The sequence below is a fragment of the Balaenoptera ricei genome, chromosome 5 (genome assembly GCF_028023285.1).
Source record: "Balaenoptera ricei isolate mBalRic1 chromosome 5, mBalRic1.hap2, whole genome shotgun sequence".
In the NCBI taxonomy this organism is placed as follows: Eukaryota; Metazoa; Chordata; class Mammalia; order Artiodactyla; family Balaenopteridae; genus Balaenoptera; species Balaenoptera ricei.
Window position 1 is genome coordinate 21,442,614 of NC_082643.1, and position 72,089 is coordinate 21,514,702.

The following is a 72,089-nucleotide window of genomic DNA, read 5'->3' on the forward strand; positions in this document are numbered from 1 at the left end:
GTTTGCATTTCTAAAAGAAAGTTGGTTAAGCTGTCCAGTTTTCCTAGGATAGTATGCTGTTTAGTTAAACAACTAATTCAATCAAGCATTTCTATTGATTTACCTGGAAAAGGGGATACAAGAGAACATTTAAAAAAGAATGGTCATTTCAGAAGTTCTATTCAACAGATGCTATATAAATTACATTCAGAAAAAATCTTTAAATAAAAGAACACTGCACTCCAACTAGCATTCTCTCACACACAAAAAAAACTACCAAAGATGTGTTCATGTTCTGTTAAATAAGTATGAAAGCAAAATCATTAAAATACTACAACTGTTAAACATAGAAGAAAAAAAAAATAGAAGACTAGAAATCAAATAGTTTCATATCCAACATACAGGCACCAAAAACTTCAATTTCCAGCTGATTTTTCCAATTTATATTATGGATTTAATTATAAGGAGCTTATTCCTATAGGATTAATTGAATTACTCAATGGAGAATAGATTTTAGCTCAAATTTTTGTAAGGATAACTTGTTATAAATCACTATTCTACCTGCTGCTATGTTTCTGCTCACTGCTGTATATGGCCAAACAGATCATGCTCTGATCAAGTAAGTCTGCTGTAATCTACCTATATGTTTACGAGCTGGCAATCAGGTTAAAAGGCACAAAGCTTCATTTCAGTAGTAATTTTTCCTATTAGACAATATTAAGAACTCATTTAGTTTCGGATCCTGTTTACTAAGGCTCCTGATCACTAAGAAGAAACTGCAAATTTCCATGGGGGGTAAAACAGGTAGGTCCTGTTCTTCATAAATTTTAGCAGCCTTCAAAGATGTATACATATGAACATTTGGGGGCCTTTTAGTTACTGGAATTGCAAATGACATAACTGCAATTTACTGTTGAAGACCCTTTTTGGTTAATGTTTATATAGCCATTTCCTCATATTTTCTTTAAAATCTATCAGTATAGCATTTCATTTCTATGCATGGCTTAGCAATTCATAAAACTAAATAAATAGCAAACTTATACTTTACACCAGTTCATTTATCTCAATATATAATTTAGAATATAATGGTAATATTAAAAATATCAATTCCCTCTACGCTGATAATGCTACAAGATTTTACACAAAGTTAAACAACTTTTGTTTTTTCTTTTCTTTTTGATAAAGTTTCATTGTAACCTCCACACATTGGACATCTGACAAGGAAAATGCAATTTTGTCATAAAACATTTATTCTGTCACTTTAAACTAAAGTGTCTCATGGAGCTAAACACCAAAAGAATTTAAATAAAAAGGCAATAACCTGTATATACACAAAATGATCATTCCATAAATATTTATATGACAAGGGAAAAAAATTGAGAATCTAAAACCAGAAATTGCTACAGGTGCGATAATCCTTTCTCAAGACATTTTTAGTTAGGAATCATATAAGCTTTTAAAGTGAAAATAATTGCAGAAGCATAACTAAAATATTAATTTTAGTTTTCAGTTCTTTACTATTTAAAGGAGCCAGTAGGTCATAAACAGTCCAAGATTTCAGGGACCAACTATTCAGTTTAGTTTTCAACATCAAATCATCTTCTTTAGCTCTCATGATGAAACTAAACTTACTTACAGAAAAAATAGAGAGTACTCTAAAAGGTATAAATAAAATTCCAGTTCATCCTCCTTTATAAATACTGGTCAGCCGCTCCAATTCTTTACAGTTGTCCATGCTCAAGGCATCTGCCTTCCTTCGGAGTCGTTCATCATGGTATACTTTTGCTGCATACTGCATATCTGTTTCTGTTAACCAAAAAATATATATTGCTAAGTAAATAGTAATTTAGATCAACTAGTTGTTTAAACTCAAAGATGTTTCATAGAAGTCCTTCAATATATTTCTATTAACTGTTTGTTTGTTTGTTTTTAAAGAAATCCAAGTACTAGGCCTAAAAGCCATTTGGAATCCTACCATGTGAAACAAACACAGAGGGACTTCCTTGGTGGTGCAGTGGTTAAGAATCCGCCTGCCAATGCAGGGTTCACAGGTTCGAGCCCTGGTCCGGGAAGATCCCACGTGCCGCAGAGCAACTAAGCCTGTGCGCCACAACTACCAAGCCAGCGTGCCACAACTACTGAAGCCCTCGTGCTCTAGGGCCCACGTGCCGCAACTACTAAGCCCAAGTGCTGCAACTACTGAAGCCCACACGCCTGGAGCCGGTGCTCCGCAACAAGAAGAAGCCCGCGCACTGCAACAAAGAGTAAGCCCCGCTCTCCGCAACTAGAGAAAGCCCGCCCGCAGCAACGAAGACCCAACGCAGCCATAAATGAGTGAATGAATGAATAAATGAAAGAATGAATAAATAAATCACAGAGCTGCTCTAGAAAAGAAAATAAGGATGGTATCCTATCAACCCTTTCCCTCCTCCACTCCTGTTCCCAAAGGTTTAAAAACTGCTGCTCTAAAGCATTATCTTGACCTCTTATCCCAAACATACCATATGCTATTCAATACTGCTAGTGGTTGTTTTGCTGTAACCTTTTATTAAGGTTCCAGATTAATTAATTATGCCAAGATCTGAGTAGAAAAATTTGCAATCTTGTTCTGAGTTTGCTTGAATTAAAAACATATATAATAAACTTACTAAAGGAACACAAAAGATAAAAACAGCTTGCTATACAATCACAGCAGTGATATTCAGCAAATAAGTACTTCTGACGCTTCCTTCAATATGTGGATAGAAATAGTAAAGAAAAATAAAGGGACTAGAAATCAAACATTCTTCAGGGAACTATTCCTTGTTACTTTCCTGTTATTCTCAGCCATTTCACTGTTTATTAACACTTCTAAAGGGTGGGCTCACTTAGATAAAATGTAACTAAAAACAGTGACCAAATTAGAGGACATCAATCAGGACCACATTCAAAATAAACTCATAGATAAGAGTGTATTCTATTTGTAAAGACTTTCAGAAATGATCAATCAGGTTAGGATTTAACAAATCAATTAAAATCACTCCCCTCCTTTTATTTACAAATGAGGCACTTGTAAAATCCATTTGCAGATGATTCTTTCCAAGTGTGGTAGATAAAGCAAAGTTCACAGGGCTAGTAAATGGCAGAATCTAGATTTCAATCCAAATCTCTAACTCCTAGCCTAATATTCTTTCCATTACCTCAAATTACTGCTTGTATTTTATAAAACACCTATTTTACCAATCTAGACATTAGAGAGTGTTAGAAGTGACTCCAAAACAGAAAAATCCTGGCAAAAGTGTATTCAAGCCCCTAACCTATAGATGTGCTGAATTTGTTGAATTTTATATTGAAAATTTCAAACATACACAAGTTGAGTACCACAATAAACACTCTAAAACCCTTTACCTTGATTGACCAATTCTTCACATTTTGTGAACCTACTGATATTGATCTTGTCAGATTGTTAAAAGATTAAATTATGCCAGAAAAACTACTTGGCTTATGCTAGGGATGGAGTAAAAATAAATAAATAAATAAATAATAATATAGAACACTTATGGATACAAGGCATTACGCTAGGTGTTACCATATATTATCTGTTATGGTCCATATTTTAATGATAAGATAACTAAGATTTAGAGAGGTTAAGTAAGTAGGTAATGCGTTGGTGAAGCCAGGATCTTGCAAGGCAGTCCCAGAGCCGGCACTTTAAACATAACATTACACTCATTCATAAACATGAATACCTTTCCTTCTTTCTTTCTATTTATGCAGTCAATTCCCAATTTTTATTTAAGGTAATAGAATGTAAGTATGCATAACCCCAAAATCACCCGTATTTGGCTGGGGACTAGGACTTGTATTTGAAAATGAGATATCTAATGTGCTCGTCATTCTTTTAGCACAAAATAAGCAGGTCTTTCATACATTCATTCATATGAATTCATTAATCATTCATCCAACTGTTCATATATCCATCAAAAATTTATTCTGCCTATGTTGTACCAACAACTGTGCAAGGTGCTACAGATCAAAAAATTAGGTGAAATAAAATTAAATAAGTAAAATTTGGGAAATACTTCCCTTAAGACCTTTGGCTAATGCACGGTTTCTCAACCTCAGCAATACTGGCATTTGGGGCCAGATAATTCTTGGTGTGGAGGTTGCCCTGTGCGTCCTAGAATGTTAGGCAGCGTCCCTGGCCTTAACCCATCAGATGCCAGTAGCAATCCCTTCCACCCCAACTCCGTGTTGACGCACACAGTTTCCAGACATTACCAAATGTCCCCTGGGAGGCAGGGGCAAATCATTCCTAGCTGAAAAACCACTGGTCTTATGTAACCTTCTTCACTTTGAGAACATACTGATTCACAGACTCAGAGACTTTTTAGAAACTAAGGAGGTTTCTCCTCTAACTTTCAGTATATAGATGAAGAAACCAATGCCAGAGATAAGAACTCTCTTAGAAGTATACAATGGTTATGTTTTATCAAATTTTCCCTGGTGGATAAGAGATGATAATTGCTCCCATTTTCTGAGTATTTACTACATGTGAAACACTTCAACTATTGCCTGATTTAATTTTCACAACAAACCCATAAAGTTAGGTATTAGAGAGAAGACTGTGAGGCACAGTGCCTAGATTATGAAAGCAAATTGGTTTTGAATCACAGATCACCTCAATGACCTTGGGCAAGTTACTAATTAGTCTCTCTATGCCTCAGTTTCCTCATATGTAAAGTGGGTATAATCGCCTCACAGTGTCATTGTGGAGCTTAAATGAGTTAATATATATAAAGGGCCTGGGAGAATGACTGAAAAAATAGGCGTTATATAAATTATAGTTACTTCCTGTTCCCACTCACCATCATCATCATCATCCATTTTATACACGAGGAAATAAATTCATAGAGGTTAGAATATTCGGCCTTAATCACTCAGGTAAAAATTTCAGACCTAGGATTCAACTTTAGTCTGTTTAATTCCAATGTCTACACTATATGGTCTATATTATTATTCAGAACAGTAAGAAAAACAAAAAACTATAATGACAGTTCACATGGAGCATCTCAGCAGATTCTTATGGTCAATAGTCAATCTTTTTATAGCTATAACTGCTTAAATTAAGGAAGTTGAGGCTGGAAGAGGCTAAACAAATTAAGTGTTCACAAGAACTTCTCTACCTACAAAATAAGTAAAGGAAAGTGGAATGTCAACAAAACTCATTGTACATTAAGTGTTACCTGTTGAAGCTAAATTAATGAAGAGTTTCAAATTTAATTCTGAAACAGGATACATATTAAAACTGATGACATAGTTTATACCAGGGTTTTTTTCTTTCTTAGTGGTGCATAAAATAATGTTGCATGTTACAACTGACAACATCTTAAATACAATGAAATTTGATATTATCTACTTATTCCATCAAATATTTATTAAGAACAATAACACAAATACCATTTATTAAGTCCTTGCCATGTGCCAAATATTGTTATAAGACCACATGTACATTAAAACATATTGTCTCATTTAAGTACTGGGCTCCGAGTATGTGCCAGGCAATTCTAGAACATTCCTTGAGTAGGGAAATCTACAGTAATCAATTCCAAAGACTCTGAATAAGTTTTTAAATGTTAAATACTTGATAAACTTACTTTGTTGTCTTTCTTTCCAGCAATTATTTCGAATATTAGTCACATAATCTTCTTCCACACTCTTTTCTACCTTTTGCAATAACATTCCTTTATATTCATTTTTAAAGTCTTTGTTGACATAATAAACGACACCCAAGTTTTCTGTCTGCATTTTAATCGTTTGCCCTGATCCACTGTAAAAGAAATGCTTGATCATTATTTTTTTAATTAAAATTGTACATTCTGATCTGCTTCTACAAATCAAGCTAATAAAAATAATTAAAAAGTCAATATTGGTAATCAAGTATTTAATATTATCTCAAATTACCTAAAACCACCATTCATGTCATTAAAAAGTAATCATATTTTAATACATTATGTTCCTATAAGTTCTCTCAACTTATAGTTAATAAAAATCTTATTTGGAAGAAACAAATTACTTCTTATTTTTAGACCAGTCTGTTTTTAATACTATATAATCACTAGCAATATGATTTTACAAAGTTTCCATTATATTCATTGTATTACACTAAAGTTTTTTGGAAGGTATGCTGCATTAAATTTGCTATATGTCCTGATCGCTTATATATAAAGTATATTGTGGAAAAATACCTCACATAACAAAAAAGTAATATTTGCTTTTATTTAATCAATATTTTATAAACAGAAGAGTGAAGTCATACCCTAACGACACAAATCCTATGTGAGATCAATCACAACTCTATTTTTGTCTTTAAAGTATTTTTGTCTTCTGAAGTTTTTTGTCTTTGATGTCAACACATTACCTATTACATTAAATTGCCATCAAGTTCGAACGTAACACTTCTGTCTTTATCCACAAGAGAACAGAAATGTAAACTAACATAATACAAACTTATTGCTTAAGTAAACTACCTTTAAAATTAGACATTTTAAAATCAGGTACACATGTAGTAATAGAATATTTGGCACTTAAAAGTTTAAAAGAGCACAAGGCCCTTTAAAGTTAGTTAGGTAAGAAACAACAGTTCTTTTTTTGTAAAACTTCACTGAGCTACTTACGATCTGGGATATAAGGAATAAGGAGGATTAGAGACCATCAATTGGCTTAATAATGACACGAGGATCAATACAATAATGGGCATCAGCTGGATAAACACAGAAAAACCTCCCTACAAAAAAATCATCAAAGAATAACAAATTGTAATATAACTTTAGTTGTCAATAATCCAACAATTGTCAAACACTTTTAGAGGAAGAAAGGACATTTGAGATCATCGGTTCAGTGCTTCCAAATCTGCCTGATCATACCAGCTTCCTGGGGTGATTCTTAAAAATACAACTTTTTAGGTGCTTCACCTAGAGATCCTGATCCTGATTTGGAAAACACTGGTATAACCTGATCTCATTTTACAGATGACGAAGTTCTCTGTCTCCCTCTTTATCTTCATACACAGAGACTCTATCAATATGCAGCAGGTTGCAAAACTATTTTTACCATGGATTTGAGGGTGGAACATGGACACTGATGACAGTGGTACGGCTGGGGACCAGGCATTTTAATTTCTGGTCCAGTGCTCTTTCCATTTATATTTCTCCTTCACGTAATTTAACTGCTATATGCAATTAGGTATAACTGCATTAGGATAAGGAAAGTGACTTCTAATTTAATTTTTTCAGTATTAATTCTAAATTCTTTAGAACCAACAATAAGAATTTACGTTCAGAACATGCACACTGCAAGTTTACCTTCATTAGAATCATAGAATATCAAATGTGAAGGTGTCATATTGACCAACCACCTGTCACCTTGACTTCTACCCCTGCTCCCCCAGTATCCCTAAGGGATTCTCTAGTCTCCATTGAACACCTCTGGTAAAAGAAAACTCATTACTTCATTCTAAACCAACTTGCCCTATTTTCAGACAACTCTATGCTTTTCCTGAGCTGAAATTTGCCATTTTCTGATTTCTAATCATATCATAAACATACATCTCCTCTTTCTTCTTCTCTTTCATGTCCACTATGTTGATGCTGATGTTGATTGCTATAGCCAGCTCGTCCATTTGAAAATGAATGTACACTACCTAGAAAATTAAAAGCAAGGTTAAATTAGGGAGAACAATTATCATCAGAAAAATCATATTTTCCTTTATATTTTTATTTATTTATTTTTAATTACTAAAACAATTCATGTTTGAGTAATGAATGCTTACTGCCCTCTCCTCTTGTGAGTGAAGGGTGGACAAAACCAGGAATGATTCTTCTTTGCTTCCCTTAAAGTAAAGGAGAAGCTCTTTCTTGATGAAAACTTGAATGAGAGTTCCTCCCTAATACTGCATACAGGGAGGACTTTTGCTGTGGTTGGTTGATTTTACAAACCTTGGATCATTAATCTGAAACTCTGCTTTCTGCATTTATCAATGAATCACAAGTACTTCTAGAAATCAAAAGCTCGTGCTCTAATTCATTTTTTAAAAACAGCTGTATAATATACTATGGTACAGGTGGACCACAATTTTCAAACATTTTCTTGTTGATGGACATTCAAGTTGTTTTCAAAAAAGGTGACCAACCAGAAATGGCTATCACTGATAAAGTAAACTATGTTATAACAAGCAAAAGAACTGCAAATCAACTATCAGAAAAATTCACTATTGTCTGAAAGATTTCTAATTGTTCCCAGCATATTTTTAGTCAAAATTATTAGTCTGAATAATTTTTTTGTGAGAGGTAATTATGTATCCTAGTATGTCAAAATGCAGGTTATATTTTCAGTCATTAATTTGTATTTACACATCCTCTTTCTTTCAAGGATGCTTTACAAAATGCCTTATCAATGATCACAATCTTTCTCAATAATATTCAGACAGGACTACCAGGCCAAAGTATATTGCTACATTCATAAAGACTATCCTAATTTTGAATGGGATGTTTAACTTAGCACCTTTCGTTACTGCTGTAAACAAGACTGGAGCTATAATTTTAAACACCTTAGAGGAGTTACTCTTAAAGAAAATTAATTTCCACACAAGCAACTTACAGTAAATGTAAGTAAAACACAGTACTACTTATGCTGGTACTAAAAATCTATTCATTTAGTAGTACTTCTACAGTATTTTACTTTGATAGCCTAGTTCAAGAAATTATTTCTATCTTAATGTAATTTTTTAAAACCCACTTACTTTATATGTAACCCATGATTCAGACATTTCAATGGACAGTACCTCCACATACATCCATATTAACAATCTACAATATTATTAATGAAATCTACAAAGATCTTCAAAGAACCAATGTCAAATAGTCCTTCAAGGTACAGGTTACTTCCTATAATTGTATTGGCACTTAACTAATGCATTGCCACTAGATCTCCTACTTACAGATCCTTTCTTCAGCTCTATGTAAAATACACAACATCTTTTTAAAAATAAAGTACGTTCTAGGAAAAAGACAGACTTACAATAAAGGTAATAAGTCTAACAATTTTCTTCTATCTTCATGAAAAACCATCACAGGATCATAATACTATAAGAAAATGTCAGGGAGAAGGTACATAAATCTCTAAATAGCCTAACTGGAGGTGATGATCTCTAGCTTCATAAAGTACAAATATTTATAACTAACATTAAAATACCTGAAGGAAATCCACCACCAAAGAATATATTAAACAAGTCTTCTGGAGTTATATCAGCTTCACAACCTCTATGGAAATTAAATCTACCATTGTTCTGCTGATTACATGCTTGTTCTTCATTGCCTGTGAGGTCATACTGCTTTCGTTTTTCTGGATTGCTTAAAACCGCATAAGCGTTTCCAATCTCTGAAAAAGTAATGAGCAAAAGTTGATAAGCAAAGTTTTTTTCTTTTAACTTTTTAGGTTTATTTATTTATTTATTTATTTATTCTTGGCTGTGTTGGGTCTTCGTTTCTGTGCGAGGGCTTTCTCTAGTTGCGGCAAGCGGGGGCCACTCTTCATCGCGGTGCGCAGGCCTCTCATTATCGCGGCCTCTCTTGTTGCGGACCACAGGCTCCAGATGCGCAGGCTCAGTAATTGTGGCTCACGGGCCTAGTTGCTCGGCGGCATGTGGGATCTTCCCAGACCAGGGCTCGAACCCGTGTCCCCTGCATTGGCAGGCGGATTCTCAACCGCTGCGCCACCAGGGAAGCCCCGATAAGCAACATTTTTATATTATAAAAGACTGCCCCATATAAAGGCTACTTGTCAAACAACAACAAAAAATGACTTGAGGTTAATCAAAAAAATAAGACAGTAACAATTTCTTTTAAAGGTATTATACATTGCTTACAATTACACATATTACCTCCCAATACAATTTTTTATATTAATCAGGCAAGTCTCCCTACTGCCTGGAACATAAAGGAATGCTCATCTTGCTTTCTTACCACTGTGCTCCCCTAACTTCCTGCTTCTTTTCTTGAGTATCCCAATCTAGTCATTCATTACTGCCCTTCAAACCAATAACAATAGCAGTAGCCACCAACTACCAGGCTCTGAACCCAATATCTTATTACTTTATTCATTAGTGTCTCAACTTTACAGATGAGCCCCCTGAGGTTCAAAAAGGTTAGGAGACTTGTTCAAGATCAAATTTATTTTAGGACAGTAAGTAAACTCTATGCAACCTACACCATAAACCTTTTTTCGCACACTCCAGCCCAGAGTAAGCTATTCTTCATTTATTCCTGAACAATTTATTTCTCTTAAACTGTCAACTCCATGAGGGTAGGGACTGTATCTAAGTTTTCACTGCAATATCCCCACGGTAGAGCATAGAGACTGAATTTGTTTTTGAATGAATCCATATATCCATATCTCTAGTCCTCCTATCTCACTTTGCTACTTTCATGATATTCATAAAGAATTCTATTGCCTACCTCATACTCTCATGCCCAAAAGATCACATTAATTACCAAAATGTCTTCTCGAGGTGATTTACAAAAGCTGTAACGCTTTAATCTAAATGCAAGAATCACCCTATTCACATTCTGAAACATCTAATAATTAATCATTTTATAAGAACAGCTTACTTCTTAAATTGGATCATAAGCCTCTTGCATATGGGATTATTTTAAAAATACTTTTGAGCTCCCATGTGGTGGCTGCCATAGGCACTGTGCAAGCAAATACGTGCTCATTAGGCAGTTGTTTCCAGAGGACTACATATCGCACTGAAATTAATCATATACAGATACTCTGGACCCTTTCTTCCGAATCAGAGATAGCTTTCAGGTGGTCTGTGAACCCTATGGTATGGTAGTTGTTCCCGGAGGACTACACATCACACTGAAATTAATCATATACAGATACCCTGGACCCTTTCTTCCTAATCAGAGATAGCTTTCAGGTAGCCTGTGAACCCTATGGTATGGTAGTTGTTTTTGGATGACTACATATCACACTGAAATAATTATATACAGATTCTCTGGACCCTTTCTTCTGAATCAGAGATAGCTTTCAGGTGGCCTGTGAACCCTATGATATGGTAGTTGTTTTTGGATGACTACATATCACACTGAAATTAATCATATACAGATACTCTGGACCCTTTCTTCCGAATCAGAGATAGCTTTCAGGTGGCCTGTGAACCCTATGGTATGGTAGTTGTTTTGGATGACTACATATCACACTGAAATAATTATATACAGATTCTCTGGACCCTTTCTTCTGAATCAGGGATAGCTTTCAGGTGGTCTGTGACCCCTATGGTATGAAAAATTAGGTGGATGGTCCACTTATCTGAGGAGATGGTCCAAAACTTTCTTCAGATTTTCAAATAGATCTGTGACTCAGAAATAGAGCAATCATCTATAATGTTGCTCCAAGGGAGAAGCATAATCAGAGATCCCAGCAATGTACTTACAAACACCATCAAGGTATTAACACATACCTTAAAAAGGAGTATAACCTTAAAAAGAAGTATATCTTTCAATATCTGCCAAAGTTGTACTTCCAGTAATAATATCAGTTTTAGGATTTAACCTCTATGCACTAAAAGGACTATTTCGGGTTCATAATGCTATTACTTTTTATACTAATAATATATTGGCAACCCAATTCTATCTTTAAGGCTTTGCTTTTTAAAAAAGTGATTTCCAAACATTATGATATTTTAGAAAATATTTGTGAAAGATTGTCATAATTCATAATTCTATATGTAAGACAATTTATTCTATCTACTATGACTAATTTTCTATTCACTTACTTTGTGCTATACCTATAATCAAGATTTTTTTTTCAGGTCCTTATTATCTTACGAATTAAAACCAAAATTTATTTTGGTATTCAAAAGCCTCACAAAATACATTTCCATCTCAGTGTTATTTACTTCACCAAGAGATACCTTCTGCTTTATTCATTTTTCCTTAATCACACCTTTTATTTTGAGGTTAACTTTAGATTCACATGAAGTTGTAAAAAATATTACAGAGAGATCCCTTCTATATGTTACCTAATTTCCCCAATGGTAATATCTTATAAAGTTATAGCACAGTATCACAGATAGGATACTGACATTGATACAATCAGGATACAGAACATTTCCATTACCGTCTCAGGTTGCCCTTTTATAACCACACCCACTTCCTTCCCCTCCATCCCCTCTTTAAATCCCCACAAACACTAACCACTCTATTCTCTATTTCTAAAATCTTGGCATTTCAAGAATGTTATATCAATGGAATAATACAGTATATAAATAGAATGACACCTCCCAGATTGGCTTTTTTCAATCAGCATAATTCTTTGGGGATGGATCCAAGCTGTTATGTAAGCCATTCATTCCTTTTTTGTTTTCCATGGTATGGATGTTTGTTTCACTAATCACCCAGTGAACAACATCTGGGCTGTTTCTAGTTTTTGGATATTACAAATAAAACTGCCATGTAGGGACTTCCCTGGTGGCGCAGTGGTTAGGAATCCGCCTGTCAATGCAGGGGACATGGGTTTGAGCCCTGGTCCGGGAAGATCCCACATGCCGCGGAGCAACTAAGCCCGTGCGCCACAGCTACTGAGCCTGCGCTCTAGAGCCCATGAGCCACAACTATTGAGCCCATGTGCTGCAACTACTGAAGCCCACACGCCTAGAGCCCATGCTCCGCAACAAAAGAAGCCACCGCAATGAAGAGTAGCCCCCGCTCGCCACAACTAGAGAATGCCTGCACACAACAACGAGGACCCAACACAGCCAAATATAAATAAGTAAAATTTTTAAAAAATGCTATGTACATTCATGTACATTCATGTACGTGTAAACATAAATTTTTATTTCTGGGATAAATTCCCAGAAATGCAATTGCTGAGCTATCTATTAGTTGAATACTTAGTTTTGTGAGAAACTGCTAAACTGTTTTACAGAGTGACTGTGTCATTTCATATCCCATCAGCAACGTATAAGTGATCCAGTTACTCTGAATCCATACCAGTATTTGGTGTGCTTACTATTTTTTACTTTAACCATTCTGATAGGTGTGTAGTGATATCTCATTTTGGTTTTACTTTGCATTATCCCTAATGGCTAATGAATGATGTTAAAAAACCTTTTCACATGCTTATTTGCCATGTGTATATAATCTTTTGTGGGATGTCTCTTCATGTCTCTTAACCAATTTCTAATTGGGTTGTCTGCTTTTTAAATTTTGGGTTTGGGGGGTTCTTTATATATCCTAGACACTAGTCCTTTGTCAGATATGTGCTTGGCAAATATTTTCTCCTATCTTGTTGCTTGTCTTTTCCGCTACTTCATAGCATCTTTGCGGAGCAAACAAAAAATTTTTTGATGAAGTCCAACTTATCCACTTCTTGTTTTATAAACTGTCTAGTGTTAAGTCTAAGAAGTCACTGCATAGCCTAAGATTCTAAAGATTTGCTTCCATGATTTTTTGCTAAAAGTTAAAGTGTTGTTTTATATTTATATTCAAGATTCATGTCGAATTCATTCTTACATAAAGCATGAGATTTAGGTCAAGGTTAAATTTTGTTGTTATTGTTTTACCTATGAATGTCCGATTGCTCCAAAACCATTTGCTGAAAAGGTTATCTCTTCTCCACTGAATTATTTTGCACCTTTATCATATTGTATGGCTTCCCTGTCTTGTTCCACTGATCTATATGTCTATCCCTCTACCAATATTACACTGTTTTGCTAACTGTAGCTATAAAGTAAGTCCTAAAATCAGGTACACTAATTACTCCTACTCCTTTCCTTTAATGAATCATTTTTATTTATTCAGGTTCTTTGTATTTCCATATGAGTTTTAGAATAAACTTGCTCTTATCTACAAAGAAGTCTTGTTAGGATTTTGACAGGAACTGTATTACATGTGTATATCAACTTGGGAAGTCTTGACATCTTTACTACCATGTCCTTCAATCCATGAACATGATATATCGTTCCATTTATTTAGATCCTCTGATTTCTTTCATTAGTATTGTATAGCTTTCAGCATACAAATCTCATACAAGTTTTGTTAAATTTACAGCTAAGTATTTCTTGTGTGTGTGTGATTGTAAACAGTAATGTATTTTTAATTTCAGTGTCTACATGTTCACTACTAGTATATAGAAATATGCTAAATAGAAATTGATTTTTGTATGTTTATCTTGTACCCTGAAATCTTGCAGGATTCACTTACTAGTTCTAGGATTTTTTTTTTTTTTTGGTACATTCCGTGGGGATTTTATACATGATCATGTTATTTGCAAATAGGTACAGTTTGATCTCTTCCTTTCCAGTCTGTGTGCCTTTTATTTCCTTCTCTCACCTTAATGCACTGACTAGAATTTCCAACACTATTTTGAGTAAGAGTGGTGAAAGGGGACATTCTTGCTTGTTCCCAGTCTTAGGGGGAAAGCATTAAGTCTTTCACCGTTAAGTATACTGTTAACTGTAGGTTTTCTATAGTTGCTCTTTTATCAATTTGAGGCAGTTTCCTTTGGAATTACTATTTTTTTCTATCAGTGTTTTATTTCCTGTCAGTTTTACCATGAATGAGTGGAGAAATTTTTCAAATGCTTTTACTGCATTGACTGATAAAATAAGATTTTTCTTCTTCAGCCTATTAACATAGTGGATCACACTGACTGATATTCAAATAGTGAACCAGCTTTGCATCCCTGGAATAAACTCTACTTGGTCAGGATGTATAATTCTTTTAAAAGATTGTTGAATTCTGATATTTTATTAAGGATATTTGGGTTTATTCCATGAAGGATATTAGTCTGTAGTTTTATTTTTTTTGTAGTGTCTTTGACTGGTTTTGATAGCAGGGTAATAATTATTTTGTGAAATGGATTGGGAAATATTTCCTTCTCTTCTATTTTCAGGAAGAGACTGTAGAATTGGTTTTAACTCTTCTTGAAAAGTTTCATAGAATTCTCCAATAAAGACATCTGAGCCTGGAGATTTCCTTTTCGGAGTTTCCTAATTACAAGTTTACTTAACAGTTATAGGGCTGTTCATATTACCTACTTCAAAGTGAGTGAGTTCTGATCATTTTCAATTTTCAAAAAATTGGTTGTAAATTTATGTGTGTGGAGCTGTTCATAGTATTCTCTTACCCTTTTGATGTTTGCAGGGTTTGTATCCTTGTTTCTGATACTATTTTTGATAATAGTAAATTGTCTTCTTTTTTCCCTTTGTCAGTCTGTCAATTTTATTGATCTTTTCAAACAACTAGTTCTTTTGTTTCACTGATCTTCACTATTGTTTTTCTGTTTTCAATTTTACTGATTTCCACTCTCACCTTTATTTCCTTCCTTCTTCTTGCTTTAGGTTTACTTTGCTCTTCTTTTTCTAGTTTCATGAGGAGAAGCCTAGATGACTAAGGCTGTTCCTCTCTTCTAATACGTGCACTAAGTGTTATGTTTCCTCTTAGTGTTGCTTTAGCTGGTTCCCTCGAATTTTTGATATGTTGAATTTTTATTCAGTTTAATGTATTTTTAAAAAATTCTCTTTGAGAGTTCTTTGACCTATAGATTATTTGGAAGTGTGTTGTTCAGTTTCCAAGTGATTGAACATTTTCCAATTATCTTTCTGTTATTGACTCTATTTTGATTTCATTGTGGTCAAAGAACACACTCCGTATGATTTCAGTTTTTTAACTTGGTAGAAATTTATTTTATGATCCAGGACATGGTCTAACTTGGAGTATGTTCTGAGCACTTGAAAATATTTTATAGTCTGCTGTTGGGTGGAGTGTTCTATAAATGTTGATTAAATCTTCTTGGGTAATAGTGGTGTTTAATTCTTTTATATTCTTGCTGATTTTCTGTCTTTTTGTTCTATCAAGTGTTGAGAGAGAGGTGCTAACGTTTCCAACTATAATTGTGAACTTACCTATTTCTCTTTCCAGTTGTATTAGTTTTTGATTTACATATTTTGCATCTGTTTTTTGGTGCATACACATTTATATTGTTATATCCCCTTGAAGGATTGTCTCTTTATCATAACATAATATCTCTCTCTGGTAATTTTTTTAGTCTAAATTCTACTTTTTCTAGTATTAATACAGCTATTCCACTTTCTTTTGATTAATGTTTACATGATATACCATTTTTCATTTCTTTACTTTCAGCCTGTCTATATTGTTATAAATGCAGTGAGTTTCTTATAGGTAACATATAGTCGAGTTATATATTTTTAATTCACTCGGCCAATCTGTCTTTTAATTGATATATTCAGATCATTTACATTTATATGTAACTACTGATTAGTTAGAGCGTATGTCTACCATTTTATTTTTTGTTTTCTGTTGTTTTCTTTTTCCTGACTTCCTGGGAGTTATGTGAACATGTTTTTTAGAATTCCATTTTGATTTATCTAGTGTTTTCTGACTCTATCTCTTTGTACAGTTTTTCAGTGGTTGTTCTAGATATTATATTATGTATACATAACTTACAACAGCCCACTGCTATCATCACTTTTCTAGTTCAAGTGTACTGTGAAATCCTTACTTCTACTTCTCTTTACTTTCCTTTGTTCTTCCCCATTTATAATGTAACTGCCTTACGTATTTTCTCTACACACATTGAGAACCACATCAGATAATATTAAAATTTTTGCTTCAAATGTCAAACATAATTTAGAAGTTCAAGAGAAGCAAAATATATTGCATTTACCCATATTTTTGCTTATGCTGTCCTTTCTTCCTTCTTGATATTTCAGATTCCTTTTTTTATTATTTTCTTTTGTTTAGAAAATTTCCTTTAGCTATTCTTTTAGGGTATGTCTGCTAATGACAAATTCTATTACTTTTCCTTCATCTGAAAATATCTTGATTTCCCCTTCATTCCTGAAAGATATTTTTGCTGGGTATAGAATTCTGGGTTGATAGTTTCTTTTCTTTCAGTATTGAAAAATGTGCCACTTCTTCCCAGCCTGCATGATTTCGGATGTGAAATTCACTGTCATGTGAATTGCTTTTCCCCTATAGGTAAGGTGTCACTTCTCTTTTGCTGCTTTCAAGGTTTTTTCTTTATCTTCAGTTTTCAGAAGTTTGACTATGATGTGTCTTCGTGTGGATATCACTGGGCTTATCTCTTTGGAGTTCACTCAACTTCTTAAATTATGGAAGTTTATATCTTTTGTCAAGTATCTGAAGTTTTCAACCTTTATTTTTTTTAGTACTTTTTCAGCTATGCCCTCTTTCTCCTCTTCTTCTAGGAAACATATAAGAATGTTAAATCTTTTGTTATAGTCTCACTTGTATGTGAGGTTATGTTCCTTTTTTCTCTTTCAGTCTATTTTCTCCACTGTTCAGATTGAATAATGTCCATTTTTCTATTTTCCAGTTCACTGATTTTTTTTTCCTCTGTTATTCTGCTGTTTATGTTATTCATTGCTAGTTTCATTTTGGTTTTGTACTTTTAATTTATAGAATTTCTATTTGATTCTTTACACCTTGTGTTTATTTGCTCAGACTTTCTATTTCTTTGCTGAGACTTTTATTCTAAATGTTTCAAGCATATTTTTAATTGCTCATTGAAGCATTTTTATGATGGATGCTTTAAAGTCTTTGTTAGGCAATTCTAACCCTTCTGTCATCTTCATGTGCATTTCTATTGATTGACTTTTTAAATATGATCTGAAGTGTTCCTAATGTTTAGTATGGTAAGTGATTTTCAATTGATTTGTGATCATTTGAGTTATTGTCTTATAAGGCTCTGGACCTTATCTAAAGCTTCTGTTTTAATTGTCCTGTTTGGTACAGGAAGTGAGGATACCACCTTGTTACTCCAAGGTGGGAGTAGAAGTTGAGCTTTCCCCCTTGGCCTCTGATGGCGTCTGAAAGAAGGACCTTATCTAAAGCTTCTGTTTTAATTGTCCTGTTTGGTACAGGAAGTGAGGATACCACCTTGTTACTCCAAGGTGGGAGTAGAAGTTGAGCTTTCCCCCTTGGCCTCTGATGGCGTCTGAAAGAAGAGGCTCCTCATCACTGATGGGCAGGGATGGGATTTCCAGTCCCCAATCAAGCCTCCACTGATATCTCTTTGGCTGGAAAGAGGAGGGGTGCCTCATTATTGCTCCCCAGGTGGCTTTAATGACACCACAATGATATGGCTTTGCTTACCTCTGGATGGCAGTGAAAGTCCAGGCCACTTATAACACTACCCCGGGTGATGGGGGAGAGGAAGGGATACCTTGTTACTGCCGGTAGCAGTGGAAGTAACAGCTCCCTACTCAATCTTCTCTGTTACCACCCCAGTTGGGAGGGTAGGGCATCTCATTACAGCCTGGAAAGGGTGACAGTATAGGTTCTCAGCCTCTGCTGGTGTGGGTGTGGGTGGGGCCACAGTTTTTTCTGTGGTATTTGACTGCGGTAGAATGACTACTGCTTAAAAGTTTTCTGTCTTACTATGTCACCCCTTTCCGGGTTGTTTGGCTAGAGACAGCAGGCCTTTCTTGGGAATTGTTTGTCTGTGCTCATTGGTGTTTCTGGGTTATCTGCTTCTCCAGCACCCAGTCTAAGACATAAAAGGCAAAAGGAAACCCAAGCAACACACTGCCATGTTGTTCTTTGGGTCCCAAGGTCCTTAGCTGGTCTACCTTCTTCCCTCTATGTTTCAGTTTTCTTATGTTTGTTTTACTTTATAACTGATATCCAGTTGCACTTTAGTGTGAGGAACAGGGAAAAGTATAACTCTTCCATCTTCCTGAAAGTGGAAGTCATCACTGACTTTTAAATCACTTCCCTCATTCTCATATCCAAGTTTCTGCCATCTTCTCTCTTCATTAACCATAGAAATCATACACACCTTGAGTAAACTCTTAATTCTCACCTATTATATGGTGGCTTCTCCAATTACTCTGATTATGATTCTACTTTATCTTTCTGACTTTTCTTCAGACATCTTTATTCTATGTTTTGAATTTAATTACATTCAGTCTTCTGGGAGATCCTGGGTAAATCAGTTAATCTCTCTGAGCCTCAGTTTTCTTATTTGTGAAAGACTGACACTGGTTCCCATCTATTTCAGAAGATTGTTAATAAGCATTAAATTTTTAAAAATAGGAATGAAAAACTATAAGATGCTTGTCAAATGTTAGGTATTACTATTATTCCAAATGTTCTGTGTGAGTCTTGTCTCCTCTTCATAAATTACAAATTCTTTGAGTAAGAGGATATCTCATATTTTCTTACTGTATTTCTCTCAGAATTAGCCCATAGGGTAGAACTGATTTCTCTGTTCTTATAGATTCACTCTAGATGTTAAGAATATTGAACTACCAAACCTAACATAGGCAGTAGCATCTGATCCATTATTATTTATCAAGCAAACATATAAACAGCTAATCAATGCCCTTGTCATTATATTCACGTATATGTAAACAGGCACATGTACTATTCAAATAGTCTCTGAAATACTTGGGAGTCTTTGAAGGTCAAGGTAGACTGGGCATGTTTTGAAGATATCCACATCAGACAGAAGAAAAGGGATCCATTTGATTCAAATATTTTTTTAAGGTATGTTTATATATACTATGCAAGTCACTGTCTAGATTTAAATAAAATATTCCCTGCTTTGAGAAACTCACAAACATAACTAAAGAACAAAGAGCTACATGAAGTTAAGAGTTCATTTAGTCTACTCTCTTTGATAGTAATCTTTTATTTTTAAAGTTTTACAAAACACACAAATGAAAATATCTCTTCTATCTAATTTAATTCCTTAACCAATTATCTCCTCTTTTTCTATTCTTGAAAGATATAAAAAACAAGTGGTTTCCATCTTCTGTAAAAAGTATTTTGGCAATTACAGAGCAATAAATCTATACTTACCTCTCATATAAACAAAAAACTATAGTCTTTACTTAGAATGAACAGCTTGGTATCCCAAACACAGAAGTTTAGATCAAATGGTTAAAAATAAAATAAGACGATTCAGAAGGTAATGAAAAGGTCCTATGTGTTGAATGAATGAAACCTGCCATTTCTGTGTGCTGACACACTAGCAGTAATATCTTCTAATTAACTACCTTTGCTCACCAAGCATCTCTGGCTTACAATCTGGGTTTTCTTTTCTTTAGTTTTTTTAGCCATGCCACGTGGCACGTGGAATTCACAGACTAGGGATCGAACCCGTGCCCCCTGCAGTGGAAGCGTGGAGTCTTAACCACTGGACTGCCAGGGAAGTCCCAACAATCTTGGTTTTCTATGTAGTTTCCACTCAATGAAATATGGGCTCATCAACCACCACCCTATTATGATCTTCTTTGGAGTTAATAAATTGGCATTCTGATTTACAAATAACCCCCTATGTATTGAATAATGTGCGCCTTTCCTCTAGAGATGAATCACCGCCCAGCATGTTGATAAATATTAAGTTTCTAGTTTTGCAAAGTGTAGTATTAGACTCTGAAATGTACCACACCAAAGAACAATCACCTTTGTTAAACTCCTCTAAGTGTCTGTGTGGGGTGACATATATGTCGCTCACCTCTTCAAAACACAACACAGGCTGTAAAAATATTGGTAGGTCCACTTACTGTTATTCTAAGACCAATAATGCTAACATGACTTCAATACAGAAATGGGAGAAAGAAGCAGTTAAATGTCGTTAACATTAATGAAGAATTAATACTGAAATCATCTAACAGATCACAAACATGCAAATAACTCACTGCCAATGTGTTTAGACATCGTAAAAACACAAAAAATTTTAAATTAAACGATTTTAATTCAGAAAGTGAAAAAAAGGTTTTTAACTTTGGGGGGAAATATGTGCTAAAGTTAGTGTTTTGAGTAAAGCAGCTTTTCCTATGCTTTCAACACACCACTTTTAATTTAAGGAGACAGAGAAGGCTCTCACTGTCACAGAGGTATTTTACTTTGGGGGGGAATATGTGCTAAAGTTAGTGTTTTTGAGTAAAGCAGCTTTTCCTGTGCTTTCAACACGCCACTTTTAATCTAAGGAGACAGAGAAGGCTCTCACTGTCACAGAGATAGTCTACTTTCACCAGCACCACTTTGGCAGCTGCTTTTACTGGAAAATATTAATAATGCCCAAATGTATTTTGCTTGCCAACTTCTTTTAAGAAATAAAACTGTATTGCAAACAATTTTAACAGTATTTTTATGAATGACAATTGAGTCGTCTATCTTTTAGGAAAATTTAAAATGATTATCTCCTTCCTGTTATTCCAAGACCCCAGCATTTCACTGTAAACATCATACATTGGCTTTATGAATGTCAAATTCACAAGAACAAATAATCACAAATTTAAGCATTTTCCTATGAATCAGAAGTTAACTATTATGAATAAATTGTAATAAACATGAATTATAAAATCAGTTCTCTCACACTTATTTACTAAATTGGCAAAAAAACTGAAATAATAAGAAAGAAAATGAAGAAAATATTAGCCAAGAGAAAAGACACATTCTTGAAAAAAAAATCACAGTAGTTAGAACTACATATGAAAAATGCAAAAATTGGCCAGAGTTAACAGAAATAGAAGAATACTGGACAAATAGTGATTCCAAGTAATTTCCCAATTCTAGACAGTCTCTAATATCTCAAAAACTCATAAAAAAATATATTGCTTTTAGTTCTTTTAGAACCAGCTGGTAACATGCTAGAAGCTCATGCATAATCATCACACTACTTGTACGTAGTAAACTAGAAGGCGTGCATGGGTATCTAGAAAAGTTACTTAGAACTTTGCCAAAACTGACATGTCGCTTTTGTGAAGCCAAACAGCATTTGTTTGGCTCTTGGTATAACAAGTGAATAGTGAAGTTTTAAAGGATTTTGAGGAGGCTTGCTTATGCTGGCTTCTAAATGCACCAGTCTAAAGGCAGAATTTAATATTCTAAAACACTGTAAAGTGGATTCTGAAAAGGGCTTAGAAAATTGCTTTAAAAGGTTTACTTTACTTTTAAAAGCATCTGTTGCTCCAGGTGCATGGTTTTTGTCTGGATGAAACTTCAAAGCAAGCTTTCTATAAGCTTTTTTCAAGTCTTCATCACCAGCATCTTTGGTAACTCCAAGTACTTCATAGTAATTTTTACATTTGTTTATGCTGTGAACAAGAGAATGTGTTACATTGTAAGTAAACTTCAAGGAAGAGCTTCGAGTAATACCTCTATTTTTTTTATTTATTAGAATAGTATAAAGAACTGTCTGTGGACTGTTTTCTCGATATCAAGTTATAGTTTATCCGTTAAGGGTTATTGCTCCATTCTCTTTTTCAATCACAGACCATTTTCCCAACCTCTCCCAATCTAAGAATTGACCATAAGAATGTCCTTGGTGCAATTTATCACAACTACAGAGAAGTAAAGCAAAGCTCACAACAAATGTGGATGAAGCACAGAGCACACACTGCAACTAAAACGAGAGAGTAAGAACAATTTTATAGTACTCTTAAGTGCATAAATAAATTCCAAAACTCCTCGCAAGTATGTCACAGCTAAAGATTAATGTGCATTGCATTCCAAGAGTTTTATTGTTGCATAATGTAAACCTAACCAAGTATCAAAGCAACAGTTTAGTGCATGTAGACAATTACAGTACCCTATGGCTTCAATGTCAAGGCAAGTTAATTCAGCTAGGCAATGCTAAAGAGAATTCATTTGTGTCAGTCTCTATGAAAGATAAAATCTCATAATAAAATACATCATGGGACTCAAAAATATTTGTTACATCTGATTTTCATTATGATGAACATACTCTTAAAGATTACTTACATGTTTATAACCCTAAATATGCAACGTTTAAGCCCAGAATCTTTGAAGTATGTTAGGAAAAGAAATACTCTGAATGGAGCAGAGAATACTAATCCTTTTGTATGCTAACATTCTCCCATGACCTAAAAATTTTCCTTCACTAAAATACAGCTACATTTTAAATATTTTTTGTTGAGTACTATATAACTTTAAATGTGTTCCATGTATGAGCAGCTTGATGACAGAAGTAGTAAGAAGTAAAAGGATCTGAGGCACAACTGTTCCCTGACAGCTAAAGAACTGCAAAGGCTGACTTGAAATTTTCAGAGAAAAGAGACAAGATTGGTCTTATTTCGCTACTAAACCTATTAGCCATCACAGTGCTTGGTACATGATGGGTTCTCAGTAAATATTTATGGAATAAATGAACCTTAGCTCTCCTTTCATAATGAAAGCATTCATCATTTGTTATATGAACAAGGGGAAAAAAAGAACACACTGAAAAGATTATAGAATTTTTTAATAATCACAACAAAAATCTGTTAGGCAGTCTTCTTCAGAGAAATAAAAATTAAAATTAGATTTTTCTACTTTAGATACTTAATAAATATGAACACAAGTCAATTTTATTTCATAAACATGACATTTCCTTTATTTAGTCAATAATATTTATTGAGCACCAACTAAGTCCCAGGGCACTTGAGATCTATTAGAGAACAAAACAGAGAACGATCACTGCCTTTGTAGAGACTCATTCTCCTAGATATGTTAAGAAACTATGTGATAGAAAACAAGGGAAGAACGACATGTACAGAACACCTACTGTGTGTCAGGCACATATCCACAACCCCATATCCATGTTCCAACATCCATAAAGTTCTGAAAAATGGAAGTTATTCTATAACTAACTTGACTGCAAAAACCTGACTTGGAAACTTTCAGAGGCAAAATTTCAAAGGCAAAACTGAACTGATGTGAAGCTGCTATAGAGTCTTCATTTATCACATTCAAGTGTGATATTTGTACCTTTTGCTGCAGAAATGGCACTATTAGGTTAGGGCTGCTTACCAGACCCTGCTAAGACATTATGTAATCTATAACATATGCTCCTTAGTACTTTTCGAAAATATGAAGATCCCGAGTTCCAAACTACATCTGGTCCACAAAAATTTCACGTAAAGAATTGTAGAATCTTATTATGCTGATTATTTTACACAAATTATCTCATTTACTCCTCATTAGGTAGATATTATTCCTATTTAACCAATGAGGAAATCAAGGCTTCGAGTGGTTATGTAAATTGCCAAAAGTCATATAACCAAGTAACAGATGGAAACCAAAATTTATTTCTTCAACAAAAATTTACTGAATATCCACTTTCTGCTAGATGCTGTTTCAGACACTACAGTGGTAAATAAAGCAGTCAAAAAATCCCTCCTCACATTAAATTTAAAATTGGGAGAGAGACAAGCAATTAACAAATATAGAAGTAAAATACGAAGTACATCATATGACATCATATGGTGATATATATTTAGAGAAAAATGAAGTGGCAAAGGGAAATAGTGAATGGAAAGAGAGGCCTGCTATTTTAAATAGGGCGATTAGGAAAGGCCTCACAAGTGAAGATTCAATCCTCAGTTTGTCTGACTTGAAAATCCTGCTGTCTCAGAATCAGAATAAAGAAGAAAAGGAGCCCATTCAGACTCCAGACCAACCATCCACTTCCTTCTATTTGCTCTTCTAATCTGTTTAAACAGATTCTCTGTTGGTTTCGGTGCCCCAAACATGCCTTCTCTGCCTCTCTTCTTGTTTAGTTAGTTTCTACAACATCTTCAGACCTCAGCTGAGCTCTTCCTTTTCTCAAGAACTCAGATTCCTCAAGACTAAGTTTGGTGACCCTCTTATATTCTCCTAAAGCTCTCTGAACTTAGCCCTATCCCAGCAATTATCTTAAATGTACCACAGCTATCAGTTTACATGTTTGACTACTTTTCCAGACTATTAGGCCCCCTGAAGGCAGGGATTGTGTCTTGTTCACCATATGTGTTGAATGGATGGATGACTAGTACAATTTGAGGGCAGAAATGGTGAAGATCTAAAAGCCATTTTTGGACCAAAGATAATGTGCTGTAAGAAAAATATAGTTGGCACCAAAAAATCAATTTGGAATAGAAGACTGTGGGACAAGGACCAGAGCTAAAAATATGACAGACACTATCTGCACACAAAAGACAAAAGGCAGTGATAAACAAAACACTGAACAATCCTAAAGTCATTACTACTTGCTTTGAATGCATAAGATGTTTCCTTATGACCAGATTAATCCTATAAAATTATGTTGTTGATTATTTCCTGAGCACAAAAGTCTAGGCAATAGAAAAAGGCAGACTAGGAGAGGGCTGCTGGATAGTATAGGGAAATTAGTTTGGAATTCACAGTCCTCTAGAGATGGGTCATAAAGCTAAGTACTGTCACAAAGAGAAAAAAGGTAGGAAAAACAATTATTTTACTAACTCTTAGCCGTATCTAGCTCTACCATATCTTCCTTGCACTGAATTTTTCATCGTATATTAGAGAAGAAATTCTTTGAGAAGCTAGCAGAGAGGTATAAAGTCAACATCACCAGTGGACAAGCTGTAGACTACATATCTCAAGTAACGCTACAAATATACTCATTTACTTAATTTTTCACACCTAAATGAGAAATTACCATTCACAAATTAATTTTAATCTATATATTGTTCATATACTCCTTTTCACCAACTAACTGCATTTGTCACATTTTTTTATAGTTTGCTCCTTACTGAAAGATTCAAACCTTCTTCACCATCCTCACCAAAGACTAAAAAAAGAAGGAAGGAAGGAAGGAAGGAAGGGAGGGAGGGAGGGAGAGAGGGAGGAAAGAAAGAAAGAAGGAAAGAAAAGAAAGAAAGAAAGGAAGGAAGGAAGGAAGGAAGGAAGGAAGAAAGAAAAAAAAAAGAAAAGAAAAAAAAGAGGTAATCTATTACCTGCCCTGGAAGAAAATATCGTGCAAAAAGGCCAGAAAGATATGTCTGGGAGCTCAACAGCGGAGATGCATGCATGGCTCAACTTTTATGTCTTCCTTTATGTGTGAGAAAGCATTCTGGCCGTGGAAGGAGGGGTCTCTTTCTATTCTTTTTTTCATATATTATAGATGAGTTTTAAATAAACTTCAAATTTAATTTCTGTTTAGGAAAATAATTCCTTATTCTTGAGACAAAGGTTTATTTATTTTATAAATTTAGCAAAATGGTTTATTTTGTTTTCATTTAAAGAACTACAGCTAAATCCAATCCTAATGAAATCCCCATAATTCAAATAATTTTAACAGTTATACAGAAGTGTTCCTAATTGATAAATATAATGATGGCCAGTTAATGATTTCTCACTGATCTTGTAAATTTTTAAAATAAAAGATGGGCTTTTTTTCCATGAGATATTAAAAGTCTGTTTAAATTAGATCCAGGACACCTTTTGCTCTGTAATTTTTCAATATATTTCAACGCAAAGACAACAAATAGTGCTTAGTTTCACAGAATATGAGTTTTTACAAAGTTACACACTTTTTCTTCAGTCTTACTGTAAGCTAGCTCTTACTTATGCAATGGATGCAGTATTATTGCATGGCTTCTCCCATTGAGCCAAATTGTCACTGAGCAACTTGTTTGCATAATCGTGCTAACCAACAAGATAACATGGCTTTCTTCAGAAAAATCCCCTGTGTATAGGTAAAACAAAAACAAAAACATACAGCATGTAAGTGTTTGCTGGTGATCTGTTACCTCACTAAAGCGACACTTACAGAAGGCTAATATAACGAGTAAGTGTTACATGATTAGCTAAGCAACTCTTATACAGTATAAGGTACCAAGTGAAATACTTTGAATAACTTAGGGGTTCTATTAAAGAATGTTCTGGTCATATTTATCCCCAAAGGAAAAAAACTTCATTTATTTAATTTAAAAAAGGTATGCTGAAATTATTGATAAGAGAAACAATCTCTAATACAGGTATACTACTAAGCTAATACTTGTACTCCACAAAAATTCAGTCTCAAACTTGGCTGGGTCCACAGTGCTAGCCAGCAATCCTGCCATTCCATCTGCCTTTACCCTCTGCAAATATTCCATACCTTTACCACTCTTCTCAGGCTTTCAATCTCATCTCTTTTCTTCTAACTCTCAGAGGATAACTTCATCTCCAATTTCATAGAGAATACAGACCCAAAAGACAGGAAATCTCTCAACATTTTATTTCCATCTGTCCAATTCTGGCCATATACAAAGGGGATCTGCACCCACAATCATCTTTCATCTTTCACACAATTCACTCTATTTAGGTCTTTTACTGAGAACAAGTTCTCCCAGTAAAAAGTAATTTCTACAAGAAAATAAAATTTGTTTTTGGAGAGATGTGGTTTCCTGAAACACATTTCAGCACACTGTTTAATTAAAGGTTTTTCTTAAAGAAATTCAAAAGCAAGTCTCTCATTTATTCACTTATCTCACTTATTCAGCCACCTCTGGCACAATACTACAGTTATAAAAGTCGTTAGCAAGATTATTTATAATTCTCAAAGTACTTCACTACCATTCAGGCTAACCAAATACCCTTTACCATGATTAGGGAGTCTTTGTTTCTTATTGTGGTCACACAGATAAAATGTTACATTCAAGCTTTAGCATCTGAATATATATGAAGAAAAGCAAAATATAAATACATTGATACTTGATTTAAAAATAACTTCAATTCCAAATTATGGTGAGTAAAAAAGAATTAACTAAAAATAAGAATGGGGGAAAAAAGGGTGAAAAAAGAAAGAAAATAAGATTAAAAGAGAAACAGATAAGAAAGGGCAAAAGAGAAAGAAAACTAGCTTTACCTACTTTTCACTTAAGCTAGTTCACTGTACTATTCACTCTCTATGTTGAATTATCCGATTAATCACTGTTCAGAGTCCTTCATCCTTATACTTTAGTTTCCCTAGACAGCAATTTCAGTACAACATCAATACAGTTTCCTTAAGCTATAGCAGGAAACCATAACAGTATTTTCTCCAGTGTTTCATACTCAGAAGTTCATTTACTTTCCAGAAAATCTTTTCTTAATTATAAAATTAATAAAGTCAATCTCCAAAACCCAGTTCATAATTTTCCAATTCTACCTAATTCTTCTGCTTTAAGTAGACGTGTATCATGAAGTAAAACTAAAACACTGAGACAGAATGATCAGAGTATTAAATATTAAAAGGAGAGGACGTTATAGTGTGTGCATATATATAAAGATAGCCTTAAAGAAAGAATATAAATAGAAAAAAAACCCTATCCTTCATTAATATAAGTAGGAAATTGAAAATGCTGTTGCAATTGCCCTCAATTTTCTTCTCATATGAAATTCTCCTGCTTTTATATATATATATATATATATATATATATATATATGTGACAAAACAATTCTTTATATATATATATATATATATACATATATATGTGACAAAACAATTCTTTATCCTCTTTCAATATTGTTATCTAAACACTGTATTGTGTCAAAAATCGAAACAATTTGCCTCAAAAAATTTCTTTCTGTAAGTAGCTTTGTGGCTTATAGTTACTTTAAAAGATGGAAACTTCCACAGAATTGGTAATTTACAGACTGATTTTATAAAGAATATAAAGCATAAGACACCCAGAGTTCAATTTCTCAATGTCTGTTCTTCTACTGAATTATAATTCAAACCCATTTTTTAGGTGTTATGACACTAAACTTACATTAGTATCAGTTATAATTGACATATAAGTTACTTATTCCTACCTGAGAACTCCATCTACTTGGTCTTTGGTGTAGCCTTTTCCGCTTTCACCACTACCAGAGGAGCTGTCCTTTGTGCACTTAGGCTTGCTTTGATCACCACTACCTGACGGTTTTCGGCAATGAGGGCTATTTCCAGCAGTGCTTCCATTTTTCATAATTATTTCCAATAGTGCTGTGGAAAGATACAGAAAGTATACTATCTCTGTTTACATCAAGGTACAAACACATGGTCTTGAGAAAAAAGTTATAAAGCTGACAAATTGTGTACTTCAGAAAGATACACCATAGGGTCTTTTAAAATAAATAGCAAGCATTCCCTTATGTACTTAGCTGTTGACAGACTACTGATCACCATTTAGAAGTAGAATATTAAGAAGTTTAATGTTAGTAACTCAAAACTACTATCATCCAATAACTTATGACATACTTTTATTTGTCACATCATGGTGAAACTGCAGAATACCAAAGAAAAAGATAGTCCTTAAAGTAGCCAATGAGATTACCTAAAAAGAAACAGAAATTAGACTTCCTATTTATTTCTCAGCAGCAACAATGGCAGCTAAGTGAGTAATATCTTCAAAATACTTAGGGAGAATAACTGTCAACTTGAGTTCTGCACTAATTTTCTGGAAATTACATAAGATTAAAATAAAAACATTTTCAAACAAACAAAAACTGAGAATATTTACCACTGAGGTTTCACTAGAAGATACTTAAAATACATATTTTGAACAAAAGGAAAATGCTTGCAGACAGGCTGAGATGTAAAAGGGAATGGACAGCATGAGGTTCAAATACTGTGGAGCAAACACTGTGGTAATGTGTGAGTAAATCTAAACTGAGTCTATAAAGCAACAGTATATGTCTAGGATCTCCTATAAAATACTGGAGAGGCACAGAAGAGGGGTAGAGAGAATATATGAAATAAGAATCGCCATGTATTCATAATGATTAAAGATGGGAGGGTGGTAGGGATTGACTAAACTATTCCCTCTCCTTTCGGGTATGCTTGAAACTTCCCATAATGAGTTAAAACTAAACATTGAAAAAAAAAATCAACAGAACTAAAAGGAAAAAAACAGAGAAACCCACCTTGACAGTAAAAGACTTTAACACATTTTTAATCCACAACTGACACTGGGTCGATTAAATAATCACTAAGGATACAAATGACATAAACTTCTAATTTATCAAGTTTGATCTAAGAAACATAAAGTAATTATACCCAACAAATGTGAATATTCATTCTTTACAGGCACACAAGGAATGAAAATTGACTACATTATAACTAGACCATAATATTATCCTCTTCAAATCTCAAAGAATTAGTATTACAATATACTACAATCTCTGAGCAAAATGCATTTAAGTGAGAAATCAATTATAAAAATGTAACTAGATCACAAATGGGTTGGAAAGGAGAAGAGTCTAGAAAAACTCATGTATCAAAGAAACAATCATAATAGAAACAAGAAAACAGAATTGAAGAAAAATGAACATACTACATATCAGACTTTGTGGGTCATCAAATGGTGCTGGCACAACTGGACAGCTATATGAAAAACAATGAATCTGGACCCCTTCTTCACACCATACACAAAAATTAGCTCAAAATAGATCACACACCTGTATGTAAGAGCTAAAACTATAAAACTCTTAGAAGAAACTATAGGAGTAAATCTTTGTGACTTTGATTTAGTCCAAAATTCTTAGATTTGACAAATTATGTAAAGTGGCAAAAGAAAATACAGAGAAACTGGACCTTATCAAAATTGAAAACTTCTGCCCCTCAAAGAATATCATCAATAAAGTAAAAAGACAATCCACAGAATATGAAAAAATATTTACAAAATCATATATCTGAAAGAGACATATATCTAGACTATATAAAGGATTCTTACAATTCAATAATAAAAGGACCAAAAACTCAATTAAAAATGGGTAAAGGATCTGAATAGACATTCTCCAAAATATACAAGTGATTAATAAGTACATGAAAAGTTGCACAACAATAGCCACTAGGCAAATGAAAATTAAAACTACAATGAGATACCACTTTACATCCACTAGGATGACTATCATCAACAAGATGGACAATCACAGGTGTTGGCAAGGATATTGAACAACGGGAACCCTTATACATTGCTGGTGGTAATGTAAAATGATATGTCCACTTTGAAAAATCATCTGGTAGTTCTTTAAAAGATTAAACATATAGTTACTATTTGACCCAACAATCCTATCCCTGGGTGTATACCCAAGAGAAATGAAAACATACATGTATACAAAAACTGGTTCACAAATGTTCATAAGAGTATTGCTCATAATAGAAAAAAGTTGAAACAACTGAAATGTCCATCAACTGATAAATGGATAAATAAAATGTGATATGTCCATATAATGGAATATTATTTGACAATTTAAAAAATGAAGTATTGATATATGCTACAACATGGATCAACCTTGAAAACATGCTAAGTGAAAAAAGCCAGTCACAAAAGACCACATATTGTATGATTCCATTTATATGAAATGTATAGAATAGGCAAATCTACAGAGACAGAAAGATCAGTTGTTGCCAAGGGTTACTGGGGAGGGAAGGATAGAATTGGGGAGAAATGAGGAGTCATTGCTAGTGAGTACAAGGTTTCTTTCTGTGATGAAGAAAATGTTCTAAAACTAATTGCTGTAATGGTTGCACAACTCTGTGAACCCACTGAATGGTATACTTTAATTGAATGAATTGTAAGGTATGCGAGTTACATCTCAGTAAAGCTGTTACATATATATTTTTAAAAATCCAGCAGTGTCATTGCCACATGGCTTGTGGGATCTCAGTTCCCTGACAAGGGACTAAACCTGGGCCACAGCAGTGAAACTGCTGAATCCTAACCACTAGACCACCAGGGAACTCCCGATAATTATTTTTAATATTTTACATATGAGAAATTTCTTCCATATCTTTTTCCTAGCTAATGCATTCAAGAGGTCACCAAAGACATAAGATATTCAGTTTTTATAACAATCTAGCTGTAGATGGTACAGAAAGGCTCTTAATTAGACACCAATCTAGTAGTTATTAACAATATAAGAATAACATATAGTTAATTTTTAACTATAGTTTCGTTCACATTTAATGCAATCACATTAACCTTGAGAGCAGAAGCCAGTACGGTCTAGTGAGTAGTGGTTCACAACTTTTTAATACGAAAAATTTTGTGGAAATTCTGGGAAGACAGCAGCTTACATTTTAAATCTCATAAATTAGAGCAATTAGACAGCAAAATCAAAACCTCATGTACAAAATCCCAAAATACAAGGTGGGGACAAGCCACCAATAGTTACAAGATCTATGTGGATAGTATCATCTGTGCAGGAAAAAGCAGAGGACAGTAACCGGGCGTTTTACCAGTCCACAGAACAGAATAACTGCAAAATAGCCAACAGGGACTCTCTATGAAGCAGAGCAGGCGAAAATGAGAAAAGTGAATAAAAAGAAATGGGTTTTGCTCACTACAATAGCATGTGATTGAAAGGGTTCACAATAAACTCTTAAGGGCATCCAGTCACTACAATTCTCAAAATTAATCAGTCAAAGCTCTCCTCCAGAACAAAGCCACACCAAGGAGAAACTTCTGGGAACAGGATCCAAACTGAAGAGACGAGAGGCAATAGAAAAAAAAGAAAAGCGAAAGTCCAGATAAAGTGGGGAAGGAGAAAGGAGTGAGGAGATCTTATATAGCAAGGTGACATACTTTCAAACATTACACAGAAACTGGAGAAGATCTCTGTGTATTTAGAAAGGCTAACTAACTTCACATAAAAATGAGTAAAAGAAAATGATAGACGTGAAATCTGATACAAAGTTACATTAAAAAAAAAAAAGAACAGGCTAAATCTCTGAACACAATGAAAGCACACCACAAAGACTTGCCAACAAAATAGGTAAACACTATAACCTACTATTTCAAAACAAGTTGAAAAGACTTTTAAAAATTATTCACAATACAAAAGAACAACATAAATTAGAATTAAAACCCCTAAAATTATCTACCCATGGCTTAGGTGATAAAACTCAGGAGACAATAAAAAAGAAAAGGAAAAATCAATTCAAAAAAGAAGAATTAAACTAGAAGAAACAAAGAGTTAATAAACACAACAGAACTGCTGTGTAAATGAAAGAGAACATAAAAAGGACAATTTTTTAATTAAAACAAATGAAAAAGGCAAAAAATTAGAAAGAAAATGGCAAATATCGAAGATAGTTAAAGAAGATCCAACATACATATAATGAGTCCTGAAGAAGAAAAATAAAGGAAATTAAACCAATATAAAAACAATTGGAGAAAACTTTTCTGATATAAAAATAAAAACATCTGAAACCACATAATGAAAGGGCAAATCATGTACCTAAGAATACTGACCCAGAAAAACCAACATCAAGATATACTCTAGTAAAATTAATTGGGCATCTAGTCAAAAAGATCAAATGGCTTATTCTCTTATAAAGAAAATAAGATTGTCATCAGACTTTGCTCATCAGTAGTACTTGCATAAAACAATAGAAATATATATTTAGATACCCACAGAAAGAAAATTTGAGCCAAGGATTTTGTATCCCTCACTAACTTCAAGCATTAAGACCCACAGCTGAACTGTTTTCAACATTCCAGAACTTAGGGAGCATAGTTCCCACAAGGCCTTCCTAGAAATCTACTAGAGAACAGGCTTTAGGAATCCAAAATTAGACATACAATGACATAAGGACTGATGGTGAACATTAAATGTACAGTGACCTATTGAGTTAAAACTGAACAACAATTAAAAGAGAGCACATAGTATGTAATAATAATATGCTCTGACACTGTAGATAGGTTCAAATATTTTTTAAATGGTAGGCTTCCTCTGTCTTTCCTTTTACTTGTAAAAAATCAGATTATTTGTCTTCTCTTCCTTTCATTTTCATTTGGCAGCTGAAGCCTGGACCAAAGAAACTTATTGGGACCAAGGAAGCACTCATAGCCAAAAGCATGGCTGAGCTTGACAGGCCTGCACCAATGGGATCAAAAATGCAACTCATTACATACAGGGGGAAAAATGAACAAATAAGTAAATTGATAATAACGGGAGCCACATTTCTTACTGTCAGAAAATGGAATTACAGGGGGCTTCCCTAGTGGCACAGTGGTTGGGAGTCCGCCAGCCTATGCAGGGGACGTGGGTTTGAGCCCTGGTCCACAAGGATCCCACATGCCGCGGAGCTGCTAGGCCCACGTGCCACAACTACTGAGCCTGCACTCTGGAGCCTGCGAGCCGCAACTACGGAGCCCGTGCACCACAACTGCTGAAGCCTGTGTGCCTGTAGCCCATGCTCTGCAGCAGGAGAGGCCACTGCAATGAGAAGCCCGCACGCCACAGTGAGCAGTGGCCCTCGCTCGCCGCAGCTGGAGAGGGCCCACATGCAGGAGCGAAGACCCAACACAGCCAAAAATAAATAAATAAAATAAAATTTTTAAAAAACAGAGAAAATGGAATTACAAATATGAAAATGCAGAAGGTTAGAATGAACCCTGTGGACTTCAAACGGAGGTGTGTGAATCTTTGCACAGATTGCAAAATTAATATAGATTAAATTACTACAGGCATGTGTATACCCACAAACATATATAACACACAGATATACATACACATACATACATGCAACATACACACACACATGCATTTATACATACACATACATGCATTCATACATACATATATTTCTCTTTTTTTAAAAGATTTATTTATTTATTATTATTATTATTTTTGGCAGCATTGGGTCTTCGTTGCTGCACGCCGGCTTTCTCTAGTTGTGGCGAGAGGGGGCTACTCTTTGTTGTGGTGCGCAGGCTTGTCATTGCAGTGGCTTCTCTTGTTGCGGAGCACAGGTTCTAGGCGCGTGGGCTCAGTAGTTGTGGCTCACAGGCTCTAGAGTGCAGGCTCAGTAGTTTTGGCGCATGGGCTTAGTTGCTCCACGGCATGTGGGATCTTCCCAGACCAGGGATCAAACCCGTGTCCCCTGCATTGGCAGGCGGATTCTTAACCACTGTGCCACCAGGAAGTCCCCATACATATATTTCTTAGCTCTACCAAGAGGACCTAGAGGCAATGACACACCTGTAGCAATGAGCTTATCAAGTGTCTATATCTTAGTTTCTAAGTACCATTATCCACTAAAAAGAATCAGGACTCCTGGGGAGAGAACTGGTTCCCAGGGCAGAGAAAGTAAAAAGTAAGCCTGAAAACTTTTTTGTGCCAGAAAGTAAGGAAGTTCAAAGAATGATGAGGACGTGTCAAAAAGACATAGCAGCCAGCTTGAAGGGGCTCCTACTGACTAAATCTGAGGCAATCTGAGCATCAAAATGAATAACGATAATAATGGATTAAATAGGAATCCATGAATCCATACTAATGAATAAAGTTGAGTGCCAACTAATAAACTGCAGAAGAAATAATGGAATAAAAAACCAACATGTGGCAACCATCAGAGATTTATTCTGGAAAGAATCATCAATGGATGCTAAAAGGAGTTGGTCAAAGTCTGCTGTGGAACAGGACATTTACAGTTTCAAAGTATTTTCCCACAAAATATTTATTAATTACAAGAGGGGGGAAAAAAAGTAAGTTTAGAGTGGAGAAACCTGGTAATCACCAACTTCACCAAGTGATCAAAGTTAACTTCACCAGTAAGGACCAAATTGACATAACATGTCTCCTGATAAGTTACACTAAGAACATGGTATGCCTGCCAAAGATTCATATGAGGAAATGTCAGCCAAACCCAAATTGAGGGAAATTCTATAAAATATCTGGTCTGCACTCATGAAAAATGCCAAGATCAAGAAAGAAAATAGAGGGGATGTAAATTGGTACAGCTGCTATGGAGAACAGTATGGAGGTTCCTCAAGAAACTAATAATAGAGCTATCGTATGATCCAGCAATCCCACTCCCACTCTTAGGCATATATCCAGAGAAAAACATGGTTCAAAAGGATACATGCACCCCAATGTTCATTGCAGCACTGTTTACAATAGCAAAGACAAGGAAGCAACCTAAATGTACATCGATAGATGAATGGATAAAGAAGATGTGGTACATATATACAATGGACTATTACTCAGCCATTAAAAAAGAATGAAGTAATGTCATTTGCAGCAACATGGATGGACCTGGAGATTATCATACTAAGTGAAGTCAGACAGAGAAAGACGAATATCATGTGATATCGCTTACATGCATAATCTAAAAAAGATGATACAAATGAGCTTATTTACAAAACAGAAACAAACTCACAGAGAATGAACTTATGGTTTGGTTACGGGGGGCGGGGGTTAGGGAGGGATGGATTGAGAGTTTGGGACTGACATGTACACACTGCTATATTTAGAACAGATAACCAACAAGGACCTACTGTAGAGCACAGGGAACTCTGCTCAATACTCTGTAATGACCTACATGGGAAAAGAATTCGAGAAAAGAATAGATACACGTATATGTATAACTAAATCACTTGGCTCTACACCTGAAACTAACATAACATTGTTAATTGTTTGATTAAACAAGCAATTGTTAGTCAACTATACTCCAATATAAAATAAAAATTAAAAAAAAGAAAAATGATATCTAGAGAACAAAATATGCCAAATAAATGCAACATATGTCCTTTTTGCTATCAAAAACATAACTGGGAGAACCGGCAGAATTTGAATGAAGTACATGCATTAATTTCATGAATCTGATGGTTATACTGTTGTTATGTAAGAGTGTCCTTGTCTTAAAAAACATACACTGAATTATTTAGGGGTAACAGGACATCATGTCTACAACTTACTCTTAATTGGTTCAGGAAAAAATATAATAAGAACAAATTGTGTATGTGTGTGGGTGGGGGAGAGATAGCAGGGAGAGAGAGGGAAGGCACGATAAAGCAAATGCAGTAAAATTTTATCAAATAGGAAGCCTGAGTGAAATGTACATAGGGAAGTCTACACTATTTTTAAGACTTTTCTATAAGTTTGAAAGTATTTCAGAATTTTAAAAAAGCTAAAATATGGAGGGAAAATAGAGTATATGAAAAGAAAATATAACTGTTTTCAGTAATCTTTATCAGTGAGGTAATATTGGTAATATTACACTGAAACTATTATGTATATGATGTGGCATAAAGCAAATAAATAATCATGACATAGTCTATCATTTGCCATGGACTTGAAAACCAGGATTACTACTGTGGAAGGAGAAAAATAGAAATAGAAGTGAGAAAAGTTTAAACACCCCAAAGTGCTTAACTTGAATTGGACTTACTAGCATAAACTTATTAAGCTGTTTTAGCTTAAAAAAAAAAAAATTCCCTAGTCTGTACACTGAAAAGGCTCAGCAACAATGAACAATCTATTAGCCACAGCATCCTTAGTACCAGATTGTGATACTGAAACACCATTTTCCACTAAAAGAAACCAGGGCTTATTGGAGATATGGTTGATTCCAGGTCTAGTATAGGGGATATATAAGAGGAACCTGAAACTTTCTGTTATACCAGAGAAAGGAAACTATTAAAAACTATTGGGAATGTGTCTATAGGACTCAGGAGCTAACCTAAAGGGGTTCTCACTGGCCAAATCTAAAAAATAATATTATCTGCTTTTGGAAAAGGGGAGCCAACTCCTTTTCTGGAAAACTGATAAAAGCAGTCAAGCACTTATCATATCCTGCCTTTCCTATATGAACTGCACCACTGTGTAACCCTAAGACAGATGAGGGGAAAGTGTCTCTTTATAGAAGTGTTTCATCGATAAAAGAAAAAAGTATTTTTTAAAAATTGTTAAAGCCAGATGAGAAAGTGGTTATATGTGCTTATATTTGCACGTGGCCACAAAGTCCCTATGCATGCTAATTAGAAGTTATCTGTACATTCCCTTTCATTCTTAGCACAAACACATTCTCTCATGGACATCTTCCATGTTAACAGCTAGATGCTAGATATTGCTAAAGCAGGATCATACAGTTGCTTTAAATTTTCAAGTTATTATGATACTGAAAATCTTTCTACAATTTCATGCGTAGGAGCTGTGCTTAACAATGGCCGTGTGTATACATGCACTCACGCCAAGCACTCTTTGGCTCCAGAAGAGTGAAAATTTGGACAAGTTCCATTACCTCTGGGTCTCACTATCCAGTTTTATCATCTTAAAATGGAATCAGCAAGGTTTTCTGGATTAACAATCACTGGAACCAATGCCTGAGAAGGTAATGTGATTCAGTTCAAATACTGCCAGAATTTAGAACACATTGGCCTTTTCTGATTTATTAAATGTCTTAGCTATCATATGAGATCTCAGTTACTACAATAATGTGCAGTATTACAAACATTAGTTGGGCAGATACAGTACTTATAAACCAGATTACATTTACTTTTGGTTTTAAAACTATGCAACCTTATTTTATGTGTTCACTTTCCAGACAAACAGCTTTGCTTGTGGTTTTAATGTAATTTGTACTTACTTTAAGTATACCCCATATTAAGGACCAGTGGAAAAGTAAATATAGTATTAAAAATGGTTATGTGGATAATCCAAAAGTGAAAAACCAAGATCTGTTTTTATTTCATAAGGTTCTGCTGCACACCTGTTATAAATAATGTCCATCACTAACAAAACCTAAAATAAGAACACATGATTTGAAAAAAGGATTTTTTTCCTTCTTCCTCGCAAACTGGAAATAGCTTTTGTGTGATTATAAAAGTAATGTTGTTCAGCTCATTAAAAAAGACATAACAAAGTGAAGATCACTTATAAATCCCAAGAAAAACAAGAAAAAAAATCACTCAACCATTTTGGTATATTTAACTCTAGTTACTCTAGTTGGCTAGCTGTCTAGCTTTTTATATATTCTGAAACAAAATGAGAATAATCTACATATGACTGTAGCCTACCTTTATTAAATTCATAATTCAATGTATATATCATTTTATAGCAATAAATCTAGGTCCACATCATCTTTATTTTTTAAGACCTTATTCAGAACTATTGCAATAGGGGAGAGAGAGCAGGCTGAACTCTGAATTCATTAAGGCAGCTGGGAATTTGTAGCCAATAAGCAGGGTGAGGTGGGTCAGTGGATGGAAAATTACTGAGGCACATCATCGTTTTTAATAGGTGCATAGTATATGAATGCAATGCAATTTATTTAATCAATTCCCACTGATGGACTCTTTCCAAATTCTTGCTACAGTGACAATCCTTATACATACATTTTTGCACACTTGTCCGATTATGGAAAAACTTCATTTGTGAATATATTACTATGAAAAGGCTTACAGCTATAACTTTTTCATTTATTTATTTAACAAATTGTCTTCATTGATAAGGGAATAAAATTATATAAACAAGTATTATTTCAGAAAATCTAGGCTTTACAGATGCCACAAGTATATGCAAAACACTGTTAGACACCCTAAGAGTAGAAAAGATGATTAACATTAAAATAGTTCCTGACAGCAGAGGAATTTTTAATGTAGGAAAGGAACAACTATATACATAAATAATACAAGGAATAAATGCAAGGCAAGGAGAACTACATGTTAACTAAGAAGGGAATGAGTAGTTGAATCCAAACGGAGATTAATCCTAACTTAAGGTAATTATTTTATGCTTAAATAGGTAACTAAAAAATGACAGAAAAGAGACGAATACTATATTGTTAATTCCAAGGCACTATCCAAATACTTTTGCCATAGTATTCAATAGTAATACATGAAATTCTTATAGCTCTTAATAAAATAACCTTAAAATAATCCTGTGAAGACTACAGATAAAACTGCGATCCAGGAAAGGAAAGGGGAATGACAGGAATTAAGCCATTTTTGTGTCCAGCAGATACTTTCTATTTCATTCTTCTAGAATGTAAGCTCCCAGAGGATAAGAACTCTGTCTTACTGTTCACTGACTCCCTAGTTCCTAGAACAGTGCCTGCCACGAAGAAGTATGGATTCAGTAAATATTTGTTGAATAAATATATCCCCATTTTATAGATGAGGAAATCAAGGATCAGAAGGACAGTTATGGATGTACGGGCACAAAACCATTAAATTAAGTTTCAAACCAAATTCAGTATTCTTTCTTCAACTATAACGTCTGAAATAGTTTGGTTATTAGCTGAAATTTGGAGATCATTTTGTAACACTTGGTGCTATCAAAATAACTGTTCTGAATGTATAATTTACACTTGTCACTAAATTTTGATTAAGTCAGAAACAGAAGAAAACGGAATTGTCTTGAAAGGAATAGGCTGGATAATACTCCAGATGTGAAATGACAGTTTAAAAGCTTTATTTTACCAATTTAAGTGCGACTAAGGGGGACAGAACTTTGAATTTTTTATCAGATTTAAATTTAAAAATAATGCAGCAAAAAAAAAAAAAGAAGAAAAATCTACACACATATGTCTCATCTGAGGGGAAAAATAAAAAGAGGACTATCGGGCTTCCCTGGTGGCGCAGTGGTTGAGAATCTGCTTGCCAATGCAGGGGACACGGGTTCGAGCCCTGGTCTGGGAAGATCCCACATGCCGCGGAGCAACTGGCCCGTGAGCCACAACTACTGAGCCTGCGCGTCTGGAGCCTCTGCTCCGCAACAAAAGAGGCCACAATAGTGAGAGGCCCGCGCACCGCGATGAAGAGTAGCCCCCGCTTGCCGCAACTACAGGAAGCCCTAGCACAGAAACGAAGACCCAACACAGTAATCAATCAATCAATAAATAAATCTTAAAAAAAAAAAAAAGAGGACTATTTTAATTGCTATTGTGCAGATAGATGCTGCAAATTATACGTGAGTTATCCATTCAATAAAGTAGACACAGGATGGCCTTTTTTGAAGCTGGAGGCTGCCATTTGGTTCAAATTACTACGAAATTCTTGAAAACAATTAAAATGCTTTTCTTTGAAAAAAAAATCTATACTTCAAACTGCCTGCCAATTAGTATGAAACACTAAAGTATTAAAGTACCAATGTAAAGAATTAAAACAGTGAGACTGTATCTCTGTAAAAATCCAAAACATATCAATAATCCAATAAATATACAGTTCAAGAAACTAAAATGCAATTTACTTTTGCATGCTGATATTACTTTTCCAGAATATTTATATGTCCTATGTAGTAGACATATACATATATCAATCCTTTCAAACATAAACCAAACTCACAGTATGAAAATATTTGAAAGCTGTAAAATTCAATTTGCTTAGAAGTCCACTGCAATAAATAAACTGTAAAATAATATTCTCAACTAAATACTTAGAAAGCAACAACGTCCTAGATTCATTTGAAGATGCTTTTCCTCAAGGGAAACTCTTGCCAGTTTTTTAAAGTGGTTTATCAATCAGACTTCTCACCTGGCAAGAATAAAATGTAAAGAGGACAAAAATTCTGGAATTTAGCTAGAACTTAGTCTCACATCTTCTCGTTCACTATATAAAAATAAAGAGAAATCAAAATGCAATGTTTTATTTTGCCTATCTTAGCATGAAAACACATTCATCCAAACTCTGAGTTATAAGGATTTGAGGGTAGTCTAGAATAGGTGAAATTCAGGTATAAAAATTTTAAATTCCATTTTAAACAATAGCTTTAATTCCCTTCTACACTAAATATTTTATCAGGAACTTATACAAATGTTCTAGATCTTTCCCTCCCCTGAATTCTTAAATTATTCCAATAAACATCTTCTGAGAACATTCTATGTAAAATACACGTTAAGTATTTGCACGTGACTTATCTCAGCTAATGTTCACATGGGCCCTTGATGAAATCTTCCTTTTACTCATAACTAAACAAGGCTTGGCAACGTTAAGCAACTCATCCCTGGTTATAAAGCTGTCAGAGGCAAAGTCTGCACCTGAATAAGGTCTTCAGACTACACCACAACTGTAATCAACCACTTTATTTGGTAATCACACATTGCCTTACAATACATTGTACTATTAACTTTCACTGTTATTTTCTTAATTTTCCCTATGTTCATGTCTTTAAGAGCAACATGTTGTGCTTTGATATCTTACAGTATCTTTAGTATTAGCAGATTGATTCATGTTGCTTGTATGATAGAATTACAGACTACAAGTTTAAAAATTCTCAAAGCCTCACACTTGTTAAATGGAAATGATACCAAAATAACTGAGTGCTGTTAAATGCCTTCCATGTATTAACTCATTTAATTCTCATAATAGCCCTATGAAATCGGTACCTTATTGTCCCATTTTGCAGACAAAAGTGCTAAAAGCTGGAAAGGTTATCTAACTTGCCCAAGATTAAGGTTACAAGCTAGTTTGGGGCAAGGTTTCAAAAGCAAGGGTATTCTGTCTCGAGTGGTTACACGCTCAATGTTAAAACTGTCCCTCTAAGACTAGACAATGACTAAATGAAATCATGTGTTCATACAGTAGAGAACTTCAAAAAATTTTAACTCTGGGCAATGATTTCTTGGATATGAAACCAAAAGCACAGGCAATAAAAGCAAAAATAGACAAATGGCCCTATATCAAACTTAAAAAACTCCTGTACATCAAAGGAAACAACAGAATGAAAGACAACCTACAAAATGGGAGAAAAAAATCTGCAAATCACATATCTGATAAGGAGTTAATATCTAAAATATATAAAGAACTCCTACAACTCGACAACAAAAAAATAACCTAATTTAAAAATGGGCAAAGGACTTGAATAGATATTTCTCAAAAAATGATATAAAAATGGCCAACAAGCAAATAAAAAGATGCTCAACATCACTAATTGTTAGAGAAATGCAAATCAAAACCACAATGAGATATCACCACACACTTGCCAGGATGGCTACTATCAAAAACCAAAATGCAAACAAACAGAAAATAACAAGTGTTAGTGAGGATGTGGAGAAACTGGAACTCTTGTGCACTGTTGGTAGGAATGTAAAATGGCGTTAACTGCTATGGAAAACAGTATGGCAGTTCCTCAAAAAAAGTGAAAACAGAATTACCAATATGATCCAGCAATCCCATTTCTGGGTATATATCCAAAAGAAGTGAAAGCAGGATCACAAAGAGGTATTTGCACACCCATGTTCATAGCAGCATTATTCACAGTAGCTAAGATATGGAAACTACAATCTATTCATAGATGATGAATGGATACCGAAAATGTGGTGTATATATATGCAATGGAATATTATGCAGCCTTCAAAAAGGAACTCCTGTTATATTTATGCTACAACATGGATGAACTTCATGGACACTATGCTAAGTTAAATAAGCCAGTCAAAAAAGGCAAGTACTATATAATTCCACTTATATAAGTTATCTAAAGTAGCCAAATTTTTAAATGAAATTACAGTGGTGGTTGCCAGGGGCTGGGTGGGTAGGGAAATGGGGAATTGTTTAATTGGCATAGAGTTTTAGTTTTCTAAGACAAAATTTTGGAGATCTGTTGTACCACAGTGTGAAAATGGTTAACACGACTGAACTATACACTTAAAAATGGTTAAGTTGGTAAATTTTGTTGTGTTTTTGCCACATTAAAAAAAAAAAAAAATCACTAACTTTTCTTTCATTTCCCTCTCCTGTCCTCCCTGGTACAGTACTTAACAGCAGTGTAATGAAAAGGATAGAGAAAAGTACAGAATGCAAGGGCTTCAACAATGTAGAAGAAAATTAAGAAAACAACAACAAAATGAAACAGGTCGCCCCACATTCTTACTTACTGATAATTTTCTTCTTAACCTGGAAATATCTTGAACCTCAAGTGAAACAGTATCCTATCGGCCAGACAATGGAGTGTAGTGGTGAAGGGCCTTTTGGAGCTAGACAGCTCAAGTAGTATTATTCTGACTTTGCTACTAATTACTGTCTGACCTTGGGTAAGTTATTTTCATTCATTCATTCATCAAAAAGTCTGCTTCCATATGAGTAAACCTGGTCAAATGAATCCTAGGATTGTTCTGGGAAGTAAATGAAACAATTCATGTAAAACACTAGACACTTTGTAAGCGCTCAATACATGCTGGCTATAATTACTTTACAGCCTAGAAAGCAGGACAAGAACAGGACTTCGACTAAAGGAAGTCCAGTACTCTATTCCTAAACATGTGCCTCATTTGCCGATAATTATGGTGCTATCGAATCGGATACTACTTAGCAAATCATTCCTGACTCTATCATTCTTGTGCTCCTCTCTTCTAAAGAACTGTCTCTCGGAAAAGCAATGTCATCTCAGGTGTTCGAAAACGTCTGCTTTGGCAACAGTGTTTCCTAGCCCAGAGGCGGTGGAACCAGGGACCTGTACATTAACCACCAAGAGTTCCCCGTTCCTCTCACTTCATTAGGGGCCTAGACCTTATTTGGGGGTGAAGATGAGGAGGGAAGGGGCCACACACCCACACACCCAGATATAAAGCCTCACTCTGGTAAGACAGCACCAGACGAATCTCCTGGAAGAATGACAGCTGGACATTTACGAAAACCGACCGGGGAACCGGCAACTCTCGCCTGCCGGCTGAGAGCCGGCATCTCGCAGGCAAGCTGGCGCGGAGGGAGTCTCGGGCGGTCCACAGCGGGCCTGGCTGGGTCGGTCAGGGCCGGGGCGGGGGTGTGTCGGGGAGGAGCGTCCGGGGGGCCAGGCGGGCGGGGTCGTGGGGCCCGGGGGCCCCGCGGCTCCCAGAGGGGCGCTGGTGGGGCGGGGGCGGGCTGCGCGGCGGCCCGGGGACCGGCCGGGGAAGAAGGGGACCGAGGGCCTCACCGCGGGCCGAGGGCAGTGGGTAGAGCTTCTCGGCCTTCTGCAGGAAGCGCTGGGCCTTCTCGCGGTTGCCGGCGTTCAGGGCCTCCCGGGCGATCTCGACACATTTCTCCGCCTCATCCCGGTTCCCCTCCATGGCTTGCGCCTTCTTCCGTTTCCTGCGGGAGCGCAGCGACGAGAGGCGGAAGCCGCCGTCGCTGAGGAGGCGAAGCCGGCCGGGGATGGGGGGGCGTGCGGAGGCGAGCGGGGAGGAGCGCAGGCGACCGCGGCGGAGCGCAGGCGACCGCGGCGGCGGGGCCCCGGCGCGCTGGCGGGCTCACGGCTCCGCCTCCTCTCGGCGGCCTCCCCGCCCCCCGCGGGCGGCTACGGCTCGAGCCGCATCCCTCCCGGCCCCCGACGGACCTCCCGGGCCCGACCGCCCGAGCCGACTCGGCGGTCCCTGCCTGGCGCGGCCCGGCTCGGGGCCGACCGACTTGGGGGGCGGGGGTGCGGGCGATACCGGGCCGGCTGCCCGCCGGGGGGTTCCGCCGAGGCGGGGACCCGACCGCCCGCAGCGGCAGTGCCGTGCCCCCTGACCTCCCGGGGCGGCCCGCTCGGGCGGCAGCCCGCCTTCCTATAGCGGCCGGGCGACGGGTCGGGGTGGGGACGTCAGTTTTCAGGAAGATTCCCAGGGATCGAAGGCCCCGCCTCTGGCCCCCCAGCCTCGGGAGGATTCCGTCAGGTGAGGACCGCGCTTCCGGCACAGGTGTTCAGGAAGCCCAGGAGAGCTTCGTTTGACCCTCACTCCTGTTTCATTGCCGTATTTCAGCGATACACCATTTTTCCGACCCAGATGCCATTAAACTTAGTACATCCAAGAGGTACAAAGCAAACACTTACATAATTTGTAGCTTGCACTTATTCTGGTGAAAACCACAACCCTAATAAGGCTTCATGACCGAAACAGGGCGGAAATCAGCTCTTTGGGAGCATATTACCATCACATAAGTAAACTTGTTGGGTTTTTTCCCTTCTCCCATTTTAACATCACCCCTTGGGAAATGCTGTACCATGTCATGTTGGTCTCCTCGGTGAAGGGAAAGGGCCCACCTTTTGCTTGGTAATGCCCTCTTCCAAATTTCAAAAATTAAGAACTGGCCAGAAACCAAGTGTCGAAATGATCCGTACTACAAAATGCTCAGTAGAGATATTGTTAGCCATGCCAGCAAATATGAACTCAGGACTTTCATAGAAATCCTGATTCCCCTCTGTAAAATGGGAATAGCACGTCCCCCAAAGATGTTACCGTGCATTGAACAATTTAATTCAAGTAGGCTTCAAAACAGCCTGCAGCACACAGGAAACACTATTCTCAGTCTAAACTGGAAGTTCCTTCCGTGGAGGTAGCTACATACAGGACTTCCCTACCTGCTCCCCACCTCTCCCACCAAACTCCACCACAGTGCTCTGGTGTAGTGCTGCTGTCACAAACAGCAAACACAGCTAACAAACGGAGATGGTCAAACTTAACCTAGAAAACAGCAACTTGTCCCATGTTCCAGCTCCTGCTGAAGTTTTAAAACCTTTAATAGTTCATTACATAGTAGTCAAAAAATATTATACTTGTGCCTTCTGACTCTGCTGATCTACAGAATTAACAGTTTAATTTCAAGGAAAGAAATGTGCTTAGGTTGCTTGATAAGATACCTATTCAAAACAAAGCTGTTCCTATGATAATCAAGCAGATTTTATACACAACTAGTTTGGGATATGACCTTTATTGAGCTTATCCACCGGAGTGGAAATAATGTCTGTACAAAACCAAATGTTTGTTACTATAACTTCTGCATCACAATTAAAATCCAAACAGTTTTTTAAAAACAGTCAACTCAATCAAAACCCACTATTTCAGAATCAATAGCTTCTTTGAAGCCACAGTAACACTTAAATATGGTTAAGACTCGAATGCAGAAATTTGGTTGGTTGGAAAGCTAATTAAACTTCCAACTTGCTCAAATAGAATTACAAAAAGGCAAAATTGTGTTTTTCACAGAGATACAGTCCACTGGAATCACCAACACTGGACAGCTGTTAGAGTACTTAAGAGTCCTGAGATAATAAGGAATCCAGGCATCCTTTAGACAGTCTTCTGTTGTCCTTTCTTCCCAATCAGAGATTTGTGGATGTGTGGAATGACACCTGGAAGAAGGATAAAATAACATAGTACTTTAAAACCAAGATAGTTTAATGTTCAACTTGGAAGACGTCTTTAAATGTGAGACCAAAGTGTGCAGAGTAAAAATTCAGAAATACATACAGATATCAAATTTCATGATGCAACCATACTACAAATCACTGAAACTATACTGTGTCCTCTTCTAGACTGAAAATTACTAGTGGGAATTAAAGCAAAGAATTCTTTTCTCTAAAGAAATTAAAATTTTAGTATTTACATACCACCACCAGCAATTGTAGCCTTGATGAGAGAGTCCAATTCTTCATCTCCACGAATAGCAAGTTGCAAGTGACGAGGGGTAATACGTTTTACCTTCAAGTCTTTTGATGCATTTCCTGCCAATTCAAGTACCTAGAAGACAGAATGTAATCAATCTCCTTCCCGCTTTCCTTATCTTCAAGATCCTGACAAGAATCAAAGCCTCATGAACGTGTATCTACCAAGTGTCATCTCCCCCACTACCTGAATGGCAAAATACGCAAAAGCTATAAAGGGGTCACGCAATTTTATTTCCTAAAGCCGCAAACTCAAGCCCAGTAGGATCCCATCGTGAACACCAGCCCCCTCTAGCGTTGTCAGAAGCTTCTCGACGCGTTTAGAGCCTGGGAGTTTTCTTGCATCACTTTCCTCCTTCCCTCCCGCCGCCTCCCCCCACCCCCCCCCCCAATCTTTCCCAGATGATAGGCGTACACCCATTTACCTCTGCGGTGAGGTACTCCAGGATGGCTGCGCTGTACACAGCGGCAGTCGCGCCCACACGTCCATGGCTGGTCGTCCTAGATTTCAGGTGTCGATGAATACGGCCCACCGGGAACTTTATTTTTAGAATACACAAACATAAATGCACAAAGATAGACGGGCCAAAGAGGGTAAAATTATACGCGCGCCAAAGCAAGGGGAACGGACGCTGGTGCAGCAACGCGCCCCAGCACCCACACACGTGATCGCCCCCCTCCCTGATATTTATTGTATCGGTAAACCAAGTCGCGACACCATCACCCACGCAAAGACGAAACGCTCATCTAGAGTGGTGATAAACAAGAGAGGAAAAGGAAAGAAAAACGCCACGATTCCCAGACTGCACGAACCACCACTGACCTGCAAACCGGCTCTCTGCGAGCGGGAAACCGCCTTTGTCTTGGCCTTTCCGGAGTCCTTCCCAGCCTTACCGCCAGCCTGCGGCGCGCACACGCCCGCGAGCGAAGAAGGAACGCAGAATATAGGATTACCAGGGCGGCGCGCCCCTCCCCCACCGCGGCGCGGCCCGGGCGCGAGCGCGGCCCCGTTCCCAGCCGGGGTCTTCGGCCCGTCGCGCGCCGCAAGGGCGACCCCGCCCGCCCGACCCGCGCTGCGCGCCCGCCGCGGCCGCGCGCCGCCGTCCACCCGCTCGCCGCCCGCTGGCCCCCAGCGGCGCTGCGCGCGCCACCCAACCGTCGCCGCCCGCCGCGAGATCGGAGGCTGCTCCGCTCGCCGCCGACAAAACACCTCCCCCCGCTCTTCCAAATCCTGTCTCCGCGCGTTCCCAGCCGCTGCCGCTTCAACCCCATCTCCGTTTGTAACGGGTTTTTCTCCCGCCGGCAAAAACCCGCGGAGTCTTCGAGCGCCTCCACCAAGTTTACCATTTCAAATTCTGCTGAAGCTCAAACAAGCAAGGCAGAGAGAGGACTAGTCAAACACCCAGCGAGAACCTGCCGCCTACTCCTTCGTCGCACCGCGATTCAAACTGCGCTGTCTCCCGCCTTCCCCGCGCCCTTTATACTGCAGAATGTTCCCTCATCCGGGAACTCGGATTGCTCATCCCACCAATGGCTGCTACCCGCCCTCGGGACGCGTCCTTGAAGCCTCAGCCAATGAGCAAGCGAAGAAAAGGGCGGAGGGGCGGGCGCTTCGCAGCTCGAGTCGCTATTGGGGCGTGGAGAAGGTGGTGGGGGAGGGCGGAGGGATGGGAACTGGGGAGAAGAAGGGCACGGCGGCGGGAGGGAAGAAACAGAGCGAGCTACGCTGCGGGAGCAAGGGGACCCGCCGGCTGTGGTCACGTGTCTGGGAGGCGGGGCTGAGAGGCTTAGGGGAGGGGCACGCAGTACCGAGCACCGCCCCCCTCCACCCCCCAACCCCCGTCGCCCGCTCCGCCTTCGTCTCCTAGCCTGGTTCCAGAGACTACGTGAAGTCTCCGCGGGGTCTAGCGCGCCCCCCTTCCCGCCCTGCCCACCCCGCAAGAGCACCTCGCAGGCGGAGACCCGCCAGTCCTCATCATTCTTCCGGTCCCTCCTCCCCGGTCCCCTCTGCATCCCTTCGGATCCTCCGGTCTAACAGGTAGCGCGAACGCGTCCAGTGAGAGGAGCCCCGAGTTCATCGCGAACCACAGCCTTGATAGTGATGCCGCGTTCCTTCCCCCTAGGCGAGTCCCGAGCCACCGACTGATCACGACCCACTGTTGCCACTTCATTTTCAGCTGAATGTCGCTACTCTCCTTTCCTCACTTTTGACTCCCCTACCTCTCCTACCCCACCCCAACGGGATAGTTTCACAGGAAAATCAGTGAAGCAGAGTCACCTCGTTGGTCACAAAAGACGTTTTGGTCTACCCATAGAGGGCCTGGGGTGAGGCGGTAATCTTTTCTTAAATCTTAAGCCGTGTTTTTGTGGAAATTACATGTCAATGGGTTGTACCTATAGCCTGGTGTCTAAAGTTGATTTAGTGAAACCTCAAAGCTATTATGTGTCAACTTGTATGCTAAACAGTTTGCTACATGACAAATGTTCGGTAAATGTCAGTGGGGTAACTCCCAACATGATTCACAGACAGTTACAGATGGTCCGTGTAATCAATTGCAAATGGTGGGCTTAAAATATAGTACTGTACACACACAGTACGATCCTAATGCCAGCTACTTAGTCTTCCAACTAATAGATTAATAACACCTGTATACATGTCCAGCTGCTTGAAGAAAGCAGTGATCTAAATCTTTAATATTTATAGTGTTTAATAGTGTATTACATTTTAAACATATTTCAGTATTTCTGACGTCAAGAAATTTTGAAATACATACTTTTAAATACTGTAGTTGGGGTTTCAATTTGAAAGATTTTATCAAATTAGAGGACCTCTTTATTTCTAGGAGTTAAGTTCCAAGATTCCCAACAATTTGACACGAAGGCTTATTTTCTTCCCCTTGCAACTGAGATTTCTTAGGATGTAATTAATCAATAGCAAGAGTTAATCAGCTCTCCCACTGAATTGATATAATGACCTTAAAAGCTATGAAACCTGATGTAATATTTAACCTGAGCTCCACTGAGGCTTCCTGACACATAACTCACAAACCGACATTAATACCTTTTCCAGTTTGGAGACTATATATGTACTCTTTGCTATGAGGCCCAGCTAAAGGAATTCACTGTTGCCTCACTGAATAGTGGTTAAGAGAATGAGCTCAGGAGCAGGTAGACAAGAATTCTGCTCTGCTTCCTTCTCAGTGTGTCATCTTAGTTACTTTTTGGAGCTTCAATTTCCTCTTCTATGAAAAGGGTATGATAACACCTATTTTCAGATGGTTGTTGAAAGATTAAAGGAGAAGGTATGTGATATACGTGCTAATGTGTTTATCACACAGCAAGCCCTCGACGATAACTATGGTATCTTCTACACTGGATGTTGGGGAGGGATGAAATAAAGTATCTTCGATTCCTAAGTCTTTTTCCCTGTCTAGTGCATTGTCGTCCTTTGACATGAAAGCAGCAAGCCTGAAACCTACCCGAAGTATATGCAACCAACTCATCCAACATCCAAACTAAAATCCAAAATTGGTTTAATACTTTCAATAGTTCTCCACATCCTTTGGAGAATGGGAGAATATCAGTTTCAACACTTTTCACAGCAGTTTTGTGAAGATTTCCTACTCGCTTTGCTGCCCTGGAAACAGCATGGTAAAAATGTGTTAATATTCTTGGTTTCTGTCTCCTCAACTTGGGTTTATACTAATACATGTAATACATGTATATATATAGCCAGAGCTATATAATTCTTTTTGTTCAATGCCATACCCAGTCAGCTACTTAGTAAGTGCTCTCTTGTCATAGGAAACTAATATGAGGTAGATGGCTCCACTGTTATTGACTTTCTCCTTAATAGTCTTTTCCTAACTCAGCCACACTTTCTATGATCAATTATTATCCCCTCTCAAACACTAGTATGAATGTTAACTTCTATTCTTGACTTTTTATGTTGAGAATTTGAGAGATGGTCTCACACTGGGGAATCTCAAATTTCTCAAGTACATCTTACTTTGAACACCTGTTTTTAAGCAAATGCAAACAGACTTCCCAGTTATTTCAAAGGATATCAGCCTACCACTGGTAGTGGTCCCTGGCCTGTTAGGAACTGGGCCGCACAGCAGGAGGTGAGCAGCGGGGGAGGAGCAAAGCTTCATCTGTATTTATAGCCGCTCCCCATCGCTCGCATTACCGCCTGAGCTCCGTCTCCTGTCAACATTATGTAGAGTTGTATAATTATTTCACTATATATTTGAATGTAATAATAACAGAAAGAAAGTGCACAGTAAATGTAATGCGCTTGAATCATCCCCAAACTACCCCCCCACCCCCCGGTCTGTGGAAAAATTGTCTTCCCAGAACCTGGTCCCTGGTGCCAAAAAGGTTGGGGACCGCTGGCCTAGATAGATAATGGCAGAATTCTTTTGGTTAGATAATCCACATTAGAATCTTGGCATCCACCTAGGGCATCCGGGAAAGAAAGTGCCTTCAAGGACTCACACAGTTGTCAATAACTGAGTCCCACTGCAGTATAATACAAAATATTGAGCTAGAGTAAAAGAACTGGGAATGATTCTGGGCAACCATATGCCCAGCCATATAGCCATGCTAGCTATATGGCCCTGAGTAGGTTGAACTCTAAGCCACAGTTTCTTCATTTTTTTTAGAGGGATTCACAGCACTAGATAAGCCAACCTCATAGAATTGTGAAGGGATTTCATGAAGTGTGAGGAATATACTCCATATATTCTAATATGATGTACTAATATTTGTGGCACAAAGGCCATAGTTCTCCCTGAATTCTTCACGTAAGTGTGATTATGTTAAGAGACGCCTATGTGTTTAACTCAGTGTTGATGAAACAAAGACCATGGATTTAAATTCCAAATTTCCCAGTTATACGCTTCCCATGACCACAGATTTCACACACTTAATTTCACTCACAAATACAGGGCATAAATAAAGAGGATCAGCTGAATCTACTCTACCTGATCCATTGCCATTTCAGGGAAAACAATTCAAAAATCATGGGACCCAATATCTCTTTTAATACGCACTAAGTTATTTTTTCTGTATGTTAACAGTCCTCAAAATTTTTGGAAATTTGCTGTTAATTTTAAAATTAAAAAATTGAGGGTCTTTTCTTCTCATATTATCCTTTCATTGTCTATTATTGATCTTTAGGATTTGCTGGGTAGAGAGAGAGAGTCTATGTGTTGATATTGTTTTCCCAAATAATGTTTCACCTATATTGGTATTTAATAGCTTATCCCTCCAGCTAAATTGTAAATTCACTTGCATAATAATGTCCCTATCATACGTTTTTAACATAATTTCAAGAAGATTGTTATTGACATTTAACACATTTTTATTATTGTATTGTCTTCTTTGTCTTTATATATGCAACTGAAATGGAATACAATACCATACATCTTAACATATGATATATAATCCCTCCCTAATAAATGAATAGATGTGATATATTCCAGTTTGGTGCTGTCAGCCTGTTAGATAAACTAGAACACAACCATTAAATTGTACGATGTGCCAGGCAACAGGCCAAGCAATAGCAGTTGGGAGATGGGATATATAAGGCTCAGGTTCTTCCCTCCATCTAGCTGAGAGGATTAGACAAGGAAGAAAATTTAAACAATGCTCTAATCGTTAAGACCACATTTCTAAGGCTGTTACAAAATAAGTACCTGATTGGCTGCCAAATCGACAGTTCCTCTAGCTTGAAGGACAGAAAAAACCATGGGCTGAAGTGTTTTGAAGAATTTATGTTTAAATGGACAAGGGGAGAGATTGACTAGAATGGCAGGTTAACGTAAGGAAGGAGCAGTTTGAAGGTAAATGTGGCCGTGATTCCTGGTTATAACCCTGTGTCTATTTTCCCATCTTCCTCAGTACTGGAACTTCAAATTTTTAGTGGGGCACTTGGTCATCAGAATATAAGTACATTTGGCCATGGAAATAAGTTTTGACCAAAGGGTGTAAGCAGCAATGGTAGGCACAAAAAAGATCTGGAAATTTCCTTAAGAGAGACAAGCCCTTTTCTTTTCCATTTCTTCTTCTCACTGACTGGAATAAAGACAAAGTTGGAAAGCCATTTTGGACCATGAAATAAACTTGGGAATGTAGGCCACATATAAAGGAAATCAGATAGAAGGAGCAAGAGTCTTTGATACTATGGAGTTTCAAACCTGCCCTGGATCTCTTTGAACTTTTACATCTGTTTTGTTTGAGCCACTTTTATTTTGGATTGTCTATCACTTGCTGAACCTGATCTTAGCCATTACAGTAGGTAAACACCCTAAATCTTAAGGAAAGATAGCACAGTTTACCCTGAGGCACTAAGAAACCAATCAATATTTCTGAGAAGGGGTTCCTTGATTTTAGGGTACTAATCTCGCATGGGGTACAAGGCAAATGACAAAAGGGAAAATTTTTGTTAGAAGGCTGGTAAAGCTGATGTATGTCATTTAGGTATAAACCCTAAAACCAGTATAACACTGAAACCAAGACAAGGATGTAAAACATCTTGAAGGAAGACTCAATAAGATTTAGTAGCTAGGTGTGACATTTACGAAGGTATAGGAAGTGGACATGGATAAATGAGAGAGGGCGTGAAAGAAGATACTCAGGTTTTTAGGTTGGCGGTCTAAGATATGAAGTAGCATCTATAGACATGGGGATGCCAAAAGGGTAGACATGGATGGGCAGAGGAGAGAAAAAAGAGGAAAGTCAGGAAAGTTATGAAATATTTAAGTTGACATTTGGAGAATTCAAGTGGAATTTTCTAGTAAGCATGTTGGCAATAAGGGCAAGAGCTTCTGAAAGAAGAAGTTTCAAAGATATATCCCAAGAAGAATTCCCAACAAAAACATTAGGTGATGATGTCAGAACTGTTGAAAGATAAAGTGAGGCATATTTAAAAGTTTTAAGAGTTTATTTGAGCAAAAATCAATTGGAATCAGGCAGTGCCAAGTTGGAAGTGGTTAGGAGCTTTCTGCCAACAGGAGCCGGGTTGGGGGGGGGGGGGGGGCGGCGGTGGAGACTTCTGTAGCGAAGGTCTGGAAGCAAAGAAAGGAAATAATTTGACTGGCTATAGCTTAAAGCAATTGGTTGTCTTTAGGTTTTGATTTCATAACCCCGAGGCATTTACAGGCTTAGATTTTAGGCTGCCATAGCATTAGAGCCACCTCAATCTAATAACCTCATCCTTTAATTAATTTGACACCACAGATGACAATACCAAGGAAAAGAGTGAATACAATTGAAAGCTGAAGAGCAGCCGAAGAAAAAGATCCAGAGAAGTAAAACGTAGTGTCAGTAGACATAATGATTCCATACTAAACTAGAAAACTCCTGTAGTTACAACATCTGACAAGATGATGTTCATCACACATGTATTGTTTGCTCCAGGTAAAGAATAATCTGTTTGATCTCTACTACTCTCTTCTGTTTACCAAAGATGATGATGTTGCCATAACTTCGGAGACTAAATCTCGTTTTATCAAAACTCTTGGTTATTAAGTAAATCATTTATGCCCAATGTTATAAGGCAATGAGAAAAGCCCATTGGCTAAATTCTGTAAGTTTGAAATTCCACATTCCTACCTTAGTACTAGTGGGAATCCAAATACCACCTTCATCCTGAGGAGGAAAGGGAGAACCACAAAAAAAAAAGGCAAGAGTCTAAAACCATGCAATTTATACTTCACACCCCTCTGCAGACTTTGGCCCCAGGGCCAAAACCATATAAAAGTTGTGGTCATCACACCTATTGTTAAAACCTTGTACAGATAAATGTGACTCCCTAGTCCTCTCAATTGGATGGACATAGCTCAGAGAAGAATCTGAAGGTTTTTCCACACCCTTAGACTTTCCCAACTTCATTTTGTGTGCGTGGTACGTATGTTTGTGTGTGTATGTAGGAGTGGGAGTGGTTGTTTGGAATTATGTTTTAGCACAGAATAACCTGGTGAAAGCTAACTAATCCAGCTAACAATCTATCTGAAAATCATCTTGTTAACTATTGTAACTGCTTTAAGGAGTTTTTCCCAGTTTGCTATAGAATTATTCTCATCGAGATTTCATACCGTCTGGACCCAGGCAGAGAAAGAAAGAGCAATGCTTTTGCTTATAGGAGTAGATAAGGCTTTCAGAACATGATTAATGAGTCACTAGGTTTAGGATACTTGAGACATGATATTAAGCAAGATCAATTGCTCAAAATGCTTCCTAATGATTCTGTACATTTACAAGGCGCTTTATGAGTTTTCTATGGAATTTGACCTAGAGGTCAAATTCCCACCTAAAAATGTCTGAGGTAGACATGATCATGGCTTATCTTCATTTTAAAAGATAAAGAAATAGACTTAGGGGGACATTCAGGGATAAAAGGACCTGATGTAAGTTCCCTATGCTCTTTCTATAGCTTCGTACTTCCGAGCTAAAAACCTTCTCGGAAGAGGATTTGATTGGTGCCCATGACCATACACACCTGTGATCTTCTCTGTCTTAAACGAAATAGATACAATCTCTAACTGAACAACTTTTAAGACATCAGTGTTTGTAGATGAATACTGTTTTCATTGCCTTCTAGTGTCCTGATGTATCGTGAAATAGTCATTAATTTCTTCAATAAGCCTTCTCTACTGCTCAGAATCTCAGCAGGAAACAGGCTGAGACGAACTCTTTCTCCATTAACAGATTAGTCCAACAAGTCTAGGCAAGAGCTGGCCAGGTAATTTATCATATTTCACCACAGTATATGGAAATTTACATGCTGGCTCTTTGTTTAGATTTTCATTTCCTGTTTTAAAATTAAAACAGTGTACTCGTCTTAATTCTCAAAAATGAAACAAGTCATTTTCTTCTCCCAACTAAGCTGACAATTCAGGAATTTTACAAAAATCTGTAAGGAGAGGAAAGTGTTACTGTATATTATTATAATGTAGAACCTGTTTCACATCACTGATTTTGTAATGTAGTAAAACTTTGCTAATTTTACAGAAAGGATTTTTTCAAATTAATGAGTATTATGAATTATAGAGCACTTGAAGATAAATACACATATGATACATATAAAAATAAACATATAGAAAATTTATAATACTTTTACATATGGATATATAATACTCCAAGTGACCAGGAAATAGTTTTGCCAAGAACAAATACTAGTAGATTTACTTTAAAAAAGAATTTGTAATAGCATTATTTATTTGTAAATGTATCAAAGCTCAAGAACTTTTAAAATATATATTAGAAAATTTCTATACTTTGTGTTCTCTATTAAGTTGGTTTACAAACATTCTTTATGAATGATTTAAACTATAGTTCAATTCCATTTCCAATGACAAGTTCTCAATGAATAGGATCTGAAATATTGAGGCTCTACTGTTGGTTGCCTGTGGCAATCTGATTGCCTCAAGGACTGGGGAATGTGACTTGAAACTGCATTTACAAAGCATCACATTTTTATTCAGACTGCATATTTTGGGAGTGGTCAAATCTCCTCAAGGCACTCAAAGGTGCTGAAACTTTGCCTTGAATGATAGCTCATGTAAAAATACAGACATTTATAAGATTACACCTGTCATAGGCTCCTTCGTTCCATTTGCTTCACATACATCCAAAGGCTATTTTGCAAGTGGGACACAGCGCCTTTTCACTGACATGATCTTTATTTATCTGGGCTACAGATTTGTATATAAACATTAGAACAAATATATTGAAGAATATGAAGCCGATAACCAGAGCTCTGAAAGACCGATATTGACTCACTTCACCAAAACCATTTTTTCTTCCTGAACATTCCACCAGAACTCCTGCTACGTTGCAGGGAGGGGTGGCCACGTGATGGGTCCTTGTCAAGGTGTGTGGAAGTGGCATGTGTCATTTTCACATCAAGGCTTTTAAAAAGTAACTGTGTCTTCTCCACCCTCTTTTTCTCTATTTGAGAGTTGCACACAAAGCAGGAGACGCCAAAGTAAGATAGGAGGTTAGAGCCTCAAGATCAATCACACAAAAGCCACCCACCAACCAGGAACACCAGACCAATACTTTGACTGTGTTAAGTCACCACAGTTTTTTTGTTTATTACAGCAGTTCGCCTTCCCTAACTAATCACCTAGTTTACAGACACAAAAGAGTGAAGGCGGAGAGACCTATATGTGTGTAATCTATTATTATTAGGATGCTGGATTCATTTGCTAATACTATACAATAGAAGGAGAAGTTTCGGCAAACATTCCCTAATAAAGAATCCTTGTTTTCATTGTTCCCTACTTTTAAAAAGATTGTGCTTTGCAAAAATACAAAGGAACTTATGCACAGGTTACTTATTGTGGCAGTATTTGTAATAGCAAAAGATTGGAAATAACCCAGATAATCATTAATAGAGAACTTATTAAATAAACTATGGCCATCAACATAATGAAGCAAGATGGGGCTGTAAAAGGGAATGATATATATACATTGATAGATGGTGATCTTCAGAATATATTATTAAGTGAAAGAAATAAGTACAGAATAGGTTCTCTAACATGTTATGTTTTGTATAAGTTGTATATTTGCTCATATTTGCAGAAAGAAATAATAGTGGATTGATAAACCAAAAATTAATAAAAATTATTATAGTCAGAGGAAGGATAGAGAGGACAGGGATGGAAGTAAAACTTCTTGTTTTATAGTTTTCACTTTGGTGTGTTGTAAGTGTTTTTATATAATTAAAAAAACAAAAGTTTAATAAGCAATCTGTAAATATTAAAAGCAAATTGAATAAATGCAACCGGATTTATTCTAACAGAGGAAAGAAATTGTTCCAAGTAAACTTAGAAATAGTATTACTCTCAATCTTCAGTGGAATATACTATAAGGACAAAAAAAAAAAAAACAAAAAAACAAAAAACCAAGAAGTCTTATACTTCATTCAGTAGTCAATGTTGGTAATAATATCAGTATTGTTATTTTCTTAACTATTACATGTATATAATAGGATAAAGCAAATTATTAAGTATGTTAATTTTCTTAAGTATCAATAATTTAGCATAAGAAAGAGATATGAATATAAAATAAAAAATGTTAAGACCCTGTAATTTTATATTTGAACAGAAATATCAGTGAGAACATACGAATTTTCCCCTCCTCTTAAAAAAACGTGTTTCTTAGCTCTGTCCAAGGAAAAGCCTTAGAAGCAATGACAAACTACTATCAGTAAATACTCCTAGTGGCAAGATCCTGGTCTCTAAATATCATTTCCTACTAAATGGAATCTATGGAGAAATGGCTGACTCCAGGGATGGGGCAGAAAATGTTCATGATGAGCTTATGATATTATACTGTCCCAGAAAGTGACACTATCAAAGGTTGTGGAGTCTTGCAAAAAGGACGCAGAAAAAAGTTTGAAGATTCTCCCAGTGGCCAAAATGGGGTAATGTGAACATCGAAATAATGCCTCTAAGTTTAAGTCCAACACATTGAATTTAGAAAAAGCAATGAGTTCAAATTGAAGAGAAAAGAGAGGAGGAAAGAGGACAGGGGAGAGGAGAGGGGGAGGGAGAAAGGAAGGGGTAGGAGGAGGAAGGAGAGAGAGAAACAGAGAGAAAAGAAAATCCATTGGATGCCATTGGAAGTGTCCACAACACCAACTCACTACTCTGAAGATTGATAATTAAAGAGGAAGAAGTGAACATTCATCTTGTCTCTCTGCAACGAATTATATTTCAGTTTATACTGAACTAATTGATGAGGAAAAATTCTTCTAAGCAAAAGATTTCTGGCTAATAAATACAGAAGAAATAAGAGAATTAGAAAAAAATCCCATTATGCAACCTTCACATGAATCATTTAAAGGTCATAACTCTATGGTAAAACTATTTTTCTTTCTTTATAATATATTCCACTGAAGATTGAAAGTAATAATATTTCTAAGTTTACATGGAATAATCTTTTTAAAAGAATATTTTATAGATGGGGCTGTGTAGTTCATTTCATATCTATTCAAGTCTTTAGAACTAACTTCTTAGCCACTGGAAATCAAAGGACACCATACAGACAATGCAAGGGAGCATTATTAGCCACATGTAGAATGGGCAAATTGACCTGGTTAGCCCAAAAAGGAAATAGCACTGAGAAGAGAGGAAGGGGAAGAGAGAGGGAGAGACTGAGAGAAAGAGAAGAACGCTGTTTTAGATTGAAAGATTTTAAAAAAGAATTAAGAGACAGTATACCCAATAATGTGTGTGAACCTTCTTTGGAAGCTGATGTTCTGTCCTTAGTTTTTTGTGGATTTTTTTTTTTTAAGTTTAGATAAGTGGGGAAATTTGAATATGAACTTAGCATTAGGTAATATTAAGGAATTATTGTTAATGTTATTAGATAAAATAATAGCATTTAGTGATGTAAAGAAATGTCCCTTATTTTATTATTTGTAAAGAAATGTCCTTTATTTTTATTATTTGTCCCTTATTTTATTATTTGTAAAGGTGCACACTGAAATATTTAGGGGAAAGATGAAAAAATGTTTGGAATTTGCTTTAAAATGTTCCAACCAAAATAAGAATTTTTTTTTTAATGCAGGAGAGATAAACATGGCAAAACATTGATGATTGTTGCAACTGGGTATTTGTTCTGAAAATTTCAGGCAAAGTTCAAAAAACAATTTTTTTTTTTTTTTTTGCCCTGCTGCAGGGCATGTGGAATCTTAGTTCCGGAACCAGGGATGGAACCAGTGCCCCCTGCAGTAGAAGCACAGAGTCTTAACCACTGGACCGCTAGGGGAGTCCCCCCAATTTTTTTTTTGAAGGTGATGAAACTGCTACAAATGGTATCTTCATGTAGGGAGGGAAAAAAATTGTAAACTTTGTAGTCATGAAAAGTTCAAGTCCAATGCATTTGTGGCCCCCATTTTTTCAGGGGCTAAAACTATGTTTTGCATCATGGTTTGCCCTTAAAAATGTTATTTTATAAAGGGCAACCCCAATATCTGATTTGAACGGACCAGGATGGCTTCTCAGCCATTCTGGTTTCACCACGTAAAGGATACTTTATTGTTTGATGTTGTGCTCAGCTGTCTTTAACAGACAAGTTTATCTATATAAATGTTTTTGTTGTTAATTTTGTTTTGCTTTGGCTATACTAAAATAACATGCGGGGAATTTGTACAAGAGTTCACAGCGTACCAATGTGGACCACAAAAGATAAGGAGCAATGAGGCAGGAGTAGAAAAAAAGAGGAAAATTGAATTCAGGCAATGTGGATTTGACACTGATATTTCCCAGCCAAGAGACATTGGTCAAATCAACCTCTGTGAATACTACGCTTCTCTTGGGCAAAATGGGAATGGTAACGTGGTTATTATAAAGATTGCATGAGCTATGTGAGGTATTTTTTCAGCTCTAAAGCATCATAACATTATTAGCATGAAGAATGAATACTGGCAATATTTCATATGAATATTTACTTTTACTTTCCAAAAGTGAAAATTTTTCTAAATTATCTTATTTAAAATAAAGCAAATAAACACACCAAAATTTTCCATTAAAAGATACCTGAGTAAAGAAATGATAACTTCATAATACAGAATATTACCCATTTTACTGTTTCATGCCTTATCTTTAATATATCAAGTTTGTGTGTTTGCTTTACTTCGGCACCTCTTCAAAAACATAAGTAAATTTAGTACCATACTGAGAGGCAACAGGCAACATTAACTGTGACTTAGCTTGTTTTCAATAATTTATAATTTCAATTTGCTGTCAATACTCAGTGTTGTTATGCCCTTGAACACAGCTTTTCTCTAAATTGTTTAAGGCACTTAAACATCACGCATTAATGAAAAGTTGTTTTACAATATAATTGTGAATCATGAAAAGAGAATTGAAGAAAACGAAACCTTTTTCCCTATCGGCTCTTCAGCAAAAGAGGCCACATGAAAGAACATGAATATCTCTTTAAAGTAATTAATGACTTAAGGGCTACAAAGTACTTTAAAACAAAGAAACACAAAAATATCTTTTTCCTAATGAACAGCAATAAGAAACATTTCATCTGATTTTGCATCTTCTATCAGTAGAAAGATTAGATCAGCTCAGCAGACACAGAGCTCCACATTAGCTTTTTACTTTGTGCCTGCCAAGCCTCATTTCACTACAATGATGTTAGACCTTATGTAGTTAAACGATTACCCTGTTTCCTCAAGAGAAATGATAGAGAAAACAGACTATATTCCTGTGGATACTGTTAGCACTTCTAATACCTTTATCAACTGGCTCTTCCATGTTTCATGACCCTCACTTTTTACTATTCTTGTCTTTCAATCCAGATTGATCTTTTTAGATAGAAATTATCTATCTATTTTTGAAAGGTTAAATGTTTACATGTTTCAACAGTTTAAAAGGCTTAAAAAAAAAAAGGTGCATAGTGAAAATTCTCTCTCCCATCCCTGTCCCCTCAGTTACCCAGAAGTATGTTTTCACCATACTTTCCTTGATCACCTGCTTTTATTCACATTACTTCTTTTATCTGAAATTACTTCTTTTATCCTTTAAACATCTTTCGGTTTTTGCCCTTCACTTCTTTGGAATGTAGGTCACTACTCTCCTATAACGAGCTTTCCCTGAACCATTGTCTCTAAAACTGATCTCTTATTTCCCTTATTCTGCATAATTGAATATGGTTTGTACCTTGCTTTCTTTAATATGTTTAAAATTGCTAATATTCCTAAATTATTTTCATATTTCCTGAGCAGAAGATATCGGAACAGCTTATGGATTTGTAGGTTCCTCGAAAGTAAGAAATGATTCCTATCTCTTTTGTTCTCCACCTAGCAGGTAGTCTGGACTTCAGCAAGTGGTTGATGCCTAATACCTTCTCTATCCTCAAAAATCTTACCTGGTGGTTCTCAAAATTTGCTGCTATTAGCATCAGCTGGGCAGATGTGGAAACGCATAATCCCCTGGCTTCACCCCATACTGATTATATCAGAATCTCTGGGGGTAGATTCTACGCAAAAGGACTATTTGAAACTTGCCATATGACTCCAACATGCAGCTAAGTGGGGTTTTTTTTGAATTTTCGAATTTTATTTTCTTTTTTTATACAGCAGGTTCTTATTAATTGTCCATGTGCAGCTAAGTTTAAGAATCAGTAACCTGGGCTTCCCTGGTGGCGCAGTGGTTGAGAATCTGCCTGCCAATGCAGGGGACACGGGTTCGAGCCCTGGTCTGGGAAGATCCCACATGCCGCGGAGCAACTGGGCCCGTGAGCCACAATTACTGAGCCTGTGCTCTAGAGCCTGTGCCCCGCAACAAGAGAGGCCGCGATAGTGAGAGGCCCGCGCACCGCGATGAAGAGTGGCCCCCGCTGCCGCAACTAGAGAAAGCCCTCGCACAGAAACGAAGACCCAACACAGTCATAAAAAAAAAAAAAAAAAAGAATCAGTAACCTAACCCACCTGCTCGCCCTCTGTCTCAATCCTTGACCTCATTTCAGGAAACCACGCTCTTCCTACCAAGGTCGAGCGTGAGCCCTTGCCTCACCCACACCCATCTTTCCTGCTTTTCTCTGCTTGCTCGTAGGAAAGAGTTCCTCTTCCTCCCTCAAGCCTCCTTCCAGCAGACACGTTGTCTAGGCTCCCTTTCCTGGCAAACCTTCTTGAAAGGCTTTGCTATGCAGATGGCTGTCATCGTTTCCCTCTCCATTTCTCTCTTCAGCCCACTTATATCTGGCTTTCATTCCCATCGGCCGTCCAGAAGTGTCCTTGTCTGTGTTACTTGTCATGCTGCCAAACCCAAGGGTCAGTTTTCGGCCTCCGTCTCAGCTCTCAGCAGCATGACCACTCACTCTGTGCTCCAAACACCATCTTTCTTGATTTGCAGGATCCACGTGGTCGCTCCTTCTCCTCTCCCTCCGTTGCCCCTTTCACGGCCTCTTCACTACCTGACTGCAGGGGCGGCAGTTTCCCGGGGCTTCGTCCTAAGCCCTCTGCCCTCTCCACACATTCCCACGCACAACTTGTGCATAGAGATGATTGCAGATAGCAGATGATTTGAAAAAAATGTTGCCTCAATAGATAAGTATTTCTTTTCAATGATATTAGAAAAACTACAACCTACAAATCAAACTCACTTTAAGGCTATAAAGTGAAGGAGGTAAGTTTAAATAGCAAGGCACATGACACACTTCATAAAACACCCTTTACACACCTCTTCTCTTTCCCTAAATTTCTCCAGATCGCAGCTACCTTTGTATTTTCTAAAATCCTCCATCAACTGCTAGGTCTCCCTTTTTCTTTAACCTTCCCTCCAGCCATCCTTTCCATTCTTCCCCATTCATCTCTAGTGGAAACATCTTGTTGAGGAGCTTCTGTACACTGATTTGAAACTGCCTGTATTATTCAGAAGGCAGGGTTCACCTAACAGGGAAGTCTTCAAAATAGGGAATATATACATTGCCAGGAAGCCATAGAAAATTTACTTGATATAGAAGAGATACTCTGGGGAAGAAAGAGATGCGGCAATAAAACAATATATACATATATTTTAATAATAAAGTCTGTCTCAAATATGTTTTTATTATCTAAGAGTCTGGAATTATTCACATTTAGGAATGTTGGTACACTTTAGAAACAGGGAGTCTCAAAAACACCTGGGTCAAGATCAAAGCTGTCATTTTCATCACCAATTTATTTAAATATTTAATGGGACTAAGCATTGTCTATATATAACTCTAATTATTAGATTTACATCCCTAAGATTTTAATAGAACACTTATAATAAATCTTTTTTCTAATAGTTCTGTTAGAATCTTTTAAGCTCGTAATAATAAGGTCTGACGTGATATAATATATGGAATAATTCTATTAGTATCTATAGGTTACACTTATTAGTTTATAATAAAGCACCAAGAACTATACTGTCTCTGTAGGACAGGAAATAAAACAATACAGATGTCAAAATCTTAATGAGTAACCAATTTCTATTATTATCCTATTATTGCATTTTGCCTTTGTTTTGTAATCTTCAGTGGGGTTCTTTAATATGGGGAGTCATCTCTTTTCAGCATCACAAACTAGAACAGCTGATAAACTGTAAATGAGGCAGGTAAATAAGATATAAATCCTCAATTCCTTGGGAATGAAACAATACTTTATACATTTATATAATGACTTTTAATAAATCAGACCTAGCATTTGTGGGGACTCATATACTATATTCCTGAATGTTTGCATGTTACAAATTAAGCTAACATTGTTAAATAAAATATCTTTTATCTCCCTACATTGAAAAAACTTCATTTATAATGACAAAAATTTTTAAATGAAGAGCTGTGTTATTGTTATATAACTCCAAGTTAGAAAACGTAAAGGATGACTGATTTTAATTATGGTTGGCATGTCTGGCCTTTTGTTGATGAACCAGTGATATTTGGATAGTATATAGTAAAGGAATATGGAACTAATAAATTATTATATATTTATTCCATAATAATTGTTATTCTTCCTTTCATTTTAGAAATGTCACTAATTATGTTATGATCAAGATTTTCATTTAATATATGTTGACAGTATGTCAAATTAGACAATGTTTCTTGATTCATTAAAACTTTTTGATAGTTTTTAAAATTAATTTTAATTGGGCTCGGACTGCCCTCGTGGCGGTTAAGAATCTGCCTGCAAATGCAGGGGACACGGGTTCGAGCCCTGGTCCGGGAAGATCCCACATGCCGCGGAGTACCTAAGCCCGTGCGCCACAACTGCTGAGCCTGCGCTCTAGAGCCCACGAGCCACAACTACTGAAGCCCGCGCGCCTAGAGCCCGTGCTCCGCAACAAGAGAAGCCACTGCAATAAGAAGCCTGTGCACCGCAACGAAGAGTAGCCCCCGATCAATGCAACTAGGGAAAGCCCGCGTGCAGCAACAAAGACCCAATGCAGCCATAAATAAATAAATAAATAAATTTATTAAAAAAAAATAATTTTAATTGGGCAAAACTGCTGAGGTGATAACATTTGGATTTTTAATATAATTCTTAATGCAGTACTTAGATTTGGTAATGAATCATGAATTTTACATATCAAGTGTTGCAGTGGGTTTGCATGTGATAAATTATTGTGCCCTGTAAGATTTTACAAAATATTTTAAATTTTATTGCCATCACCTTTATTGCAATTTGTGCTATCTCTTAAGGTAATATCTAAAACTGTAGAGTAATGTAAAGAATTGACAGCACACTTGACTGATGCTATATCTAGTCTTACATATTCAATTATAACATGAATTACATAATATTGAAAATTGTTCTTCAGCTACCATGTGCAATTGTTGTGATTATTATACTAGTTTATGAGCATTTCTGGAACCAAAAATGGAACTTAACACCAAAAAAGCAAAAAGGTAGACACTAAGTACTACTGGGAAAAAATATTTCGTTACACAAGAAACTATTGCATTGCCCTGATTTCAGAATTGCCTTGTAGATAGGCGATGTTGTCAACAAGTAGCCCTATTTCTAAACTAAGATGTCTATTTCTAGGGCATAAAAAGTCAAATCTCTATTTTGTTAGAGTTATATGATAGGGGGGAATTGCAGATGTTTCACAATGTCACCGATATTTGAAAAAGTGAATTAAAAATACATATCTAAAAAAAAAAAAATACATATCTACTTACCAATAAGGTTTAAAGTTGCCATAAATTATTGATGTTAATTTGTAATTAAGTGACAATTTTTAGAACAACTTTACTCAAAATAGGCTTAAATATGCATAATGCTGCTAAATTTCTGAGACTCACTATAATACACAACAGCTATTTCAATACAAGTGAAATCCATAAATATTAAAAAGGCAAAATTTTGATTTAATGAAGACTGGTCTGTAGACTACTAAGAAATAATTAATATTCAGGAAGTAGTATATATCAACAACTGTGTGACAAAAATCTGAATATAAGCAAGTATGTATTATTTTTTTTTAACATTTTTAGTTTTATTTTATTATTGTAAGAACTCTTAACATGAGATCTACTCTCTTAACATTTTTTTTTTTTTAAGTCTGGGATTTTTAATTAATTAATTTATTTATGGCTGTGTTGGGTCCTCGTCTCTGTGCGAGGGCCCTCTCCAGTTGCGGCAAGCGGAGGCCACTCTTCATCGCGGTGCGCGGGCCCCTCACCATCGCGGCCTCTCTTGTTGCAGAGCACAGGCTCCAGACGCGCAGGCTCAGTAGTTGTGGCTCACGGGCCCAGTTGCTCCGCGGCATGTGGGATCGTCCCAGACCAGGGCTCGAACCCGTGTGCCCTGCATTGGCAGGCAGACTCCCAACCACTGCACCACCAGGGAAATCCTCTTAACATATTTTTAAGTGTGCAATACAATACTGTTAACTGTAAGCACATGTCGTACACCAGATCTCTAGACTTTATTCATCTTGCATAACTGAAACTCGAAACCTGTTGATTAGCAACTCCTCGTTTCTCCCTGCCCCCTACCCCTGGTGACCAGTGCTCTGATCTCTGCATCTATGAGTTTGACTATGTTAGACACTGTCTGTAAGTGAATCGTGCAATATTTGTCCTCTGTGACTGGCTTATTTCACTCAGCGTAACGTCCTTCAGGTTCATGCATGTTGTTGCAGATAACAGAATTTCCTTCCTTTTCAAGGCTAATGTTCCATTCTATGTATATACCACATTTTCTTTATCCATTCATCCATCCATGTACAAGATATGAATGATTTTAAATGAACCACATGTTAATATGTGAAATAGGGCAATGAATTTTATTACAAACTTTTGAGATCTATTTTATAGCTTTATTGATATCTACTCATATGTTTACTTCTGGAATTTTATTTTATTTTATTTTATTATTATTTTTTAAATGTACATACTGTTTTTCTTTTTTTTTTTTTAATACAATTCCGGGCTTTTTTTTTTTTTTTTTTTTTTTTTTAATTTATGGCTGTGTTGGGTCTTCGTTTCTGTGCGAGGGCTTTCTCTAGTTGTGGCAAGCAGGGGCCACTCTTCATCGCGGTGCGCGGGCCTCTCACTGTTGTGGCCTCTCTTGTTGTGGAGCACAGGCTCCAGACGCACAGGCTCAGTAATTGTGGCTCACGGGCCTAGCTGCTCCGTGGCATGTGGGATCTTCCCAGACCAGGGATCGAACCCGTGTCCCCTGCATTAGCAGGCAGATTCTCAACCACTGCACCACCAGGGAAGCCCTGGAATTTAATTTTTAATTAGAAGCTGGGATGAGGAAATTATTTGAGTTCTAAGGACCCTTAATCTCCCACCTTATTTAACATACTCAGAACATTTCGTTAATGGAATGAAATGCCTACTGGGTTTTTGATGACCAAAGAAGTCATCAATTTATAGAGCAAAAATGGAATCTGTTTCTGCACAACAAACTATATTCAGTAACTTAATAAATATTTATTAAATACACACTATATACTAGCTATTGTTCTAGACACTGGTTTATAACAGTGAACAAAAAGAGTCCTGATTTCAAGGAACATACATTCTAGTAATGGGATGTAGTGGGGTAACAACACAGATAGAGAACAAATAAGTAAATTATATAAAATGTTTGAAGATAAGTACAGTGAAGAAAACAAGTCAACATAGGGATAAGGGGAGTACTGAGCAAAGGTTGCAGTTTTAAAGGGATTGTCATGAAAGACCTCACTGAGGTGACTTCTGAGTCAGGAGAAGGTAAGTATTAAAATATACACACACATTTAAAAAAATAATCTCAAACTTACAGAAAAATTACAAGTACAATACAAAGAACTCTTTTTCCCCTAAGCCATTAGACAGTAAGTAGCTGACCTGATATCCATCACTCCCGAATACTTTGGGGTGTATTTTTTACAAACAAGGATATTCTCCTACATAACAATCAAAGCATAACCATGAAAATCAGGACATTACCCTTCCTACAGTACTACCCTCGAATCCATATGAAGTCCACAGACCCCATTCATGTTCCTTCATTTGCCTCAAAAATATCCTTTATTGTAAAAGGGTACAGTTCAGAACGTTGGATTGCATTTAGTTGCCTTGTGTTTTTCATGCTCAGTCTGTAATAATCCATCAGCCTTTCTTTGAATTTCATGACCTTAACACTTTTTAAGATTATAGACCACTTATTTTATAAATTGCCTCTCAGTTTGAATTTGTCAGTTGTTTCGTCATGATTACATTCAGATTTTGCATCTTTAATAGGAATATCATAGAAATGATGCTCTGTTCTTCTCATTGCATTCTTTCCAGTGGCTCATGATTTCAATCTGTCCCATTATTGATGCCATTAACTTGGATCACATGATTAAGTTATAGTCGGCCAGGTTTCTCCACTGAAATTATCACTTTTCTTTTCGTAATAAGTATTTAGTGGAGAGGTACTTTGAAATGTTGTTCCTCATCCTACTTCTCATCAAACCTTTTATCTATCAATCGATCTATCTCTCTCATTGAATCCATGATTTCCTATTTTATTCAATGCATTATAATTTTTACTACCATTATTTACTGTCATGCCTAATGGTCCCACATTTGGCTGGTAGGAGCCCTTTCTAGCTGATGCCAGTGTGTTTTTGACATGCCCCTATCTTTCTGGAGCGTTTCCTTGTTTGGGGGGCACAAGATACTCAGGCTCATCTTGTACTTTGTCAGTCCTATCCCTGAAATCAGTCATTTCTTCAAGGAGCCCTTGTTCCTTTCATTGGAGACTGATGTAAGCCATGATTTGGGTGCTTGGTGTGCTCATTGCTATTGGGGGTAGGGATGGGAGTGGGGTGGTCTCTGCCCCAAGGTCTTATCAGTGGTTATAGGTAGGGAATATAGTGTGTGTACACATACATATGTATGTGAGTACACATACATATGTACACACACCTACATACGCACTTGTATATAAACACACATACATTGAAAACTGCATTAGTTTTCCACATCCATCTGTAAGTATCTAAATCTATGAGTATAATTGATACTTTTGATTCCTATCAAACAACACAGAACTCATTTTAGTTTTCTCCCTTTTCATGTTTATTTGACCAGTCTGCTGCAGCCCCTCACCCATGTGAACCTCCCCCATCCCACTCCCATGCTTAGGCTTTGATTCCCTGCACTGGGCTGTCTTCGTCCCCACTGCATATGCACCTTCCTCACTCAGGCTCTTCTACACCAGGCTGGGTCACTTTCCCTGCACAGACAGTCTGTTCACCTCTCCTGGGCTCTGATGCCCTGCACTGGGCCTTTCTTGCATGGATGGCTTCTTTATCCTTCTTGAACTCTGACACCTCATGCTGGGCCTTCTTCTTCTGTGGACTCCCTCCTCAATGGCCTCAGGCCTTGAAACCCTGTACCGAGCTGTCCGCATGCATGGACGCCCTCCTCAGGCTCTGGCTCCTTGCCTGGGCCTCCTCCCAAGGTTGACGCCCGCCTTGCTCTACTCAGGCTCTGCCCCACATATTGCCCTTGTGTAATACCTTCCTTACCTTGCTCAGGCTCTAACATCCTCCCTCCATCCCACCCCATTTGAAAGCCCTCCTCACCCAGTTTCTGGCTTCGACACCTGATGCCAGGTTCCTCTCACTCAAGCGTGGCATCCTTACTCTTTTGGGCTCCAAAGCCCCATGCCAGAGACCCGTCCTTGTGTGGAGGCCTTCCTCACTTCACTTGGGAGCTGACATCTCCCTCCAGGCCCCTTTCCCTGGGTGGATGCCCTTATTCCTCGTGAACTCTGACACCTCATGCAAGTCGGCTCCTTTATGTTGATCCCTGCCTCGATCTGCTCACCTAGCGTCTTTAAGACTAAATTGTTCAGAAAGAGGAAGAGGATTGGAAGGAAAAGGGCAAGTAAAAGGAAGAGGATGGAGAAGAGAAAGTTGAACAATTTTTTTTAATAGACCAAAATAATATGTGTATGTCATGGTACCATGCTTAGTCCATTCGGGCTACTGTAACAAAATGCCACAGACTAGGTAGCTCATAAACAACAAACATTTATCTTACAGTTGTGGAGGCTAGAAATCTGAGGTCAGGGTGCCCATGGATCAGGTTCTGGTGAAGACCCTCTTCCAGGTTGCAGACTGTTGACTTTTTGCTGTGTACTCCCCACCTGGTAAAAGGGCGAGGGGGTCTCTTTGGAGTTTCTTTTATAAGGGCACTAATCCCATTGATCAGGACTCTGCCTTTGTGACCTAATCATCTCCCAAATTCTCTACCTCCTAATAACATCATCTTGAGGATTAGGATTTCACCATAAGAATTTTGGAAGGGCACAAACATTCACGCCAATCTGGAATTAGCTTTCAATTTAAACCAGACTCCAAATCTTGTTTTAAAGCCCCTGAAGAAAATAGTTGCCATGAACTTCAATTCCCTGCTCTAAAAAGTAGGATTGAAGTCACCCTCAGGCCACAGGAACTAACATTTTCATGCACAATCAAGCTTAGTGACTAGGAAGCCCTAGACTACACATCTGAAGAAATAGGGATGGGAGGGGGGATGAGGAAAAGTTGAACCATTGAAAAGTAATGTTTACTAACAAGTAAATAATATGATAGCCAAAGTGCAGAGCCAATCCACTAACAAATATTTATAGAGTTTCTACTAAGACACAGAGAATCACTATTGACCAAGCTTTTCATATTTCAATAGTCTCAAGATTTCCATGAATCCAGGAATTAATGTTCATAATGCTGAATGAGTCATCTATGAAAGGCAAAGTGAAGTTCCATTTACTTTGTCTTTAAAGGCAGGAAAGTATAAACTATACACATTAGGACATTTCAAAAAATGGCTGACAATTATTTAGTGCTTAAGTTTTAGTTATCTGGAAAATTTATGTGTGGAAAAAACTCCATTTTATTTATAAGGATCATTGGAAAATAAAGTACTATTGTTTGTATTAGAGCCAAGCCAAACTCAAGGTCCTACACATGTTGCCTTCAGCCACTGCTGGGTCTTGGAGTACTCATTGAATCTCTTAGGACCTTCTGCTTCCTCAGCTATAAAATAGGAAGTTGGTCCAAATTAACTCAAAGATAATTACCAACTCTAAAATTCTATATCTTAAGGCAGAATAATAAATGAGTTTTTATCTCCTAAAAAGAGCTTATAGTATATACAAGTCATTAAAGGATAAACTATTTTGTGTTGGGACTTGCCCAATGGGGCAAACGAGACTGATTAGAAATGAAATCTTCACTCACAAAACACCCGCACAAGTCTAAGAATAAGATCTTGTTTTCTCTCAACTGGTGGAAAATTTGAATAATGGCATATGGAATCCATAAGTAACTAATTTACCATTCATGACTTACATTAGAGATCAGCTGTTGGAATTTCCCAGAAGGTAATTTCCCACTGCGGCTTGTTGTTCCCAATGTATGGTCAATAGAAGCCACCTAGACTACAAATCAGAACAATAACTAATATTTGATTTGTATGGTGCTTCCACTATAAGTACTTCTAACTCCCATTTCTCCTTCTTTCTTAGTGTCCACTTCCTCAGTCTGGCTGTTCAAGGACATAGCTTTAAGGACTTTGTTTGGGTGTATTTTTTGCTGACTTAGACAAATCACATTTCCTCACTTGGGATGCTGATCTAGAAAATATCAATACTGATTTAGATACAAGGGGAATTGAAAAGGAAAGACTTAAACCAGGACATCCCAAGAGGTAGAGCTGGAAAGTGACAGCCCACATGTCTGCTCAGATTATTGGGTACAGATAAATTGAAAAGGTTAAGGAGAGAGGAGAAAGGAAATGAGCATGGAAGAGCAAGGACACATTCATTATCTTAAGTTACTTTCACAGCTCCTGTGAGGTAGTGTCATATTCTTACTACCAACTGCAATTTACAAATTAAAAGACTAATACTCAGAAGGGTAAATGACTTAATTTCCAAAGGTCACATGACTAATTACTATACAGTTATTTTGGAACCTCACTCTTTTGACCTCTAAACTGGTTCTCTTTCTACTACACTGTTCTAACAGTACTGGCTCTGCCACTGGCCTTGTGACCTTGGAAAAGTCAATTAATCTCTCCGAGTCTCAGTTTCCAGGTCTGTAAAGTGGAGTTAAAACACAAGCCTTGCCCTACTTCATAGGGTTGTTTTAATAGTCCATAAATAAATATTTTATTTCTTATCATGTTTTAGAGTTTATACAGGGACAATGATGC

General features: G+C 37.0%; 2 protein-coding genes across 5 annotated transcripts; both read right to left on the bottom strand.

Moving 5' to 3' along the window:
• Positions 1–1,313: 1,313 nt before the first annotated feature.
• Positions 1,314–44,690, bottom strand: DNAJB14 (DnaJ heat shock protein family (Hsp40) member B14). Of its 4 annotated transcripts, none has more exons than XM_059922476.1 (9): positions 44,400–44,471; positions 29,026–29,101; positions 28,599–28,770; positions 21,972–22,117; positions 9,211–9,396; positions 7,566–7,660; positions 6,636–6,745; positions 5,616–5,788; positions 1,315–1,785 (listed from the first exon to the last, which is right to left on the bottom strand). In XM_059922476.1, the coding sequence occupies exons 3-9, from the start codon at positions 28,751–28,753 to the stop codon at positions 1,661–1,663; spliced, it is 990 nt and encodes a 329-aa protein (XP_059778459.1). In that variant the 5' UTR covers positions 28,754–28,770; positions 29,026–29,101; positions 44,400–44,471; the 3' UTR covers positions 1,315–1,660. The 4 variants fall into 4 exon arrangements, with proteins under 4 accessions (XP_059778461.1, XP_059778459.1, XP_059778458.1 ...); XM_059922475.1 differs by lacking the exon at positions 44,400–44,471 and adding an exon at positions 44,064–44,213; XM_059922477.1 differs by lacking the exon at positions 29,026–29,101 and having other exon boundaries at positions 1,318–1,785; positions 44,400–44,690.
• Positions 44,691–46,137: 1,447 nt separating this feature from the next.
• LOC132366350 (histone H2A.Z) lies at positions 46,138–48,406 on the bottom strand. The gene is made up of 5 exons (XM_059923917.1): positions 48,231–48,406; positions 47,710–47,787; positions 47,312–47,425; positions 46,833–46,962; positions 46,138–46,574 (listed from the first exon to the last, which is right to left on the bottom strand). Exons 1-5 carry the CDS (start codon positions 48,231–48,233, stop codon positions 46,513–46,515), a joined length of 387 nt encoding a protein of 128 aa, XP_059779900.1. The 5' UTR covers positions 48,234–48,406; the 3' UTR covers positions 46,138–46,512.
• Positions 48,407–72,089: the final 23,683 nt, after the last annotated feature.

Excerpts from the sequence above, each read along its gene's own strand:
- LOC132366350 (XM_059923917.1), bottom strand. Across the intron at positions 47,426-47,709 it reads CGCAGAGAGCCGGTTTGCAG|TTCCCGGTGGGCCGTATTCA; the intron begins GTCAGTGGTGGT and ends CTAAAAATAAAG. Across the intron at positions 46,963-47,311 it reads TGGAGTACCTCACCGCAGAG|GTACTTGAATTGGCAGGAAA; the intron begins GTAAATGGGTGT and ends TCTGTCTTCTAG.
- DNAJB14 (XM_059922477.1), bottom strand. The coding sequence starts at position 44,532 with ATGGAGGGGAACCGGGATGAGGCGGAGAAATGTGTCGAGATCGCCCGG. Across the intron at positions 7,661-9,210 it reads TGGTGGTGGATTTCCTTCAG|GTAGTGTACATTCATTTTCA; the intron begins GTATTTTAATGT and ends TTAATTTTCTAG. Across the intron at positions 6,746-7,565 it reads GAGAAGAAGAAAGAGGAGAT|GGAGGTTTTTCTGTGTTTAT; the intron begins GTATGTTTATGA and ends ATTTTTTTGTAG.